The 72,089-nt window shown below is 38.2% G+C and overlaps 2 protein-coding genes across 2 annotated transcripts; one reads left to right on the forward strand and one right to left on the reverse strand.

The window, feature by feature from the left end:
- Nucleotides 1-7,208: 7,208 nt before the first annotated feature.
- On the reverse strand, nucleotides 7,209-7,946 carry LOC149011371 (uncharacterized). Its single transcript, XM_089162641.1, has 2 exons — nucleotides 7,670-7,946; nucleotides 7,209-7,561 (listed from the first exon to the last, which is right to left on the reverse strand). Exons 1-2 carry the CDS (start codon nucleotides 7,944-7,946, stop codon nucleotides 7,209-7,211), a joined length of 630 nt encoding a protein of 209 aa, XP_089018767.1.
- Nucleotides 7,947-9,028: 1,082 nt separating this feature from the next.
- LOC149011372 (endoribonuclease YBEY, chloroplastic-like) lies at nucleotides 9,029-59,498 on the forward strand. The gene is made up of 12 exons (XM_089161581.1): nucleotides 9,029-9,513; nucleotides 10,482-10,733; nucleotides 10,814-10,909; nucleotides 26,603-26,780; nucleotides 27,785-27,868; nucleotides 27,945-28,045; nucleotides 28,342-28,434; nucleotides 31,523-31,594; nucleotides 44,395-44,514; nucleotides 44,613-44,663; nucleotides 45,231-45,419; nucleotides 58,146-59,498. The coding sequence occupies exons 1-12, from the start codon at nucleotides 9,079-9,081 to the stop codon at nucleotides 58,311-58,313; spliced, it is 1,839 nt and encodes a 612-aa protein (XP_089017707.1). The 5' UTR covers nucleotides 9,029-9,078; the 3' UTR covers nucleotides 58,314-59,498.
- Nucleotides 59,499-72,089: the final 12,591 nt, after the last annotated feature.

Below are 72,089 nucleotides of genomic sequence, written 5' to 3' on the forward strand. Positions count from 1 at the left end.
AATTGAGTTGTCCATAGATGTAAATTTTGAAATTAACTTGTGACTCACACAATATAATGCCAAGTAGAATCATGTTACTAATCAAATAGTTGAGCTGAGATAAAAGGTCTCTAAAATTTTTGGAGTCACAGACCTCTAAGTCCTACTTAGATGTCCCCCACTACCCAAACCCCTAGAATTAAAATTTTCAAATCAACCCTAATGAGTTGGGTGAACTTGTTATAGATATGCACTGGATTAACTTCTGTCACAACCAATGTAGCTCTACAACTGTAAATGAAAGTAATGTGTAGTTGGCAACCGCTCATATAGGCAGGAATATGTGGTTGGAGCCCATGGAGGACTATGATCAGGGTATAATGACCAAGGCTAAGGGAAACTGAGCTTATTAGGCAACTACATTTTTAAATGAAAATGCAAATTCCTTTCAATAGGTACTTAGGTAGTGTACTTAATTTCAACTGGAGTATTGTTAAGCAATATCACCTATATAGCAGCAGAATTGAGACAAGAAAGAAAGAAAGAAAAGATGCAAGACACCAATGTTTTACGTGGTTCGGTCAAATGACCTACGTCCAAGGATGAGTTGAGAACTCATCAAACCATGCAACAATCCAATAGCTAAAGAAGGAGGTTCCAGCACTATGAGATCTACCCAACAAGAACCCCAAGCATGAACTAAACAAGAAGAAGATAGACTAATCAGAACGTATGCACCTGATTACACAACAACAGCCATATCTTCCCTTCAAGGTAATCGAGTACACCAACAGAAAGGAGACACTCACACCTTCAGAAGCAAGCAAGGCTCTTAACATCCATGCTTCACTAGCTCTTGAACCAGTAGCAACAAGCACCGAGACCTCAAACCCTAAGAACTTCTATCGCAGACGAGAGGAAAACCGAGAGCAGAGAACAGAGAGGAAAGGAGAGATCAGAATAAATCGTGTCTCTAAACCCCCAAAAAGATAAACCATATACATGAAGCTGAAAAGACAAAATAGCCCTCAAAACTTATACATAAGACACCCAGTCCTATTCTAAGCTAAAAGACATATATGCCCCCTGTTACATACAACAAGTATCATAAACATACAAGAATGATTGATACAACATTTTCCAGTTTTGGGCATTAATCATATTTTCGGAGTCACAAACTTTTGAGTCTGAAGGTAAATAATTTTTGTTTCACACTTGCGAATTATTTACTTTTTTTTTTTTTTTTCCCCACTTTTGTGTAAGCATAATAAATGTACTATGAGATGACTTTTGAGTAAAGAATTGATGTTTTATTCTTAGAATATATATCCTTTTAAATTTAATTGATATGTTCCACCAAATAAATGAACTACCATGAAATCATCTGCTTAATCAGATCTTCATCTAGCTTGTATATCTGAAATGAAATTCATTGTTATTGTAAATCTGAAGCAAATATCAATCCTTCAGTTATGCCAAAGCAAATCTGCATTATGAGGTTGGAGGGAGTTGATACAGGCAGAAAGTTGGTGGAGAGCCATTTAGGTACGTCGAAATCTCCATAGTATTTCTTAATTACCATGTTCTTATCCTCATCTGTATTTAATGCATTTCCTAGTGATAAGAGGTATTGGTCAATAGCAACTGAGCCAACCTCTTTGGATTTGGAGTTTTTGTTGTCATTTATCCAGGGATTTTTTAACTTTGAAGCCTGTGAAGCTTTATTTAGAAATCCTCCAGATTAAATGGGATCTACTAGTGCCAGACTTGATCAAGATAAATATAGATAGTTCTTTCCTCAAATACTCAAGCCAAATGGGCTGTGGAAGTATATGTAGAGATGCTACGAGGAAAATGCTATTATGTTTTGTTGATACTTTCTATTGGTAATTCTTTAGTTACCAAGCTAGCCTTTGGCTTTCCTAACGGCTGTATTACTTGTTTTAGGTTTGCACTATCAAAAGATTATTATTTAAACAGACAATTTGGAGATTATATGTCTTATGCAACACTGCGAAGAAACCCCTACTTAGGGGATTAGTCCACTCATCTCAGATTCAGAGTTTGGTTTCTTCCTTTAAAAAGTTCAATGTATATCATGTACATTGTGAAGCTAATAATGTGGCCCCTGCAAGGCACCAATAAAGTCTTCTTGCTAATGTAATCCCCCCCTTTTTTATGTTGGTATTTAGTTATGGATAATTTTATTACCAAAAATAAAAATTCTAGATCTAGATAATTTTAAGTTATAAATTTTCAGGTTTTAAATTCCAATAAATTCACCTTTCTACAGAAGAAAAAGAAGAAAAAAAACTTTGAAACATTACTCATTAAAAATACGATAACTATCCAAATTTTTTAGAAGGATATTAGTGTTGGTGCTAATTTCGCGGATCGCCTCAAACCGTCACCTTCGCACCGAACTCCTCAGATTTGGATCAACCTGGTTCGCTCTTCGATCAATCAACCTTTCACTCCTGAAAAAGGTAGAACACCAGTAAGAAACGGAGCCGATCGTCTCGATCGGCGTCACGTCTCCGACGATCTAATCAGTATTGTAAAGATGATGCTTCAGAGCTCACTGGAGCTTCTAAAGTGTTCTAATGGAGTCAAATCAGAGTGAATTATGATTTTTGTTGATTTCAGAGACTTACCTTCCTCAAGTCTTCCTTTCCCTTTTATATAAATTTTCCCGCTCATAACACTTTTTCAATCACGACCGTCGGATCATCGCTCCTCTTTGGACGTTGCTAATCATCCCTTCTTTATTCTCTCGGTCGGACCCATAAATTCTTTCATCTCATAAATCAAATCCGGCCAAGTCTGGTTAGACCAGGTATAAATCGGAAATGGATATTTTAATCACAACAATTAGTGTGTTATCAAAATAGGAATAATGTGAAACATTATAACCCATTAGCCACACAGTCCCACTAACCCTTATACCTAAATTACTTGAATTTTTATTTCTTAAATTGGAGTTTTACTGCTAAGGGAGGGTGTGAACAACCAATGATATCATGAACAACATGTTCATCTAGCCATGTAATGGAATTTTATCATTTCGTAACAAGCATAAGTAATTGGGCCTTCTTGAGCACATTATTTTTTGAGCAAATTGCACTGGCACCCCAAAATGGAGACTTTAAAACACTGACACCCCACTTTATGTTTAAAAAACACAGACACCCCATTCATTAAACACACTAGTCCATTCTGTTAATGAAACCATTAATTCACTGTTTATTCTTTTTTAATTCCAAAAATACCCTTATCAAAATTAAAGGAGAAAAAAATAAGCCATTAGATGGTTGCCACGTGTTCTATTCTCTCATCTACTTCACTCTCCACCTTGGGCTCCATTTTATGCGCGGTCTCCACCGTCTGCACCGCTCTTCCTCTCCTCTTTCTTGCTCCGGTCGATAATGGCACCTCCTTTGGTCACCATCATATACCTCTGGAAGACTTTCTTTTCACCCTTTTTTTCTTCACTTTCTAACAATTTTTGCTTCATTCAGTTATCCCATTAATTAATTCCTTCTGCCCTGATTTTCTTTTCCCTTTTCTTTTGGGAGGGGTGCTAAAATGGGTTCCTTCTGCAACTCTCCACGAGACTCCTCAACTCCTCAACCCCCTAAAAACCCTCATGGCACCACGCCAGAGGTAGAGAGGACCCGAGAAGACGGAAAAGGCGACAAACCAACCGATGAGAACTCAGATCTTCCGTGACATCTGAAAAACAAAAACAGAGTTCAGGGAGAAGAGAGATCTCGTGAGAGCTGAAGAAGAAAAATTCCACTACAAAGCAAAATCGGATAGGAAAACTGAATATAAGGTGTTGTTGATTGATCTCACATGCGCCTAATTTACTCTTCTTCTCCTTTATTGTGTTTTTCATATTAGTGATGAAATCGATCGCCGTTCCAGGGAAGATCTCGTCGGTGGAAACCAGAGAGAGTTAAACCGGTCCCAGTTAAATCAAGCAGTTACATTACTCCACAGTAAACCCCACACTACAGTCACGACCTGCTTAGCATTTGGCTTGAAACCTCGCCCATACTCGCGTTTCAACTCGCCCATTACTTTTACAGCTCGTATCTCAAGTCACTAACTTATTGGGCATTTAAAATATACTCAGTTTAAACCATAATCATATTTTCCTCAAAGTCAATTCCGAAGCATCCATGATGAAATCCAAGTCATTATTCTTGGAAGAAAAGAAAAGCAGAAAAGGAAGAAGCTTAGAAGAAGTTGAAATCCCAAAGGCCCGTCCCACCAAATTTTCAGGAAAAAGAAGTGGAAGAAGATGATGATGGGTAAAATCCAAATGATAAAGCGAAAGAAGTCTTCTGTCAGCGATTTTGATTTGAAAATAGAGAAGAAGAAGAAGCACGCAATGAAGAAGATGAAGGGAATAGATGAAGAAAACAGAGGAAAGAAGCCTGCAAGTGGTTTTGAACCCAAAAGAAAGAGGAAGAGCGGTGCAGACGGTGGAGACCGCGGAGAAAATGGAGCCGAAGGTGGAGAGAGTGAAGTAGAGGAGAGAATAGAACACTTGTCAACCATCCAATGGCCTAATTTTTTCTCCTTCAATTTTGACAAGGGTATTTTTGGAATTAAAAAAGAATAAACAGTGAATTAATGGTTTCACTAACAGAATGGACTAGTGTGTTTAATGAATGGGGTGTCTGTGTTTTTTAAACATTAAGTGGGGTGTCAGTGTTTTAAAGCCTCCATTTTGGGGTGCCAGTGCAATTTGCTCTTATTTTTTTTTTCTTTCAGGTAAAGCAATACACACTAATCATTCAAATAAATAGTTCTATTTTTTTTCCATACATCATAGTATTTGACATAGTAATTTCTTTGATTAGAGTATATTAAGATATACAACAATGGAATAAAATACTGCATGAAGCATAAGAAGGGGTGGACCCAGGATTCAACATGGGGGTGAACAATAATTACAAATTTGTTAGTATTAAAAAAAGAAAAATATTTACTTGATAAGGTTATATATAGGAGTGTCAATTTATAGCCCGAACCGTTAAACCGACCGCACCGGCTCGTTATAGCCCGAACCAGCCCGAACTGAACCTTAATGGGCCGTAATTGGGCTGAGGGTTGTGAAGCCCGCACCAACCCGAAACCGAACCACAACCCGTTATAACCCGTTTTGTAATTTTACATTAAATAATATTTGAATCATTATATTACCATTAGATAGTTGGTAGAAACAATTAAAAAAATTAAGCATGAATTCAAAGATCAAATAGTCATTTTATTACTTAATATCTAGGTTCTTGATTTCTATAGAATGGGTGGGTTTTTTTTTAATGAAAATTGACCAATAGCAAATTTGTTTCCATATAATTTTTGTTTTTGTTGTAGGATGCTCAATTGTTTCTTCTTGTTCTTTTTCTTACATACCATAAACCATTAGTCAACCCTATTCCTAAACCGTTAGCCCACACAGTTAGTTAACCTGAACCCAAACTGCACCAAACCGAAACCGGCCTAAAACCATTATTTTGCTAATGGGCTGGGTGTTTTTCCAGCCCGAAACCGTTAGGCCCAGCTTGAAACCGCCTCAAACCTCACCGTTGACACCCCTAGTTATATATAATGATTTTTTTTGTCTAAATTAATTTCATAATATTTATTAGGGATAAATAAGTAAAAATTCGGATTCTTTTTTTTTGGGGGGGGGGGCTTTAGGAGTAATATTTTTAGAAAATTCTAAAATTTACAACCAATTTTGAAAGTAATTTCAATATTTATAACAAATTTTTGTATTAGTTAATTGTTATCTTTTCTTTTTTTTTTTTTTTTTTTTAATGAATAAATCAAAAGAGGCAAGAAATAAATAACCTATGTAAGATTGCAACTTATGTTCAATATTATTTTCTTATAGTTTGATCTTGCATATGTAAGATTGTAACATATTTTCACTCAATTGCCAAAACCAAAAAAGAAAAATTATTTTCACCCAACTTTCTTATTATAAAATTAAATCCATTTGTAAACCTATTATTCCTTTTTTTTTTGTTTTTAGTTTCTTTTATTTTATTTGATTTACAACAAACTTTTCAAAATTCAATATACAGAGTCTCATCTATGGTGTTAGAGTCTAGATATAGTACAAAGTTACAAACTCTGCTATTCTATTGTGTTTTGAATTCTAGGATAGAGTTTCTATTTTGTTGGGTTTGAATTTAATTTGGTGTATTAAAAAGTATACGTTCTCTCACTTCAATGAATCAATCACAAATAAAGATAGATAATTAAAAAAAAATTAAAAAAAAAAAGCAATAAACTTTCATACAATCATGCTCTTCCTCATACGTATTTAGCATTAAAAAGAAAAATCAAGAGAAGAAAAGGAAGAAAATAAACTGAAAAAGAGAGAAAAATCAAAATGCCTCATTGTAGTCCTGTGGAGAATATCTAAGAGAAATGTTTAGCTTTTTGAAATTCAAATATTCCCGAATGACATATAAATCCTCCATCTTTACCTTTAAGCCTCGTCTAGTGGGAACCCATGCCTAGGCATCCAACTCATGAGAGATGGTTATTTTCACCACACTTTGGCCCCTTTTTGGTATCAATCCTCATTCTATAATTCTGCCTCTTTAAAAGAAATGAATAATAAAAATGGTTTGATAGCTTTTGTCCATAATAAATTATGGAATGAAAAGTTTTTTTTTTTTAAATGAAAATTTTTATCAAAAAGTGACAATGAAAATTGAGAATAGATGATTATGATTTGGGAGTGAGAAAAAGAAGAAATAATAGGGTGAACGATTGTTTATAAGAAAAAATGGATCACACAAAATATTAGGTGAACAATTTCCACATAAAATATGAGCATTATAAAAAAAGAACCACAGTTACTATAACTCTCGTGTAATGTCTACTAAAATTTGATTACATCAAATACTTCTAAGAAAAATAAATATTCATATGCTCATCATCTATCCTTATAGGATCTATTTTACAATTTTTTTTTTGGTAAGTCAGAAATTTATTGAGAAGAAAAGCAAGGATTACACATAACATCCTGATTACAGAGATCAAGAAGCCATGGTTCAGATAAGTGCCATACTGTCCGACCTACTAAGGACAGGGCATGCTGGGCTAGGGAATGTGCTACTCTACTAGCATCCCTATTGGTATATCTAAACGACACGTGTAAAGTCTTGTGATATAAACTGTATCTTCTCCACTAGCTGCTATATTTCCATAAGAGGAATGAGTCGTCGATCGTTGAGCAGTTCTATCAACTGAAGGCAATCTGATTCCACTTCACATTGGAGACAACCCTGTTGAAGTGCAAAAGAGATCCCTTCCTTAATTGCTATGGTCTCTCCCATAACTGCAGAAGTGAAAGCTTCATTCTGTGATATGGCAAAGATGGGGATACCATGATGATCACGCAGGATAGCTCCAAGACCTCCAAACTGAGACTTTGTCGGCATAGCTGCATCAGTATTGAGTTTGAAAAGTGGAGCTTGGGGAGGTAGCCAAACATCAGAGACTTGAATCAAGGTACTATGAGCATCGGATGAGATTAACCCTCGATATGCTGCAACAAACTAAGAGTAGGAGTTATGTGCCTGAGCCAGTATTTCCTCTAGACCTTGCTGTCGAAGTCCAAAAGTGAGATCATTACGTGCCAGCCAAATTGACCAACAGATGGAGGAGAATAAAGATAATGTCTCACGTTTTGCAGCTTTTGATGGAAAGATGTTGGTATCCCACATTGTAAGAAGCCGAGGTAACTTCGGTGATGCTACTTCTTCTATTCTAAGGGCTACAGGTGATCCGAACCAAAGAGCTCTAGAACTTGGGCAATCAAACAGCAAGTGATCTACATCTTCCATTGGGTGTCCACACTGCAGGCAACTGGTGTCAATTGGTAAATTCCTCTTTTTCAGAGCTGCACCAGTGCAATCCCTTGAGTATAGCATTTCCATAGAAAGGTATTAATCTTGGGAAAGGATTTGATACTCCAAATTGATTTCCAGTTCGCTGGAGTGACAGTTTCCCATGCATGTACTCTTGAAGTGGATGGGTGTTGTTGGGAGTGAACATTTCTAGTGTTTGTAAGGAAATGATAAGCACTCTTAACAATAAAGACACCATTTTTTGAACCACTCCATTGCAGCTTGTCCTCTCCCTCCCTTGAGCACAATCGAATACGAAGGACCTCCTTTACAATTTTCTTTTGAGTATGTTGCATATGGTAGTTGCTCTGCATGGCCTGCTACATTAGTGATGTCCTAAACCTTATCAATATCAAATTCTCATTTCTTAATCTTTTAGGGCGGCGCCGCAAGCCCGGGGAAAAGCAAAAACCACAGGGGGAGGGGAACCGAGATCAAAAGACTGCTCACAAAACCGCGAAAAGTTTTTGGGACGCCCACACCAACACAATTTTAAATTATGACCCAAGATTGAAATTATAATTGAAATTGATTTGATGACGTACCAACGCCTTAGGGAAGCCACTATGAAGCTACTTGCTTTTTGATAGAGTTATGTAAAATAGTAGAAACAATAATTATACATCAAAACTTGAGTTTTGGAACTTGTATTGCGAAGACCCCAAATTATTAGATCATCTTGACTTTGAGGCTGTTGATGCTTAAAGTCTTGTTAGTGATTCAAAAGTATAATAGATTTACCCTAGAAAGAGCTTCTACAAATAAGAGGGGGCAAGGTGGAGAACTACTTATATGCCCCAAAGAGAGTCGAGCTCTTGACTTCTTATTGTGAAGTTGTGGTTTATACCCAGAATTAACAATCCCTTGGTGGTGATAGGCTTGGGGTTGGTTCTAAATCCAATTGACTTGCTTCGAATTTGGATTGTGTTGTATCATACCTTATTACCCACCCGAAACCGATTTTCTTTAGAATCTCAACTCGGTTGAGTTGTAGATCGAACCGGTTTCTTTAGAACCAAAGCTGAACCGAATGTGCCAGGGAAGCGTGACAAAGATTCTTAAGTCGAAATCGCGGACTTCATGTGCGACTTCGGTTAGATTCTTCAGTTAGTTGCAGAAATCTTGGATAGTTAGCGTTGGTTTCTTGTTCAGCTGAATGCTGCCACGCTTTCCATTTTCTCTCCGCCGAAATCTCTCTCTGTCTTCTCAACTTTGCTCTGTAATATCGGCGGAGACAATTCTCCGCCCGAATTGTCGTCGGTCTTCTCCCGGCATGGCACGACTCCTCTGCCATGTTCTTCCTTTGGCTTTCAACTCGTCCACTAGCAACTCCTTTGCTTCTCCTTCTCTACCCCATTCGGTTTCAGTTTCTTCTGCGTCTAATTCTTTGATATTTGGCCGGGGAATTCACGTTCTACCTAGAGCAGATCGAACAGCTTCTTTGAGAAGAATCAGAGTTGGAGGAATATTCGCTGCAGATAGAGGGTACCGGAAAGTGAGGCGCCACTTGGGGAAGAAGAAAGATAAGGAGTTAGAGCTCAATGTCAGGATTTGCATCGAAGAAGAGTTACCTGACGATCCCGAGATTCTGGTGCGTTTGTATTTGGCTTGGTATCTTTATTACAGGGATATCGAAATGAATAATGTGGTTGGATTCATCGGAGTTTGTGATAACATGTTGTGGAAAATGCGTGTTTTATTTATTTATACGGAAGAAACAGGTTACATTTGCTTTTTGGAAGACGAGGGAAACAAATTTGACATGCCTCTTTCATTGTTCATTTCTTCTGTATCTGTTTATTGAAATGAATAGTGTGATTGGGTAAGAAGTAGTTTGGATTGACATATCTCTTTTTGTTGTTCATTTCTTTTGAGTTTTTTTTTTGCCTTCTTAATTGTTGAAGCTAAATCTTCTTTCATGTTGTTGATAAGAAAACATTGGATGCTGATGCGATATCTGTTTTCTACCTTTGTAGGTTTAAATTCAGATTTTCTTGAAATAAGATGATAGCTTTCAAGATGTAGACTGTGATAGATAATTGAATAAGGTGGGGTTTCTATGCCAAATGTGAAACAAGGAAATAATTGTTTCCTCTTATGTTTTTCTGTGGTCAAGTGCCTTTGCATGTCATAATATGTGGGGCGCATTGAAGGCTTATTAGCTCTACGAAACCATGTGTTTTACTGGATGTTCAACCATGCATGTGATTGCGATAATTTCAACAAGTTTGTTCAACATTCAATATTCAAAGAAAGCTGTATGTACTATGTATGTTAACTGTAAGGTTAACAATGATCTCTAGTTTCATATTTTTATTGTAAAAATAGTGTGTACTGGTCTCCCATGATAAATTGTTTTACCACAATCTGGGCATGTGGACTACATTGGACTTCTTCATGTTTGTGATGATTTAATGACCATATGAAGGTAAAAAAAAGATATTTCATGCATACATTAAAGCAATTTTGTTTGATCTTCCTCCTGAAACTAGTGGGACCTACCTAGCCTTTCATGTATTTTGTTTTATTTTCTGAATGATATCATCCTTTTGGTCACAGAGTATTGCAGAAATGCTCAAGCTAAATGCTCCCATGGCATTGAAGTTAGCATTTGATGGTCTAAAAGATTCAGAGTATAAAACAAGAGAAACTACTATAGATGATGTAGGCAGATATGAAACTGTTGAGCTATCAGTTCTTCTTTGCAACGATGAATTCATTCGAAAACTCAATAAGGATTGGAGGGATGAGGATCATGCTACTGACGTTCTGTCTATGTCACAACATATACCTGAACTTAAGCTTCCAATAGTATGAATTCAATCCTTAACAAAATCTTGTCTTTCCTCTCATATTAGTAAACTGTTTGACATGCTTCATTTATGTTGCAGCTAATGTTGGGTGATATAGTTATTTCTGTTGAAACTGCATCAAGACAAGCAGAAGAAAGAGGGAATACCCTTCTTGATGAGATACGCATCCTTCTGGTTGGTTTTTGATTATTCATTGTGTTTCTTCTGCTTTTATCATTTTGAGGTCAAGTGATCAATCATGTGGATTTGAATTTTCAGCTTTTATGCGTGTGCATGTATTTCTCTGTCCTGGTTTTTGGTAGTTTGTTTCTACTATTTCTATGGGCTGTGTTATTTATCTTTTCTCTTTTTAGGATGTATCTTGATAATTATAAATAACCAAATAATTATTAACTAGCATAATATAATTGCATAATTGTGAGGGATATAACACCAAATAACTATTAACTAACATAATTTAACTACTTAATAGTAAGTGATATATTTGTGGCAAAAGGTCCTTTATACACCCAATTAGGGATGCTCATGTGCTGGTAAAGGTGTCTAATTGGGCCAATTGGATCTCATAAGACCTCTTTTTAGTCTGTGGCTGGGTTGTCTGGGTCTTGAGATTGTTATTTTTGGGTTTATTAATATAATGGGCCTAATTTATAAGTGCATAAGAGAGTTTTTTGTTTGAGTTTTCTAACTTTATTTTCATATAAGGTCTATTAAAAAAGACTTTTAGTCAGTTTAAGAGAATGATTAACAGCCCTTTGGAGCTGATCTGAAGATGATCTGGAAGGACTATGAGTTTTTCATGAAGGACTTTGGAGCTGTTGAGTTCTGTTTACAGGATTTGTATTCCAGACTGAATTTCTTCTCCAGTGATCACAGGGTTAGTTCCTACAATTCTTCCCTCTTCATGGATTTTGTTCATAGCATAAAAATTCTCTACTTTGTCCACGATTTTCTTCTAGTTGCTTAAATTCCTACCCATCTATGGATTTCTGAAACTTCAAATCTGACCATTAGATTTTAATCTTGTGACTATTCTTTTGAACTCTTTTACAGTTTCAAAATTTAACCTTGAAACTGATTCTTGGTATCTCCACTACAAGTTTGATTTCAGTTTAATCAATTTTCAAGTTGAGTTTTCTAAGTTTCATCTCATATCTGGCATATGTTCTGCGTCCTCAATCTCATATTACAACCCACAAACACTGACTTCTCCAATCATTTGTGCAGTTAGTTCTGCCTTGTGCTGGGGATGAGTGAGAATGTACTCTAGTTGTGGTTGCTTCTGTAAGCGTAGAAAGTTTGAGAGTGTACCTTGGTTGCTACCCCTCTTAAGTGAGATGCATCCTTTTCCTAAAAAAAACCCATCATTTGTCTGCATTCTTTTTTTTTTTTGGGTAGATAATTTGTCTGCATTCAAAGTGTAGAATATTAGGATGATGAGGTGCATCCTTCCCATTAAGGACCCACCATTTGCCCTGCATTAAAGTTTAAAATATTAAGATTTTATAGGTGCATGATTTATGTTGACGATATTATGCTCCAGCCAGTGGATGGTTACTCTCTAATTTCCTTATTGCATGGTTGACGAGTGATCTCCCTTGGAAAGTTTCCTTTTTAGTAGATTTAGGAAATTCTGCACTGTGTAATTTTCCTTATTGCTGTAACTCAGTTTAGGAAAGTTTTCCTAATCTGAGATTGGGTTTTATATTATAAATAAATTACATGGGGGAGAGCCTCAATACAAATGAACTGCCCCTCTTTCTCTCCTTTGTCTTCTGCTTCTTCTCCACTCTTCTCTTCTCATTCTCATTGTCCCTGCTGCTCGGAACTTCTAAACATTTGAAGCTGCTACAATCTAAATGGAGGCAAGATGAGAAATACTGCCTTACAATAAAAAAATGAAGATGACAAATAATGTACTGGACCTACCAAGATCTGTGTTTTGTCCACTATCCACTGCACCTACATGACAGAAAATCTTGGTTGCATTCATGAAGTCCTTTATCTATGCTTATTTCAAAAGCATCTGTTGGATCAGTACAGAACGTATTAAATTGATGTTATTAAGTACCGAATCTAAAACTCTCACTCAAATGTTTTAGGGACTGTTGCGTCCAAATCCAACTTGATGATCCACTTGACGGTTGCAACCTGTTCAAGAAAGTGGGCTGACCTTGGTTGATTGGGAAGCTGCCTCCAACGATCAAGTCAGTTCTTGCATACAACACTGATCAAGAAAGCTCTGAACAAAGTATTCACAGAGCTTGAGAATGGAAATTGAGCAATTGTTATCTTGCGAGTCAAGTGAAGGGTTTATATAATTTGACCTGATCAATGTGGATTGTTGGATGATTTGATTGACGTAGATCCCTGGCTTCTTGATTGTTGGATTTGAGTTAGTTAGGCTTTCCTTACTGGGCTGCAGAATCGTATCCCATTCAAATAGGGAAGGTGGTCATGCACCCTGCTCCCTGCTCCCTCGCACATCGAGATTTTCTTTCTATTATTACGAATCTGGCATCAAATATCTCTCCCAGGGCGGATATAGTGCTTAACTGGTGCTCCTTTCTATAACTGTCTCTTAAGCTCCTGATTAGATCCCCCTTTCTCGGGCTCTGTCCTCCCGAGCTTCATTTCTTTCACTGTTATAGACGAGTCTTAGTCTCCAGGTCAAAACGATGGCTCCCTAAGTGCTTGATCTGGTGACACCATCTCCCAATCTAAGTGCTTGATCTGGTGACACTATCTCCCAAGCATCACCAGCTCGAGCACCCCTAGCTCAGCTAGCTTTGATGTGGTGGGTCCACAGAGTTAGGACCAAATCAAACCGAATTGGGTGTAACAGGCATCAACTTTGCCGCCACTAACTCCACTGCTTTGAGCAGTGGATCATCTAGCCCAAGGTTATGCTTCTATTGATACTTTAATGGAGATAGTATGTGAAAAATCTGTGGATAACTTGTTAGTATTTATGAATATTATAAATAACCAAGCACAAAGAAGGAGAAGAAGAGGAAGAGGACAAAATCTACTAGTAGTAGAACTACACTACATGTCGCAAAGAAAGATAATAAATAGAAGACAAACATACCCAAAAGGAGATCTAAGAAATTGATTATTTGATGGAATAAAATGGGGTGGACAGAAAGGGGTGGAAAATGTACTATTTCTAACAAAATCCTAAGAGATGCAAATTTGTTTGGTTTACTGGGGTGGAAGACTGAGAAGATAAGCTTTATTAGTAAAGAGCTTGTATATTGACATGGCACCCACTTAAATGTCTTCAGAATATATCAAATACATCAAATAACTTAAATGTCTTCAGAATTCCATCCATATATCACAATCTCAACTCTAGAGAATAGAATAATAAAATTATACAACCATTAGAAGTTTTATATAAATCATAATTCATAAGTTCATAAGACAAGTATAGAATGATTGATCTTCCTTTGGTGTTGTAGATGTGTTAGGAATAGTTGCAAGTGAAAATCCAGCTGAAACCCATGAAATATCCGGTGAAAAATGAGAGTTCCGACGAGATATGGCGAGATATACGAGATATCAAGCAAGTTGCGAGATTCTTGCTCTTTATCTCGTCTCATCATTTGAAAAAAGTGAGATATCTCGTGAGATCTCAAACCATGGAGAATTGAATCCTTGTTGTAACTTCCGTTAAATGAAGTGGCAATTAACCTCAATATCAATGTATTCTCTCCTGAAATATTGGATCAGAAGCAATCTAGACAATTGCTTGATTATTACACCACAAGTGCATTAGAACAATATTGACACATCTAAGCTCTATTAGGAGGTATATTAGCCACAAAAGTTCATTAGTTATGTGAGCCATGGATGATACTCAGGTTTAGAACTTGACATGGCCGCCATCATCTGTTTCTTGCTCTTCCAAGAGACAAGATTCCCAACAAGAAAAATAGAATACCCTGTGGTAGACCTCATATTGGTTGAAGACCCAGCTCAGTCTACATCAGATGAACCTTTCAACATGAGTATGTTCATGGTCAAAATAAAAGAGACCATGCTCTGGAGTCTTCTTCAAATATTGGAAAATTTTAAAACAGTATTCCAATGAGATGTCCTAGGATAGGACAAAATGACTCACTTCACTAGTGGAAAAAGTAATATTGGGTCACGTGATCATTTGATAATTCAGCTTAGCCGCCAATTGATGATACTTCTCAAAATCTCTTAATAAATCACTGTTACAGCTAGTATTCACATTTGGATCCATAAGCATATTTAATGGTTCAAAAACCCTCATACCAGTCTCTGCAAACAAATCCAAAATACTTGCGCTGAGAGAGACAAGCACCTTTGTTTGATTGAGCAACTTCAACAACAACAACAACAACAATAAGCCTTGTCCCAACTAAATGGGGTCGGCTACATGGATTCTTGCCCTCCAATCAATTCTATTCGAGGCCATGCTAGATACAAGGCCTAAACTATACATATCCTTTCTCACCACTTCTCCTAAGGTTATCTTAGGTATACCCCTAGCTCTTCTAGTTCCTTCAATATGGATTATATCACTTCTCCGTACAGGGGCATTTATAGGTCTCCGTTGAACGTGGCCGTGCCACCTCAAACGACTTTCTCGAAGCTTATCACTTATGGGAGCAACTCCCAGACCAACTCTAATATGATCATTTTCTTATCTTATCCATCTTAGTTTTGCCACTCATCCATCTTAGCATCCTCATTTCTGTTACACTGAGTTTATCTATATGATTCTTTTTAACAGTCCAACACTTTGCACCGTACATCATAGCTGGTCGAACAACGGTCCTATAAAATTTTCCTTTAAGCTTTAATGGAATACGCCGATCACATAAGACCTCGGACGCACCTCTCCACTTCATCCACCCTATTTTAATTCTTTGGGAAACCTCATCCTCTAAATCACCTCTTTTACTTATGATTGAACCTAAGTACCTAAAACAATCACTCTGAGGAATCTCTTTATTGTCAAGTATCACCATGTCATCATCTGCCCGATCATGACTAAAGTTACAAACTAGATATTCTGTCTTTGATCTACTAAGTTTAAAGCCTTTTGATTCTAAAGCGACTCTCCATGATTCTAATTTGGTATTAATCCTCACTTGGGTCTCATCAATCAATACAATATCATCTGCAAAAAGCATACACCAGGGGACCTCATCTTGAATGTCTTTGGTTAATTCATCTATTACCAATGCAAATAGATATGGGCTTAAAGCTGACCCTTGATGTAGCCCAACTGTTATTGGGAATTCATTACTTTGTCCCCCCATTGTTCTAACACTAGTCACCGAACCATCATACATATCCTTAACTATATCTATATATTTACTTGCAAAACTTCTTTTCTCTAGTACTTGCCAAATTAACGCTTTAGGGACTCTATCATAAGCTTTTTTTAGGTCAATAAATACCATATGAAGGTCTTTCCTACATTCTCTATACCTTTCCATAAGTTTCCTAATTAAGTAAATAGCCTCCGTTGTAGATCTTCCCGACATAAACCCAAATTGGTTCTCTGTAACTGTAGTTAAGTGTCTCAAACGGGTTTCAATTATTCTCTCCCATAACTTCATTGTATGGCTCATCAATTTAATGCCCATATAGTTATTACAACTTTGAATATCTCCTTTATTTTTGTAAATTGGAACCACAACACTTCTCCTTCATTCATCGGGATTTTTCCCTGTGCTCATAATCTTATTAAACAACTTAGTCAACCAAACTAGTCTATGGGTTCCTAAGCTCTTCCATACTTTAATTGGGATTTCATCAGGACCTTGTGTCTTGCCGAGTTTCATCCTCCTTAAAGCTTCTTTGATTGAGCAACTTCGAACTCTAAAAAGTGTTTCAACTCTCTAAAGTTTTTGCCTTCAAATTACTGTTGCAAATGTGTCACTGTGTAATGCTAGCAATATCTTTGCTTGTAATAACTATATCATCCACATACGCCACGAAAAATATTGTACCCATATTTGAGAGATGGTAGAAGACAAAAAGATCATTCTCACAATGCAACAACCCAAATTCTGAACACCTTTACTAAACTTACCAAATTAAAATGTGGGGAATTGTTTCGAACCATACAATGACCGTTTCATGTTGTAAGCAATCCACACACTCCCTGAGCAACAAATCCAGGTGGTTACCCCATATATACCTCTCCATGTAGGTGACCATGAAGAAAAACATTCTTCACATCCAACTACTAAAGAGGCCCGTGATGTAAGGTTTGCCTTCTCAATGAACACCCAACATTAACCAATAGCAGTCTTACCTTGCTGTTAAAAGCACAAGACCCAAGTGTTATTAAATGTATGTTGAAGATATGTCTTTGACAATCTATTTATGCTATCTATAATGCCAACAAACTAGATGTCTTGCACCATTATTTTCTGACATTCTAAAGCTTTAATTTGGGATAACTTCAAAAGATGGGAGGAATTGGATGTGAATGTGTTTGAGCAATTAGAATCTTAAGCCTATTGAAGTAGACAATTCTGTGGCAGACAGGAAACCTATAACTTTCTAAATTTTATTGATGTTCACCATGGGCAGTAAAGTTGGTAACACATACCCAAAGGTAAGATTACCCAAGAGTTTAAAAGTAATATATGAATTCACATTTAGGATAAGTTTAGATAACAATAGTTGTATAGGGACCCTATAAGTCCAAAGGTGGTTGAATTTTCTATATCATCATTATTTTTTCTATGAATGTAGATTGAAGAAAAGACCACTGCGTCTTGTGCCGAAAGGGTTAATGTAGTACAGTTGTAACATTCATGCGGATTGACCTTGCACCCTCTATAATAATATTTTTAAAACATGCCTAGATTTTACTTTGTTATTTTGTAGAGACATTGGATCATAAAAGTAATATCTAGATGAATTTGCCTAATGTAATTTGTGGGAAACTATGAAAGGCTGGGGAAGTATCTACTAAAATCGTAGTTTTAAGTCTTTCATGGTTTTATTAGTATAGCAACATTGAAAGTAGAAATATTGTGAACACCTACTAATCGTAATATTCATTATAGTTCAGTAGGTTTTTAATCTTAGCTTATTTCTTGAATGCAGTCTCTAATATTTGTATCATCAAATGTGGTACTTTAAGTGTATTAAAGAGACTTTAAGACTAAATTATTTATTTTTTAAGGTGTATATAATTTTGAAATCCCTATTTAGTTGCAATTTAGGATTACTAAATGTTACAATGGAGTTTGGAATGACCACCAAGGTAGCATACTTGATTTCTATTATAATGATTTGCAATTTAAGGATTTACTTTTAACATATTTTAGTAGTAAAAGTAAGTAGCGTTCACCAAAGGTGATGCTGTCAAAGTTTAATAAGATTTATGCACAAGGACTTGAGAAGCATGGCCTAAGGGTTTCTTATCACCCAAAGATGGAGAGATACTTGAAGCTTTGTGTATGCCACATCAAAGTATATTGGTTGGAATGGAAAACAAATTGGATGTATGTGTTTGTCTTACTGATGGATACTCTTGCTTCACAGTTTTACTTACACTACATACTTATGAGGAGCTATAAATGGTTGGATGGAACACACCCAAAATAAAATGTTTTATACATTACTAGTTTAGACAATTGGTTTAACTCACTTAGTTTTTAGCTTATACAGCACTATGTTACTTGTTTTAGTCAATGAGTAGGAGTTTAGTGGCAGCATATTTATTCAGCTATGAGTCTTAAGTTCAGCATTTGTTTATACCTATATCTCTTTAATGCATAATATTTTGTTGAACATGGTTATCATATGCTAATTGATGTTTGATTGAACATTGCAATGCATATGTTGATTCACAACAACAACAATGATAAGCCTTGTCCTAACTCCCAACTATATAGCATGAACAACATTGATCGTTGCCTTCGAATCAACTCTATTTGAGGCTATACTAGATACAAGGCCTAAGCTATACATAAGCCTTTCTCACCATTCTCCTAAGATTATCTCAGGTATTCTCTCAGTTCTTCTAATTCCTTCAATTTGGATTAAATCACTTCTCTATATAGGGGAATCTAAAAGCCTTTGTTGAACATGGTCATGCCACCTTAATTGACTTTCTTTTAGCTTATCATTTGTGGAGCTTCCCATAAACCAGCTTAAAATTCATTCTTTATCCATCCTAGTTTTGCCATTTATCCATCCTAGCATCATTATTTCTGCTACATTGAGTTAATCCATATGATGCTTTTTAACAGCCTAATACTTTGCAACATACATTATAGCTAGTTGTACGAGGTCCTATAGAATTTTCCTTTAAGCTTCAAATATACGTCGGTCACATGAGACCTCTGACGCACCTCTTCATTTCGTTCATCCTATTTTAATTTTTTGGAAAACACCATCCTTTATAACACCTTTTTTATATATGATTAAGCCAATGTACTTAAAATAATCGCTTTATGGAATCTTCTCATTAAGTTTCACTACTTCATCATCTTTTGTTCATGACCAGGGTTACATGCTAGATATTCTTTCGATGTAATGCATATATTGATAGGTATACTAAAATTTAAGGTAATATTTTCCAATCAACATGGCATTGACCAAAGGTTGTATTTAGTCAAAGATAAAGGTGGTATATAACCAAAGCTTATAATATGACGATTAGTCATAGGTGATATTTAGCTAAGGATTTGATTTATGGTAGTATTTAGGCTAACTGGTGCATGGTGTTTTGCCATAGGGTTTTCTTTTTTTCTTCTTCTTCTTTTTTTTTCTTCTCCTTAAGTGATTTTGTATAGGCGGTTGTACCACATGTGGTTTTTGCATTGGGTTGTCTTGTCATAGGCAGTTTTGCCAAAGTCAGATATTAACCTTAGATCAATTATGGCAGTTTGCCTGTGTATTGGTGAACATGAGTGTTTTCTACTTACACGGTAATTCAAGGTAGGCCAATCCTTGATTATATAAAGGACCTTCAAGAGGGAATGCTTTTTTTTAGATAGAAAGTCTTACATATTTCTCTCTTATTTATACTCTAAGGTTCGTATGAATGATTTATTAATGCTAGTAATGACAGATAATTATATCGTATATTTTTTGTTCAACATTGACTATTTATTGATTGAATCAAGTGTTTTGAGTGATGAAAGATTATGGAATTCATGGCCAAACACCTAAATAAAGGTGCTCCAGTTAGCGTAGCCCAAACAAGCAATTGTTGGGTTCAGGCTTAGCTAACACTGGTGACTGACCCATTATTTAGGTCCATATTCACTTAAGATTTTGGTTAGGGGTATTAGTAACCTTACCCATTGTGAGAGTGGTTAGGGTTAGGAGAATATTATATATTCTATTTAGGTTCCCATAGCCGTCATTTTCAAGTGTGTTTTATTTCCTACTCAGTAGAGCTGAGAGGGAAACACTATGAAAGTTCTAAGGAAATGAAAGTTTGGTGCTTGATTAATGAATGCTCAGAGATTAGGAGTTAGAAACAAACCTAATGGACATAAAGAGAATATACTATTTTTCAGGAAAATATTTGGTTTGATCTAACCCTAAATTGATCTTATACACAAATTAGACTACGATAATGGATTAAATCAAAGGAAGATAACTTTTGTACACACCAATTGCTGGGAAAACCTTAGATTTAATTAAACACTAAATTGGCCCCATACTAAAATTAGAATATGATAAGTAATTAAATCAGAGGAAGTTAAATTTCATACCTTCTCCTCTGTTTGTTGTCAATTTCTTGATCTCTTAAGTTTTAATCAAGGGTTAAACTCTCTTTTGCCTTAGATTTTCTACAACCTTTTCTCTTTGTTCTAGTGGGTAGGAAACAAAACAACCACATGAGAGTGACGACTATGGCGACTCAAAGTGGAATATATATTATTCATCTAACTCTAATCACTCCCATAATGGGTAAGGTTAGCAATACCCCTGAACAAAACCTTGAGTGAATATGGACCTAGATAATGGCCTAATGTTAGTTAACCCCCAAAATGCAACAATCTCCCACTTGAGCTACACTAACATGGACACATTTTCTTAGATGTTTGACTATGAATTCCAAATTGCTTGTTAATCATGACACATTCAATGAATAAAAGGTTAATGTTGAACAATAGTAGAAAATGTTCCTCAGTATGCGGTACATAACTATCTGTCATTACTAACATTAACAACTCTGGTATGAATTCTTTGCAGTATAAATAAGAGAGAAAAGTTCACAACTTTTGGTGATCACAAAAGCATTATCTCTTGAAGGTCCTTTCTCTAATTAATGAATAGCTTACCTTGATTTAACTCGTTGTAGAAAACTTTGATGTTAAAATACTTGGGCAAACCTCCATGATTTATAAGAGGTTAATGCTTGAATTTGCAAAACTGGAATGGCAAAACCACCTATGGCAAGATTGGCTATAGAAAAGCCGTCTGGTAAGACTGCTGTGGCAATATTGCCTGTGGCAAGACTACCAATGGCAAAACTGCTTGATAAGACTGCTTTGTGGTAGAAACCTCACACAAGATTTAGGCTAAATCTCACCATAAATCAAATCCTTGCTAAATACTGCCTATGACTAATCACTATATTGTAAGCTTTGGCTATATACAACTCTTAGCTTTGACTAAATGTTGCCTATGATCAATGTTGCATTGGTTCTTCGACAAATACTACATTAAATGTTAGTATGTCAGTCAACATATGCATAACAATGTCAAAGTAGGCATATAATAACCATATTCAACAAAACATTATATATTGAATATATGAAATCCTGAACGAATGTTGAACCCCTAGACTGTTAAAATAAATGGGCTTCCACTTAATTCCTACTCTTGATTAAAAACATACTACTGTATAAACTTAAAACCAAGTAAATTACTTGAACTAATGGTCCACACCATTAATATACAAAACGTTTTATTGTGGTGTATTCCATCAACTTTTTATATTTCCTCATAAATATATCATATAGCTAAAAGTGCCAGTTGAAATGTCCTTTAGTAAGTTAAACACATATATCTAATTTGATTTTCATTATAATCAACAAGTACTTTGATGTGACATACATATATCCAAGAAAAACTATGAGATGACACTAACCTTAAAAAATCTCTCCACTTTTGGGTGATAAGAAATCCCTAGGCCATGCTTCTTAAGCATGGTACAACATTTCTCAAGATTTTGCTAACATTTTGGTTGTTTCAACATGGTCGAGACGAAACATTGTAGCGAAATATTCTGTATAATGTTTCACAAAAATATTATCAAAATTTTGTCTTTTGACTGTTCTGGCCGAGTTTTGAAATCTTGTATTCCAAAGGGGCTTCTTTGTGAAATCCAGGCCTTCAAACGTCTTTTTCACAAAATTTTGCACATTTTCATTAGTCTTATCTTCATTTCTTTTTCCAATCTTCACCATTCTCCCTTATGTTTTGCTTAAATCTTGGGGTTTCTACCTCAATCTTGCCGGAAAACACGGTGTAGATTGTAGAGGTGTATTGAGCTTGATTTCATCGACATTTGGGTGTTTCTAGACATTAAGGTATACTATTATTTTCTTCTTCTTCTTGAACATTGTGCGTCGATCCATGAACTCACAAGGTCATTTTTTTGGTTGTGTATTATTTTTAAACTTTTTGATTTAAAAAAAAATCTATTTTCCTACACAAAATGTAAAAAAAAAATATGTGATATATAACTTGTATGGTAATTGAATAAATATATGCTTAACTCTATAAAATCAATGGTCTCATCGAAACATTTTTCCACCTCGTAATTATTTTTTTATTTTTAAAAAATGAGTATATTAATATAAAAATGATTAAACATAGGAAACATATGCGTTATGGTTTTGCTATTGTGTTTATTGGTCTCAAATTAGGCTATATACCGAAAATTAGACCAAAAATTTTGCCTAAAACCCACCAAAACACTCAACCGAAACATTGTTGAGATTTCAACTGTCTTAACCTTGTAAAGATACTCACACACCAAGATGAGACAAAATTTTGAACTTTGTTCTCAATTCCTTGTGCATAAATCCTTTATACTTTGACTACCTTTAGGTGAACATTGCCTATTGTTATTGCTGATATATTTAAAAGCAAATCCTTGAAATACAAATCATTATAATAGAAATTAAATGTGCCACTTTGGTGTTCATGCCTAACTCCATTATAACATTCTATAATCCTAAATTGCAGTTAAATGGGGACTATACAATCTTATGCGCATATTATGAAAATGTGTAATCTAGTCTTGAAGTCTCTTTAATACACTTAAGTATCACACTTGATCATACATAACATGAAAATGATGAGAAAGCCAAGAATGTATTTTTAGGAATGGACAAAACAATCATAATAAATCACTAAAAATTTTATTCCAAGAATTGTGCTAAGATGTAAAAGGCCAACTCAAATATCATGATTAGTAAGAAGTAGTGACTTTATTTCTACTTCCAGTTTTTCTCTATATCGTAAAATCATTCAAGGTTTGAAACTATGACTTTAGTAGACATTTTCCTTCCTTTTATGGTTTCCCAAAAATTATATTAGAGAATTCATCTGGATATTACTTTTATGATCCAAATCTCTACAAAATAACGAATTAAAATCTTGACATGATTAAAAACATTGCCATAAAGGTCACAAGAAGTCAAGAACAATCTGCATGAAAGTTACAACCATACTACATCTTTACCCTTTGGAGCGCAAGATGGTACTGCTCTCTTCCTCCATAGATGTCCTCCAACTAGGATTAGATAATGCATCAGTTTTGGACTGACAAATAGGATAAAATGCCGTGGAAAGACAAGAATGTAAAGAGTCATAGTTTAGAATATGAAATAAATTACCCATTGGGTGTTGGGTATAACTATTTGCATAAAGCAACGAGAAGATTGTCATCAGAAGGAAAATCAATACTAGGTGTAGCTGAATGAACAGGTTTAGCACATGAGATAAAACAGGAACAGAAGCATTAGAAACAAGAATAGGCAAAGTTTCCTTTAAAAGAGAACCCATGGCCGAAGTAGATATGGTAGGAGCTGATGGAGGCAGAAGGGCACCACCACCTTGAACAAAGTGAATTTAAGTGGAGGAATCAGATCGGAGCAGGTGGTCCTATATTCAATGACGAGTGCCAAACAACCAAAATTGGGATGTTGCCATTTAGACACGACGAACAAAAGAGGAGTCACTTACGATGTGGACTCAAAAAGTAAAATCCGGCAATGACAATATTTTTCAAAGGAGGACCATATGACCTATACCCTTTTTGAGTGCAAGCATGACCCACAAAAGTGCACTTCAAGTACTTAGGATCTATCATAGATGAACCAGGATGGTGGTCAAACACAAAATGTACACACCCGAAAATTTGTGGAGGCAAAGCAAATAAAGGTGTATAAGGAATTCCACCCTTTAATACAAACTAGATCATGTGATTAGTAAGGAAATAAACAGTTAAAACAACATCAACCCAAAAAAACTTGGAGTTTGGAATCTTTGGATCATCTCCCCGTCTTGACGCTTTTTAACCACACATATTGTGGGGCACACTCTAAATATTGATAAAATAATTTAGAAGTGGGACCCTCAGTGGGTCCTATATGGGCTCCACACAATATGTGTGGTTAAAGCGTCAGGGGAGCAATAATGCTCCCTTTGATGGGGAGGTGATCCGGACTCAAAACTTGGAAGTATTTTTTTGCTCAAAAAATAAAAGAAGAATGGTCACTTCCATTAAATGTCTATTCTTCCATTCGACCACTTCATTTTGTTGTGGAGTGTCTAGAGTCTCTGGACAAGAAGATTGATGGATCATATCATGAGCAGTCACAAAACTATCAAAGGGAGAAAATATTCCTTGGCATTTTCACTATAGAGTGCATGAATAATTTCATTAAATTGAGTTTGAATATGAGTAACAAATGCACTAAAGATGGAAAATAACTCGTGATGATTTTTCATTAAATATAACTGAGTGACTGTAAATGTCATAATAAAAGGTCACAAAATAGTGAGAACCTAACTGAGATGTCATTCATGTGACAAGACAAGGTCCCCACAAATCAGAGTGAACTAATGCAAAAAGATTTAGAGACCTGCTGTGGACTCTAGGGAAATATAATTCACATGGTGTAACTTTTCAAACTAAGATGACTCATAGTCTAGACAGAAATAGATTGTCCATCCTCTGTAATGACGGATGTCCAAAACAATGATGAGTATCATGTACTTGTGTAGAAAACTGAATGGGAGTCCTAGAGAAGATACATCCCCCTTTCTTCCACCCCCCTCTCAATCATCTTAAATGTAAGATCTGGAGAAACACAAGAACTAGGGGAAAAGATATTCAAACAATTTGTAAGCTTTGGTGCGCTGACTAACTGAATATATTAAAAGGAAAATAAGATAAGATAAGAATTACATGGCTGATAGTTCCAATGCCACTATGTTTGGCTGAGGAACCATTAACTGTTGTAACACTAGACTCAAACGGGCGAAGAAACAGAAAATTACCTAAATACTAGGCATATCATCTCAAGCACCTGAATCAATGATCCAAGGGCTAGTCGAAGAAAAACATGTAGTGACATTTACTGTCATGACAAAAGTGGCTTTAGAGAAGTTCTTTGGCTTTGAAAGTTGAAACTGAGTAAACTTGGCATTGGCCTTAGTTGAAATGGTAATTACCTTCTCATCTTGCTCTGTAGTAGATGACTCAGTATTTCACCAAAAAAAAAAAAAAAAAAGACTCAGTATTGGCTACAGGGTTGCAAACAGTTGTTGGTTAGGCTTTGCATGAAGCTTTGGATATTTTTTTTTTTCATACATCCTAGCTTTGCGCAATGATGATATATCCTCACAGGATCAAGGAAACGAAGGTGAAACCAAGACACCTGGATCCTGGATGCCTAGACAATGCCTTGAAAACTATGATTTATATTTTTGATCAAGATTATGATGACTTCTTATATTTTTGCTGGCTTTCTCTCAGTACAGAAATGTTAAGACATTTACCAATATTTCGGCATTTTGCTAGACCTCGGTGAGTTCTATCCTCGACCTGATCTACCATGTTGCAGATAGCCAGGTATTATGGGTGTGGAGGGAAACCAAAGCCTGTAACACTCTTAACTGGAGCGTAATATTTGGTGCTTACTTCGGTGCATGGTGATTGGGCATTGCCTTAGCATCATGGCAAGGCCGGAAGTTTTGATACCCCATTGCACCCTGCCCATCTGAAACTGCTTCATTCATCTTCTTACAATGTTCAAGGCCCCTTTACATTCAGCTGCCTAATAACCCTTGAGGAGCCTATCTCAACTCATAAGGAGACCTTCAGGATTAGTCATCTTTCTTTTAATTTGTTTTTGGCTGAGGCTGGTTGTATTATTTTATTGGTTAGGTTTCCTTATTGTTTTATAATTTAGACCGTTATGTTTTCTGTTCATGGGGAAATTCACCCCCCCTCTTTTTGATTCATTTTAATTTTCTCTTCACCATATTATGTATTATTAGCAAATAACGATTATTGATTGTCCATCAGCTTGTGTGTTTTGACATTATTTTACTTAGCTTGTGATGGCAATGGACATCCTGACCTGAAGCCTATAATGTTGAATCTTTGCTGTTTGAATTACATTTTTATTGATTCTTTCTAATTTTTTTAAAATTCTTAAACTTTTAAATATTTTTATATTTTATTTTAAATTTTTGGTAACTGTTAAGATCTGCTATTTATAATGTTGAAGAGCTAGCTCATGCTCTGGGAGGTTTTCTTGTTTTTGCTGGAAATATTTGGATGCAAGTTAAGAACCAGTATTTGTTGTCTTCCTCTAGGTTCATGGTTTGCTACATCTTTTGGGATTTGATCATGAAGTCAGTGATGAGGCTGAAACAGAAATGGAGAAGGAGGAGGAACTTCTTTTAAAAAGTCTTGGATGGAAGGGGAAAGGTTTAATACAGAGTGCAAATACTATTTCCAATAATGAAGGCTGTCAGTTGGAAACTTCAGTTGGTGAGTGTTTATTTATGATGTGCCTTTCTAATATTGACCTCAAACTTGCGAAACCAGTGGGAGATTGATTGCAGTCAGGGTCAACACACGTTCAGTTAGACCACTCTACAGAGTATCGTTAATAATTGCAGAATCAAGGCTGATTCACAGGAAATGACGAGAACCTTCAATGATGGTTAACAGCAATAGAAGCCTTTGGGATCAACTTAGGATGGATTCTATTCTAATCTTTTTCAGTTTGAGTTCATAATGTGTTGGTGTTGACAAACAGTAGCAGCAGCAAGGAATATTGAGAAGGTAGGGAAAACATGGAGGGGAAGAAGAGAAGATAGAATACAAAGAGGGCAGGGGAATGGGCCATCTCAGTCCTGGATCTCTTTGCGCGGCTATCTCAGCTGGTGAAAATGGGTTATATTCCATAACTGTAAGGCTACTAGGTCACAAATTTGATTTCTTAAGAAGTCGTTAGTGAAAGGGCCTATCTATAGCCTGGCCAAAGCTTTACAAGAAATAGAGACTTTCTAAAACTTAAAACCGAAACTGCTAACCTAGTAATGGGTGACAATTGAAACTAACTCCAACTAGAAGCTACTCGGCTTTATAAATTAGGTTCATACATGAATAACTAGAATAGAGGAATTATTACGAAAATATAAACCAAACTAAGCTTCTAAAATCTCCCAAGAATGAAATCTCCATGTTATCTGATATTGGGCCCTCACAAATCTCTAAGAATATTCTAGTTTAAGTCAAATATGGAGCTGTGGCACTGTTCACATGAAGAGTAACGTTTACAGTGTTTTGGCTTCTTTTTGGGACTTCTAGAAGACCTGCTGAATTTACTAAACCTGGTCCAGTTCTGATCCATCTGGAGATTGGGGAACCCTTGTTCTTGTGATGATTTCCAGAATCTACATCACTTCCATTTTGCCCGATAAATTCTTTAATTGATTTGGTAATTTAATATTCTTTTAAAGACATTGGTAGTTTGAGATTCTTTACAGATGAGCGCTTAGAAGACAGGAAGAAAGAAGGCAGTCTGAGATTTTACAAGCCAAAATTCAACTATCTCTTCTGTGACATGGATGGTGAGCTCATGCAGAAGTTGGTATGGTGCTTTTTGAAAATTGATTCAACTTACATTGTTGACTTGCATAAATATAGGCACACTGCTGAACAGTAGAACCCAAATTTCTTCAACAACAGCAAAAGCACTAAAGGAGGCTGTGTCAAGGGGAGTAAAAGTAGTGATCGCCACTGGAAAGGTTAGAAGATATGATTTATGATCTTGGATCTAGTCGTCAGACTTAGTTTCTTCTAGTCAACAGAAACAATTATTTGTTTCAGCAACTTGCTTGCGTGCAGCAAGTTTGTGAATTTGCACATTCTCTGTCTATTCAGGACTTGTTCCTTCTGCATTCAGTCACTGATGTCCTTGGATCAACTCCTTATTTGTGCTGGAGTTATCATTTTCTGTTTTCAGTTGGGCCCCACCAGGGGGGGGGGTTACATCTCTTTTAATTTAACAAATTATCCCTTGGTCAATTTGTTCTGGAAACAGACTCGTTTTGCTGTTATAGATCTTTTGAAGACTGTTCATTTAGCTGGAAATGATGGCATTGTTTCAGAAATGTCACCTGGGGTCTTCTTGCAGGTATATCTTTTGAACTCTTCCTTCACTTCATTTGACTAAGTCATGGGCTGCCATCTCATGATACTAGATTCAGCGTTGATTACTTGATGGAATACAGAATTTCTTGTTATGTCATTTACTACTACACATTTGATGCTGTCTTCTGATGGAAAAAATAATTGTCTGGTTTTAGGTTGGGCAGTTTGTTAATGGCTTAGACAATTCATTGGAATAATTTTCAGTGTCAGTAAATTGCCACGTTTAATGCTTAGAGGACTGGTAATCACCTGGCTGGGCCAAAATTTAGCATGATGCCTGTAAATCCAACATGTCTAATTTTGAGTCTTGGAATTCACGTCAAAGTTGGCAGCTGAAATGCTTTCTGCGGGTTCTTATTTTCAAATTCTATTTTTTACAAGTGGCATAATGAATATGTCTAGCAACTCTACCTGGTTTTAGAACATGTTGAATACATGCAGTCATTTGCATCATCAAATTCAATCATGCTTAACTGACTATACAAGAAAATATGGTCAGAAATAAAAACAGACCTCTCAAGAGATGAAAGATGCTACAAAACTTGTATTTTACAAAAATGTTTCTAGTTTCTCATTCATAGTTATCAAAGCAGCAAATGACAACAGCTTTTGATGGCCCCCCAAGCGCCATGGCTATTAGGCGGCCATATGGCATTGCCTTGGCAAACAAAGCAGTCTAGTGTCCATTTTTTTGTATGACCATTTTATGTGGCTTAAATAGTATATAAAAAGCTATTTAATTCTACTTATAAGCTAAACAAGTATCAAAGAGTCATGATGATGCGAGACTATCATAAAAAAAGACAAACATAAGTTCATCTCATCATAATACAATAGCAACATTGCATTATAAATTTATACCATATGATTATGATTTGCATATATCCTAGAGATGATCTCAGCCCTCATTTGATCCTGTTTCTTTAATCTCAAAAAGATCTCATGCTTCTCATTTCATGGTAACAAAATGAACCACCGGTAGTATGTAGTGTTGTGGATTAAATTGGCGTACAAGGCTTGCCTAGAGACATAGAGTGTACAATTTTTGCGTATAAGCGGGCCATTGCCTTCGGCCTCCTAAAATGCCTTGTCGCTTGGCAATGCTTTGATAACCATACTAAACATTTTGACTCTCAGTCGAGTTTTGTTATTTTTTTCTGGCCACTTGTCTCGTCTTGCTTGGCTGAAAAAGCGAGATGTCTTGCAAGATCTCAGCAAGATATCTTGTGAGTTCTAGAATCATGATGAAATACAAATCCTAACTGTTTTTCCCACTGTAGTGGTCCTTTAAAGATCTTTGTTGTCTGGCCCTCATTCCAATGAGGCAAAATCAACTTGCCCTTCAATTGCGATGGTAGAATTTGTAAATTATACTAGTTGAAAGTAAATTCAATTTTAGAGATTTATTAGATAGAAGTAAAATTGAATTCAACCATGTGCCATAGTGTGAAACATTTTTTGGCCATCCAACTAGCTCTAACGGCTGTTGTGAGTTGTGACAAAAATAAAGAAGGTAACATTACTTCCAAATTTTCTTAGCCCAAAAAAAAACTATATATTTTCTTACAAATTCATGAGAATGAAACAGAAAAACAGCAACACAATCATGTCTTTTTTTCTTGCAAAATATCCAACTGACAGAGAGGAAGAATGGAAGAGCGAAATCTAGAATTTGAAAGAATAGGAGAATGGGAGAGATAAGAGTAGACAGAGCTTTGAGCAATTGCAGGTATGAATTTGGATAACTTTGTCCATGAAGAGTTTTGTCAGAATAGTAAGTGGACAAATTTGGCCTTATAAGAAGTTAAATTCTTTAGTTGTAATAACTTTGTGGGTAGCCTTTTTAGGTAGGAAATAGGATTATTTTGTCTAGAGGAAGATTTGCCACAAATTATTTCGTACTCTTATATGGTATAATGGTATGATATATATGTATATAAATACAAACACACACCCACAAAAAAAATCCCCCAAAAAAGGCTGAAGGTTGAACCAGTCATTTAAATCATGAGAAGGTCTAAGAAGCAAAAAAGGGAGAAAAAGAAGTCCCTCATGGCTTAGGAAAGCATGACCAAGGGTGGTTGAGGCGATGCTGTTGCCTCTAAGTCGCTGTGGATGGCAGGGTTAGCAGTCACCTAGAGAGACCAAGAAGTAGGAAGGCGATGAAAGCGGTGGCGGGTGAGGTGAAGGAGAGGTGGTGGTGGTGCTTGGAAAAAAAAATAAAAATAAAGGGGAAGTGGGAGAGTTGATTAGGGTTTTTAATAGTGTAATTTTACCATATCAAGATTTGGGGAACTTCGACTTGTGTCAATGAGGAACCAGTCTATTTTAATTTAATAATAAGTAAGTGATGGGAGTACACGATAAAGCCTCTAGGGCAGCATTACTTGACTTTTAGGACAGTTTTACCCTTTGTACCCCCACATTACAATAGTGATGGACCTGACGGTTGTAGGATGCCTTCACTAATGAGTGGTAGGTATAAGACTAAAACTAGTGGGATTTGTGGTTGTGAAATTTGGAAAGGGCAGTGAAGTGAAAGATAAATTCTTGATATTAGACCTAAGATGGAGAAATTATGGAGATTCTTTCAAAGCCAATCCAAAGAGAAAACTGCAATTGTTGGGGATGGTGTGAATATTGAATGACAGTACATTGATTTCTCTCAGCTGCCTTATGGTGCAGCTAGACAGGATATATGAATCGTGATAACATTTCAGGTATCTGAAAGGATATGTGAATCAAGATGAAATTCAGGTATCTTCAATAATGAAACCAATTTTCCAGCTAGAGCAGAGACTAGACTTGACAGTCGATGGTGTTAGTAGATTTCTTAAAGATATAAGAATTTGAGGGGTAATCCCTAAAAGATCCAGCCATAGGCCAAGGTTAAACCTGAAAAGAATCAGGCAGTATAATGGTTGAAGTATATATAGACACACACTTACACACACGCACACACACACACATATTGGCATCATATTGAAATTCATATTGTATTTTCTGTTTTTTTCTTTACAGAGTTTGTTTCACATTTTCACATCCAGTATGTTGTTCCTTCCTTGTTTCAGGGATTGCTAGTTTATGGAAGACAAGGTCGGGAAATTTTTAGAAGCAATCTGGATCCTAATCTTTGCCGAGAAGTTAGTCATTATTTTTATAGTATGAGCACAAAATAATTTTGATAGTTTTTCTTTTTAGTCAGATTTCTGGTGTTGTTATCTATTAGGAGAGGAGAATGATATCTGGATATTACAAAATAAAAATGCTTACTATATCAGAATAAATGAGCTTTTCTTCATTATTATAGGATTCCTTAGATGAAAATTTTAAAACATTAAGGAGATCCAATTTTTATCTTTTTAGAATTTCTCAGTGGGCGTCTTCTTTTTCCCCCCTTTGGGGGTGGGGTGGGGAAGGGGTTTTAGAAAATATAAAAATGATCCTATTTCTTGTATAGATCAAAGAATCTAGCTGTTATTTATTGATATGTCTACCCACAAAAGCTTAGTTTTGAACAACCCTAGTTTATTTATTTTATTTTTTTTTAAGAAAATCATGGAAAAAGGTTAGAATAGAAGGTTTCTGGTGAACAGAATACGAGGGTAGCTATCATAGTGCTAGTACGAGTAGAAATGATTTTCACCAATAATCTTGGAAGTGGGTTTGAAGAAATTTTCTTCAAGTATAAAATATCAACGTCTCCATTCCTCAAAATGTTTATGCAGACCTGTAATTGTACCCAATGTGGTCTTCAATATGATTAGGAGATTCTTCTAGATTGGTCCTTTTGAGTGCCTTTTCAATGCCATTGATACATGTTAGAAAATAAACTTTAATCAACCAAAGCAGTGCAGTAACAAGAAGAACTAAGAAGAAGAAAAAAGAAGAAGAGAAGAGAAGAAGAGAAGAAGAAAGAAGAAGAATTGATAGGAACCACATAAGCCTGCAATTCTAGCTTTGCATTCTTAGAATCGTAGCCTCTTATTTATAGATATCAATAGTCTAGATTACAACTTGAGAAGCAAGCCATCTTGCCCTCTAAAAAAAGAAATAAAGAGTACAACTTATGGACAAAATTTTCTAGTATTCTTACTCTTAAAACTTGTCCAAAATAGAAAGTACTTGAAAGGAAAGTTCTAAAATTAGTAACTAATAGAAAATAGAAATCATGCTTTTTAGAAACGACCAAAACTTGTGAAGCAAGATTCCTAAATTAGAAAGAGTAGCATATCTAAAAAGGAAACAAGGAATAATGACATAACACTGTTCACATTACTGTTTACATTAATGTTCATGTGAAATAACAACCCAAATTTAAACACTCCCCCTTCAGCTGGAGTATACACAAAGAAAACTTAAGTTTGCACAATAAGAATAAACTTGAAAGGTAGCACCAATCATGAATTGTGTAGCAATGTCAGACGTTGATAAACACTAAGAACACTTCACCCAGGAGATAATCAACATCAACATAAAAAAAAAAACTTTAATTCTTCATGTTGAAAGAACCATCTAATAATGAGAACAATCGATGATGTTGAAGACGAACAAAGTCCATAAGTATAGCAGGATCAAAGACACTATCCCCATAATGCCGGTAGTAGGGAGAAATATCCACACCAAATCTTCTCAAAATTGTAACTCTAAAGTCCATATAAATGCTTCACAAGAAGGCAAGTAGTAGGTAAAGTATGGGTAGGAAAAAGGCACTATTCACATAATTTTGGTAGTAGGGAGAAATATCCACACTAAATCTTCAAAATTGCAACTCAAATGTTCATATAAATGCTTCGTAAGAAGGCAAGTAATAGGTAAAGTATGGGTAGGTAAAAGGCAATATTGATTATTGTGGACAAAGTAAGTAGGTAAAAGACAATATAGGTTACTGTGGACCAAGTAGGTAAGGTAGTATGAGTTACTACAGACCAAGTAGGTAGGTAAAAGACAGTATGAGTTACTCAAATCAAGTAGGTAAGTTAAAAGACAGTATAGGTTATTGCGGATCAAGTAGGTAAGCTAAAAGATAGTATAGGTTACTGCGGACCAATTAGTTAGGAAAAGGTAGGTAATGATAGTGTTGTAGAATGTCATAAGTTGAGGACAAAGATCTTCACAAATAATATACATCAGCACATCTTGAGTAGATATAGAATAAGGTATCATTCTCTCCCTCACGTGTAGCATTACATATGGACAATTAATGACAACCAATAACCAATATCTAGTTTAAAAAGATCCCAAGAAATATAGTTTCCAAGTTCTCCTCATGGTAGGGGGAATGTTGTAATGTGGTAAATATATAATATTAGTGGTAAATATAGTCCAATGGTGAGGAGTTATGGTATAGATGGGATTTAATAAAAAGCAAATATGGTCGAGGAGGGAGAGGCACAGGTTCAACTATTGATAATCAAGAACAATAAAAATAAAAAATAAAAATAAAAATATGTGTAGGACCAAAGATGGGTAGAAAAAAATTGTTTAGAAACAACAGTAGTCAATGGAGTAGAACCTAGCTGATACTAAATTCAGGTTTGAGATGTTGAAAAAAATCTTAGAAGAAATAGAGTAGGTACAAGTCTTTATGGAAAAAAAACTTGCAGAAAATTAATTCCACCCACAATATAAGGAAATGGTTGCCCAGGGACTCGTATGAAACATTGTATAGCATCGTAGGTTATAAACTAGTAGTTGAGATGCAAACCCAGCCAGACAGGTAAATCGCAGCCCTTCACATATAAAAGGAAACAATTGGCCATGGATTGAATACTAGGTAGATTGAACCTTAGAGAAGACCCAAAAAAAAGCTTGTGTAGGAACCATCACATAAAGGATTGCAAATTGAAATATACAACCAATCTTCATCTGGATTCCCTGCATTGTTAGTAGCATGGATATGTATTATTTGAGTCCTTCATATATCATCAAAGAAGCAAACCATTTAAACCACCAGCCATCCCAAATAAATCTTCAGAAACCAGCAAAAGATCCCACGATTTGTAGTATAAACTGATGAACCAACAACCCAGAACTTGAAGAAGAATCATAAAATAAATTCTGCAGAGTGCAGAATCGAATAGTGTAGAACAAAAGGCTAACGAAGGGAATAAAAAAAAAATCAGAATATAATCCAAGTTCTGGTATCTTCCAAAGGGGTAATAGGTGGGGAAGATCAATTTACATTAATACTTGATCTATTAGTTGCAGCAGTAGGTGGTTGCACACCAAGGAAAACTGAGAGAGAACTTCAGAAGAGAATACTTGAGAACAACACTATTTTGATTAAAAAACTCTGATGCCATGTTAGAAAATAAACTTTAATCAACCAAAACAGTACAATAACAAGAAGAAAAAGAACTAAGAAGAAGAAAAAAGAAGAGAAGAAGAGAAGAAGAGAAGAAGAAAGAAGAAGAATTGATAGGAACCACATAAGCCTGCAATTCTAACTTAGCACTCCTAGAATCACAACCTCTTATTTATAGATATCAATAGTCTAGATTACAACTTGAGAAGCAAGCCATCTTGCCCTCTAAAAAAATAAAAATAAAGAGTACAACTTATGGACAAAATTTTCTAGTCTTCTTACTCCTAAAACTTGTCCAAAATAGGAAGTACTAAAAAAGGAAAGTTCTGAAATTAGTAACTAATAGAAAATAGAAACTATGCTTTTTAGAAACTACCAAAACTTGTGTAAAAGATTCCTACATTAGAAAGAGTAGCATATCTAAAAAGGAAACAATGAATAATGGCGTAACACTGTTCACGTGAACATGAACAGCCCAAACTTCAACAATACGTATTCAGCATGGGTCCATGAGTGCTAGATATTCCTTTTGAATAGGAATTAGGTTGAACACTGAAAAAGTAAACGAAGACCAACCTGAACCGGAGGGTACCAGGAGACTTGTTTGAACAGGATCACTGAATAGGGTAAAACAGTATAGCAGGAGAAACTTTATAACTCTAAATGTACTGTATATGAATTTGACAGTATCCAAAACCATGGAAGAAAATTCGATCGAAATGGTCGAAATTTCGATCGAAATGCCTGCAAAAATCCAACTCGAAACGAAATTCAGTAGTAGGCACAAAAAGTATCCATTTCGTTTCGTATCGACCGAAATTTCGGTCGATACGAGTCGAAATTTTGGCCCGATACCATATCAGGCCGAAACGACACTTGTGTAGGCTATAAAATACCCAAAATCGAGCTCATTTTCGACCTACCGTCAGTTTCGACAGTTTCGAGCGATATCGCCAGGGAGATTTCAACCTGATTTTGCATTTTTTGCTCATTTCTCTTGCTTTCATCCCATTCTACACCTAATTTCTAGTATTCCATTTCCTTCAAACACTTGATTTGCTCCTCCATTTGTGCATTTTCTCAAATCTTGCAAGGTGAGTAACCAACTTCCTCATTTTTTGATTTTTGTTTCATTTGTGCCTTAAACTCATGTTAGATTGCTTCCAAATTTATATATGTTTTCTTTAGAGTGATGATCTATGAATTTGTAGTGTCAAAATTATTTTTTGATTCTTCCTACTATTTTTTTATTTTTCTATTATTAAAAATTATTTACTAAATTATGTATATTGTTAAAAATGTTTATGTATAGTACATGTATAAGCTTCAAATGGATGTATGTGAGAGTTGAGACACCATATTGCTGTGATGGTGTTGAATTAATTTGTTTTCTGTTAATTATGTAATTTTACTGTATTTAATATATATTTAAATAATTAAAAAAATATATTTAAATATTAAAAAAATAATTAATTTCTGTTTTAAATTTAAAAATAGGAGAGTATTAGTGGAAGCATGTATGCAATTTTTTGAGCATGTTGTGGATATTTTTAAGATAGTTAGTGTGTATTTTATATATTTTAAAATTATTTATATATTAAAAAAATACTTATATAGTTATACATATATATTTTTTTATATTTAAAAATAGGAAGTTATTATTAGAAGCATGTATGTCATTTTTGGAGCATATTGTGGAGCTTTTCAAGATACTTAATGTGTGTTTCTTGTATCAAGCACTCTATTTTAAAGATGTCAGACATAGCTTGGGATCATGGGAGGCCACTGACAGCTGATAAGAGGAAGAGTGAGTGTAATTACTGCAAGAAACAAATAGGAGGAGGTGGGGCCACTAGATTGAAGGTGCATCTAGCTGGTGGCAACAGGGATGTAACAGGGTGCCCAAAGGTGCCTGTAGAGGTCAAGAAGGCAATGGCCTCATATATTAGTGGTGGAAAGCAAAAGAGGAAAGAGAAGAGAACACAGAGGGATGAGTTCGAGGATGCCTGCTTAGATGACCTTCCAGATCCTCAGGGTTATGGTAGGGATGAGCCAGGAGACAATGACCCTGATCTAGAGGCCGATCAGCTGAGGAGGGCGATGATGATGAGTGGGGAGCAATAGAGGATTGATGACATCAGGAGGCAACGAGAGGGGTGCGGGTTGTGGGTCCTCAGAGAGCCCGATGGGTATGGGAGGCATAGGTGGCTCCCAAGTCCCTATGAGGAGGTCTCAGAGTGTCAGGCAGGAGGCTCCTATCCCACGGGCCCCTACAAGGGGTCGAGCTTCCTCAGCACATCCTACAGATCCGGATCTTGAGATTCTTCGCAATGATCCGGCCCTATTTTTGTAGGCCCGAGCATAAACGAGAGAAAGTTGAAGCACTTATGGGGGAGTGTGAAGGAGAAAGTGGGGATGGCTTTCTCCAAATGGGCGCATTACCATAGTGTTCCAAAGACATACGGCTCGGGGGCCCTAATACGAGAGATATGATTGAGCGGATAGGCGAGTGGGAGTGGTGTACGGGGCCCCACTCCATATGAGATATATAATGTGTATTTGCCTAAGCATAAAGAGGACATAAATGAATACATTAAGGGATTAAAGCCCATGTGGAATCATTATGGAGTGACTTTGATGGTGATGGTTGGAGTGGTCCCACTGAGACAGTCCATCATCAATTTCATGTTGAATTGTGATGGGAGGACTGTGTTCCTCAAGTCAGTAGATGCATCCGGTGAGAAGAAGGATGCAAAATACATTTACAAATTACTGAAGCAAGTGGTGAAGGAGGTTGGAGTGGAAAATGTAGTTCAAATTGTGATCGATAATGGCTCCAACTACAAGAAAGTTGGGTTGAAGATGCAAGAGAACTCCAGGTATCTAAAGTCTAAACATATAGTATTAATTTTCATTTGTAAATACATATATTTACATTACACATATACATGTACACTTTATAACTTTGTATTGATGGCTTGATGCCTTGATGGATGGATGAGATATAGGCTCTTTTGGACTCCTTGTGCTGCTCCTTCGTATTGACTTAATGTTGAAGGAGATTGGAAAGGTCAAGCTTGTGAAGAATACGGTGGATCAAGCTCGACATGTTAGCACCTTCATATATAACCACACCTATGCATTAAGGATGATGAGGGACAAGTGTCAAGGTGAGTTAGTGAGGCCAGGCATAACCAGATTTGCTACTAATTGGATAGCACTGCAGAGCTTTGAGAGTAGGAAGACTGGCCTTAGGAGTATGTTTGCATCAAAGGAGTGGTTTAAGCGGGAGGGTTCTTCATCGGTGGGAGGAAGGAGAGCTCGTTGACTATCCTTGATGAGAGTTTACGGCACAATGTGAGGATAGTAGTGAAGATGCTTGAGCTCCGTGGTGAATGTGTTGAGGATGGTAGATCAGCAAAGAAAACCTTCTTTAGCACACATATTTGTTGCAGTAGATAGGATGAAGCAGCAAGTTGCTCAGGTCCACCCACGCGGCAACAAGAAAGTCCTTCAAATCATCAACAGTAGATGGGAGTCTATGTTGCAGCATCCACTGCATAAGGCTGGTGAGTTGTTAAGTTGTTAAGTACTTAAGTACTTAAGTGACTTAAGAATTTAATTTAATTTTCATTATGTTATCACACTATTAAGGCTTAAGCATTAATTATTCCCTTTTATGAGTTATGAGTTATGACATACTTTTTCTTACACAGCATACTATTTAAATCCCAAGTACCATTACAAGGACAATCTTGGGATGAGGCAAGATTTGATGGATGAGGCAAGATTTGATGGATGCTGTCCAAACTGTAGTGGAGAAGTTCGAACCGGATATAGCTAAACAAGCAGTCATCCTTATGGAGGTGAGATAGTGATTAAAATCATTTGATATTCACAATTCGTAGTTTTATACTAAGTCATTAACCTAGTAACTACTAACTAGTTATTGTTTTTTCTCTTTATATATTAGATAAAGGCTTTTAGGGATGCCACTGGGAGCTTCGGTCGTGCTGTGGCCGTATCGGGACGGGAAACCGCCCCTGTGGGTAAGTTCATTCATTTATTTCATTATACATTTAATTATTATATTCTATCTTTAATTTAGTAATTTAAGTATTAAAATGACTTGGAGTCTATGTTTGTTGCAGCTGAGTGGTGGTTGCAATTTGGACGTGATTCACACAACTTGAGTAGGATTGCAAGCAAAGTACTCTCCCAAACATGTTCTGCCACTGGTTGTGAGCGAAATTGGAGCACCTTCAGCCTCATTCACTCGAAGAGGCGCAACCGATTGGGTGTGAAGCGTCTAGAGGACCTTGTTTACCTACACTATAATATGAGACTAGAGAGGATCATATTAGACAGGGGATGGATAGAGAGAGCACCAATATCGAGTTGGCCGACATATTTGAGATGGATGATGATGATAACCCAGTAGTTGACTGGATCAGGGATAGTGGAGACGGATTCTTTGGATGAGGATGGAGGTCTTCCCAATAGTCGGATTGCGAGAGGAGATGGGGGCTGATGTGGGGGACTTCATGGCCCAGGAGGGGAGGCCACATGCAGAGCCCGCTTGTCCTTCGTGCCACACCCTAGTGCATCCACCTAGAGTGAGGATTTGATTTTCTGGTCTGACACTGAGGATGAGGTGACTCAGGCCTCCGGCGATGACGACGATGGTGGTGATGATGACGGTGATGGTGATGAGGAGGGTGTGGGACCTCGTGATCAGGATTCAGCTGATCATAGGGAGAGACCACCACCACCACCACCTGCTGGACGTGAGAGTCAAGGGGGGGGGGGAGGACGACCACCGAGATTCACAGGAGAGACTCAGTTCACCCACGCGACACAGGATTCAGACCATACTGGAGCTGCATCTCGAGGCAAAAATGTTTCCTCTACATATTCGAGGAAGGGGAAGGGGAGACAACATGGCTGAAGCACAGAGGACACGCCATCATATGGGTCCTACCGTCCATCCGATGCCGAGAGCTTGGTGGGATCTATGAGATCGATGAGCATTGATGATGGTAGAGACTCCTCCACCTCCAGAGGATCCGGATGGCATAGGCCTGCAGAGTCCTCATATGATACTGCTGTGGAGAGTATTGGTTCGACCGAGTCGACTTATGGTTATGGTCCTTATGGTTATGGACCATATGGTGTCCCTCCTGGCTATCAGATTCAGGGTCAGGCCAGTCAGCCACGACTGGAGCCTTATGGTTATGGAGCGGCCTATGGAGCTTATGGTGTCCCTCCCACTGTCGATTATCGGAGTCAGCCACTACGACCTTATCAGTATCCTTATCCTTCTCCTAGTCCTGAGAGCCAGGGGCAGGGTGGTCTTTCATTTGTTGAGCAGATCTTCCACACTATTCCACAGCCACAAGGCCCACCACCATCAGTTCCTTTGGAGATTCACAACTTCCCACCGTTGGGAATCTTATGCATGTGGATGAGGCCACATACAGAGGTGCAGTTTTTGACTATGTCCAAAACTATATGGGGCGGCGGCAAACATCATGGGAGTTATATTGTCATTTGTATGGGGTGCAGATGGAAGAGGGAGACCTTGAGGCTTGAATAGAATAGACTTGTGAGTTGTAAGTTGTAACTTGTAAGTAATAACAATACAGCTTCTTCTCTGATTCATGTACTACTATATACTTGGAATGTTGGATGAATGGATGTTACATTTTCAGTAGTTTTTTAGTAAACTAGTAGTTATTATAGTGTTTATTATGCTTGAAATAGCTAGTATGCAAAAATCCAAATCAATTTGAGTGCATTTGAGGCTTGAAATTGAGTTTTCAAGAATCAGGAAAAAAGTATCCAGTACCTCGAAATTTCGACCTTTTCCAAGGTCGAAATGTTCATTTCGATCGAATTTTTTACCTCAAGATCTTTTCACAGAGAATAAAACCCAGATTTAGAAGAACTTAGAATCAACAGAGAATCAGATTATTAGGATGAACAAAAATTTCAATTGTGTATGTTAAAGGAATGGTTGCTGAAACTTAAATCTAATGAGATGGTTAAATCAGCAAATAAGGGGTTCCTAATTCTAATGGGAGTAGGGGCAAGCAGTAACTTAAATATTGAGATTAGGTTTTGAAAGCGAAGTTAGATTTCTGATTTCAGATATGAAATTAACCTTAAACAGGCTGATGAAATCAGATTTAAAGGTAAATCAGTGTTTTTTATTTTTTCCAGATTTAAAGATTGAACAATGTTTTTCAAGGTGAAGGCTGAAATAAGGATTTGATCAGAATTGGGTAAATCTTAAATCATATTACCAATATAGGTTTCTTAAGATACAATCGAAATTTCAGCCAGATCTAACTACTGGATTGCTTGAAAGGGTTGTCTATGATCATCTAGAGTGATAGGCTCTAGTTGCAGAATTTTCCAGATTAGAGCTTAAGTTAATGGCAATTAGAACTAGAAGAATCAGAAACCCATTAATATACTCTGAAGCTTCAAAGTGTGAACCTAGCCTGGCTTCACACTGCAAGGTGGTTCGATTAGATCAAACATCAATGTCCTTGATCAAAGGGTTCTTTTTTTTTTCCCTTTAAAATCAAACAGTTGATTCTTCACCAATGGAGAAGGAGAACAGCAATAGCTCTTTCATTCATCAAAATTCAAGCACAACTGTTGCTCTTTTTACAAACTTGTATAGAAGACTCAAAAATAGAATTCTTTGTAGGGAAGACCTAACTGAATTGTCAACTAATAATTTAAACTAAATTGACTAGTAAAATGAAATGATGAAGGAAACACATGAAAAATATTACTGGACGTGGAATCCTAACCCAGTTTTGTAAAAACACTTAACAATTATTTGCAACTTATAATTGATCCACATAGAATCTGTTCAATTGAATGACCCAAAGAAACTTAAAAATAAACAATTTGTGATAAGAACGAAGGGAGAATTTCTTGGATATATGGGATAATAAACAAATTTGGTTGGTTTAATTAAGTTTTACAATAACAAGTTGCAAAGTTAAAGAAATTTTCCAAATCCCCAAATAAGTAAAAAGAAGATTATGTAAACCCTAAACTACCCCTAACATCCTTCTTTTTTTCTTCTTTCTTTTCTCACTGCGAACTGCAACAGCTCCTTCCTGCCTCCTCTGAAACCCACCCCATCCTCCTCTCATCAAACCCTCCAGCACCACCATGACCACCAGTAGCACCCACCCCCTTCCTCCTCGCACTCCTTCCCCCTCCCCCAGCTTTCCTGTAATTCCATCCCACCGCACCCTACTTCTCTTGGGAAATCTTCAAAATATTCTTCTGTTTCTCAGCCAGAAACTCTTTCTACCATGTATTCGTTGTTGTTGAACGAGAGCCGTTATTAATACCAAAACTGACGGAAGGAGGGCTGAAACAAGGTGATGTAGATCAAAATCCCTTACTGCCCATAGGAACAAGTCCTAAAATCAGCCTAGCAAGGTCATGGAATGTGACTGCAGTGAGAGGCAGCCTGGTTTGATGATGTGGCGAGATTTTGGTGGTTTGATGGAGCATCAATGAGGCAGCTCTACCTCCAAATAAAGACCTCTGGAGAAATTCCTTGTTGCCTAGTATCCTCAGTTATGGAGTAAAATCTATGTTCAACAGCTGAGATAGCTGTGCGTGAGAAAACTGGGCTGAGATAGCCCATCCCCTATGGCCCTACCCCCTTTCTTCAATCTATCCTTCTTCTGTATCCACTTCTTCTTATCCTTTCTTGTTCTTCTTTCATATGCAAAAAGAACCAAACAGAAAACTTCTAGTTATTATGTTTTGTCTTCATTATTTTATTGATCCTGGTTGCTGTCGGTCCCCAGATGGTTTCTCCCATTCGTGGTTGATTCTTGCATTATTTACTATCAGAGCTAAGGGAGAGAGAAGACAAGATCAACCACTGTTGCATCTCTCCTTGAAGATACATCATGCAAGTCAAATTTGGAGTCTCAACCAAACTTGAGAGCAAGTTTTTCTCAAGATGAGGAGAGCTGATGTAGATCAAAAGCCCATACATACCCATAGTAACAAGCCCCAAAGTCAGTTCAGCAAGGTTGTTGGATGCAACTGCTGCAAGAGGAAGCCTGCTTTGATGATTTGGCGAGTTTTTGGTGGTTTGACTGAGCATCACACATGGCAGTTCTACCTTCAAGAGAAGACTTTTGGAGAAATTGCCTTGTGGCCTATACTCCTTCTTGGAGTAAAATCCATGTTCAACAGCTGAGATAGCTATAGGTGAGAGAACCAGGGCTGAGATGGCCCATCCCATACCCCCTTTCTTCTATCTATCCTTCTTCTTCTTTCTTCTTCTTCTTCTTCTTCTTCTTCTTCTTCTTCTTCTTATCCTTTCAAAAACCAAACAAGAAAATAAGTTCTAGTTATTATATTTTGTCTTCTTTATTGCATTGATCCTGGTTGCAACTGATCTCCTGCTGGTTTCTCTGGTTTGAGGTTGGCTCTTGCATTTTAGGGAATATGGATTCTCATGGAAGCAGGGCCTTGCATCTTGAAGTGAAAGGTTGTGGCGAAGTCGAAGGAGAGTTGGGATTCCCTGTAATGGAGGTGATTGAGGGCAGGTTTGTGCTGTGGGCCTTCTTTCATGTGGCTTCTGAGGAGGCAGAATCAAACACCAGTGTGATTCTAAATATTCCACCTTTTGTCGCCCACTAAAAGGCTAGCTGCAGTAGTTTCCATGCTATATCAACACAATGACTTGATAACTATGTTCCCTCTCACCCCAATGCCTTTGTTTATATTTCGTCAAAGTACAACTGAAGACTCCTTATCCTACTTGGAATCACAAATTAGATATTAGAAACACACAAGAAGCGACTGCGACCCTGACGACTGGGACGAATCAATACAATTAAAGGGGGCACATAAGGTCTAGATACTTGATAAAGGTACAGATCTTTTAATAGGGGTACTTCTCTATGCTTCATACATTTGCCACCGATTTCAGAGTTGGTTTTCATTTCTTACACATGTTTGGTTGATTTAATTTTAACCTCAGCAGACTGTTAAAAGTGGTCATTAATTTGCTTAGTTAAGCCAAGTTCTTGATTTTCCAATTTTCTTCTGCAGTCACACTTCTTCAAGTTCTTTAAGTCTGACCATCAGAATCATGACAAACTTTTAAGGATTATTCTTACCATATATGACATTGACCAGGCTTGGACACTAGTCTGGTTGACTTTGTGTGTTGTTGAAGTTCTCCTTTTTCTGGTTTCTTTCAAAAATTTCAGTGTTGTATCTAAGATTTTAGTTTGGTATTCAAAATGACCATTGGATTACTTCACAATTCTGATGGTTTATTAAGTATTCAATCAGAATTTGAACACCCCCCAATTTGAGTTGTTACCTTTACAGTATATGTTTTTCCTTGCATTTTGGGATTCGGTTTTCATCTCTCCACTTCTAATTTAATGGTCTTCGAAGCCCTAATCTTTAGGTGTTAGAAATTTTCTTCAGTATCTTTCAATTTTGAGTTTCAAATTGCATGGTTGGATTTTAAAGTTTGTGCTGCATGAATAAATAAATTAGAAATTGCAAAATCCATGCCTTTCCAGCTATTTACATTTTATAAAGCATTCTTAATTCTTGAAATGGCAGGCATTTCTGTACTCCTGGGAGCAGAAGGTTCCTCTTATAGCATTTACCCAAGATCAGTGCTTGACGCTATTTCATCATCCTTTGGTTGACTGCCTTCATACTGTCTATCATGAACCAAAGGTCTGGATTGTATTGTTAGTTTCTTTTTCCATGATTATATTTGATAATAAGTTTAATCGCACTCTAAAAGTGATATAAAAATTGGTTTTCCTTGGTAGGCAGAGGTGATGCCTTCGGTTGAGCACCTTCTAGCCAGTGCTGAGATACAGGTAAGTTGCTTCGTCATTGATGTTTAATTTTTCTACCATAAATTGTCAGTAGATGTAGATTGCTATTGTTGCATTTTTACAACGTACTCCATAGAAGAACCTGCAAGAAGATGGAATGAATCAAATGATTTTGATCAGCTTGTTGTTCCATTTGAGGGTCCTTTGTGTCAAATTGCTTACCTAGAATGAGGACGGAGCATTTTTGGTGCAACTAGTTGTAGGTGCCGCAAACCTTTTCAAGTTTGATCTACATCATTTGGAGACTTCAATAAATCAAAATCTAGTTCATTATAAGAAACCTTCAATAAGTATATTATGTTTTGACTGCTCATAACCCAATGTTAATTTATCAAGCATTATTGAAGAAGTAAATTCTATGGGCATAAGATGCTGCCACTAGTTTCTGGCTTTCTGCATAACAAGTATGTATGTCTAGCAAAGGAGACAATGTTGAGATGTCACAACCATTTTCTTTCCTTTGTTCTGCTGAGGTCAATGAATTGAATGTCTACTAAATGTAGTTTCAGGGTAATTTGTAATCTTACTGGAAGGTTTTTGAATTTGCAGAAGGTGGTCTTCCTCAACACTGCTGAGGGTGTAGATACAACTTTGCGGCCATATTGGTCAGAAGCAACAAAAGGACGGGGCCGAGTTGTTCAAGCACAGCCAGATATGCTTGAAATTGTACCCCCTGGAACATCAAAAGGAAGTGGAGTAAAACTACTCCTGGATCACCTTGGGGTGGCAGCAGAAGAGGTAGGGACCATTGGTATTTCCTTATTTACGGTTGCTTTGCTTCAATTTCTTTTCAGAATTCTTAGTTGACCTAGTTTTTTTCACCCTTTAAGAAGAGTGTAATGGATCCTGGTTGAGTCCTTGTAACAGAACTAAAATCAATAGACAGGATTGCGGGGAGGTGGTGGAGCACAACTAGAATTTTTAGCATTTTGTATAACGGAGTGTGAAATAAGATAGAGACAGGAGAGATATGACCAAGAGTTCTACCCAAGGCCTAGGTTAGCATCTCATTAGGCTCCTCTGCATTCTACTAACTATTGGCATAAAACCAGAAGTTTCTTTTTCAACTTTCTTCAGAACACAAGTAGCCTTTTCATGTAGTGGCTTTGTGGTTTCTACTCTCAGGGGATTTTATTTTAGATTCTTTGAACATTTAATGCACTGCACATTTCATGGGCCTGCATAACCATCAATAGACTAACTTGAATTTTCAAGGAGTATTAAACAACAATGGGCTGTCCATTGAGTAGCATAACAGCTTGGATGATAGTTGTAGCTAACTATATAATGCTTCTCAAAATTCTGTCACATGCATTAATTACATTTGGGCCTTTTTTTGTCTAAGACATTGACTTGATTTTCTGTGACTTGGAAGTGATTTCCCAGTAATGTAACACTAGATTGGGGTCAATCTAGCCCCAAGTAGACCCACAGCAGAAATCAGAAAGTTATATTCTAGGCCAAGTTATGATGAATGAAGCTTGTAGAATATCTACTGAAAGTTCGGTGAAGTTTTCTCGGGAAGAATGGAAGTTACAAGGATTGCATGAAAACAGAAAGTAATGGCTTATGGAGGATGATAGGAACCTCTCAATTGATCAAGTGAAATATTAAAGATAACTCTAGGTTTGATGGTGCCATCACCCCCTACAGCACTGCCTACAGCAGAAGCTTCCCCTCAACCTACAGTTGCCCTAAACTCTTTGCGAAGATAACCCATGTCCACTCCTCAACTTACCTCCTTTTTATCCCCCACTAGGAGTTGGTTATGGTCATAGTTGTCACGGTGACGAGACGATGCGAGGCGGTTTAGGCTAGTTAAGGCAATGAGTCGACAAGGCGCCCTCCGGGGCGCTTTTGAGGCGGTCGATGCGTTTTAAGTGAAAATTTTAGTGTACATCTCATACACTCTAATTCATTATAAATCTATCATATCTTTTATAATAAAAAAATTAATATTAGCCTACCTTAAGTCATCCAGCATACTACAAACCACACATAGTAGGTCCTAAATAAATTCCAAGTATCATACTATCATCAACAATTGAATTCAAGAATCAAGATACAATAAAATGGGACTAAATAGTAAACACATAGATGCAAAAGCAAAACAAGTAGACAACATACCTTCATTAAACATCACCAACACTAGCACCACTTACAACTCCACCTCCACCAGCACCTACAGCTCCACCTCCTCTACATTGTTGAGCTCTAGCCAAATATCCTCACAAGTAGAAGAAGAAAATGAAACAAAGCATATAGCAAAATATCTAAACATAAAGTTTTAATAAATTAAGCAAACAATCCCACTTATATCTAAAATCTAAGGTCCAAATCCCACATATAACAAAACATCCATATCCAAAATTCCCAATAAAAATCCACAATCCATATTCAAAATTCCCAATAGAAAAGTATAAGTCAACTGATTATAATCATCATCAAGCTAATTGGTAGCTAGTGGGAGATCTTCTCGAAGTTGTTGTTGCTCCGAAGAGGTACTTGTTCTAGACCTTAAACCATAATTATTTGCAATGTTCTCATCATCATGCAAATCTTCCACTTCTTCCATGTTTCCATCAGACTCAGAGTCATGTTCCTCAACCACCCTCTCCAAAGATCTGCGATGTGAGTAACATATATTAACTCCAGCAGATGTTGATTAACTTGGTTGACCTCTCCTCGGTTTGTTCTAGCCCTCAAGTGATGCAGATGCCCCCCATAACTTTATCAATAGTGCTCCAAGTAAGATCACCCTCAGGATGGACTAAATCATCAGGCTGACTAACCATCCACTCTTACTCGAGTCAAGCTTATCAAGGAGTAGTGGATCATAATTTCTATTCTGTAATCGCCTTTCATTGAACCTTTCTTAAAGAGGGCGATTGTACTGAATAAAAACTAGATCATTCTACTGCTCATATTCCATCCTATTCCTCTTCTTGGTGTGAATCTAAATTCATAAGCAATTGCAAAGAATCCCAAGTCATTCTTCCAAAATTTAAACTTAAAAGTATTTTAAATACTTAAATCACTTAATACTTACAAACTCAAATGTGCTCCAATTCCATTCACAACCAGAGGAGGAACAACAAAGACCTAGTATCCTCCGTGCAATCCATGTAACCTCAAAAGCATTTCCTCCATATGTATCCCACCATGTAATTATAGTATAAAAAGAAAAATGGATTAACATAAAAGCTAGAGTTATAAACCAAATAAGTATAACTAAAAGTAAAAAACATACAAGTAAAAACTTACGAGGACTCATAGTTGTACGCTGTCTGATAGCCATACTTGTGGAGAAAGGACCTCTAACTTGCTTGTATTCACTTGCTTGGTGCAATACCTTATCTTATAGATGTACATCAGACACTAGTCTTCCAACAACTTCATTGAAAGAAGTTTGGAGAGAACTAATCAACTCACAATCATCGACAACATTTAAATTGTAGAACTTCTTAGGATTCAAAAATAAGGCTGCACTATATAGAGGTCGCTCCATCTGACACTCCCATCGCCTATCAATTATTTGTATGACTTTCTTCTAGAGTTGTTTTTTGCCTCCAAAATTATCCTTTATTCTTCTCTTAGTCTCATGCATGGCTACAAACACTTTAGGCAATGCGGGTCTTTCATCAACATCTACAGTCCTCAATACAATCATAAAAGGTTGTGATGCTTTAATGCAATCCTCCACACCATGCCAAAATGCTTTAGAAATGTTGTTTCAACTACTCTCTTCCTTGCTTCTGTTTTGGACAAATTGGATTTTGTTTGAATAAGTGCCTTAAGTCATCCTTGTGTTTCAATAAACTTTGCAGTGTCAAGAATGAAGTGGCAAATCTAGTCATTGCAGCCTCACAAGATCCATGCCATTTGTCTTTTGTCTTAAGGCCTCTAGCAATCTTGTGTGCCTATAAATGAAAGTGGTTATTCTCTTCCCTTGAATTATCACCTTCTTATATTGTTTCAAATTCCCAATGTCCTTTAGCACCAAATCAAGATAGTGGGTTTCACATGGAGACCAATATAATGTAGTCCTCTTCTCCATTAATGATGTCATTGCTGCTTTGTAATTTGAGGCATTATTAGTCACCACTTGAACTATATGCTCTTCCCCAATTTCTTCAACTTTGTTATCCAATAATTGAAAGAGCATTTTTGCATCTTGCACATGGCTAGATGCATCCACAAAACCAAGGAAGAATGTTCCCTCTGGACAATTGACAAGAAAATTGTTGTTGAGGTGCCTACCCTTTTTGTTGGTCCACCCATCAGACATGAGTGTACATTCATACATCTTCCAATACTTTTTATAACTTTTCCTTATCTCTATCGTTCTTTCTTTCACATTCTTCAATAAAGGCTCCCTGACTTCATGGTAAGTTGGGGACTTATACCAAGAACCATATTGTGCAATAGACTCGATCATCACCTCAAAGCTTTTAGCTTTAACTGCATTGAATGGAATGCCACACTGATACATCCAATCAGCGATGTGGTTATCCACTCGCTTATTTTCTTCTGCGGATCTCATTCTATTCAAGATTGTTGTTTGAGTAGCACCCTTTGCCCTCCTTTCATCAACAACTTCTTCAGGAGTGCGTCTAACATGCATATTCATAGGACCCCTTACTAGTGCCTTATTGAGGGCACTTTTCAATCTCTTTGATGCAGTCTCAGAGCTTGGTTTTTTGGAGCATACCTCAGACCCAACACTAGGTAATGTCCCTCCTTCAGTAGAGGCAGGAGTAGGAAGTTCTTCTCCAATTACTAGTCGAATATCATCATACTCCTCATTATCCTAATCAGTCTTTTTATTTTTCAACAACATTGCATTCATCTCTTAGGCAATTGCTGCAGTGGTCTTGGTGCACTTCACATAGTGGTGCAAGTTTGGCCCTGACGGTCCTGACCTGCCGTCATAAGCTAGCTTTGAGCCCGAATAGGGCTTGGGCTCAAGATTTTGGCCCTGAGGGCGGGTTGGGGCCAAAATATTCTGGCCCAAACTAAGGCCAAAGGTGGGCCTGGGATTACTATTTGGCCCATCGGGCCTGTCCCACTCATCCCTGATTTTTGGCCTTGACCCTTGCCCTGATTTTGGCCCTAACCCTGGCCTGATTTTGGCTCTAACCTTGGCCGTCATTTTGGCCTGATTTTGGCTCTAATAATAGCCCTAATATTGTCTCTGATGCTTTATCTCAATGAATTAGGAATAGAGACATGGATAGGCCCAATCAAGGCCAGGGCCAAGTATAGGGTTAATCAGGGCTAGGGCCAGGACAAGGCCAAGTATAGGCCCAATCAGGGCCAGGTATAGGGCAAATTAGGGCTAGGGATAGGGCCAATTAAGGCCAGGGACAAGGCCAATTAGGGCGGGAATGGGCTTGGCTTGGCCTTATAGGGCTTAAGGTTAGGGACAATAATCATTGGGCCTGAATTAGGGTTAGGGCGAGAATGAGCTTAGATTAGAATATATAGGGCTAGGCTTGGGATTGCAAAAGCCTGGCCCTGTTGCAGCCCTAACTTCACAACATCCCCATATCCACCCACTAGATGTTGCTTCAATCTTCTAATTCCTCCTTAAAGGTCTTTGTTGCACATATTGCACCTGACTGTATTCCTATCAGCCACATCTGGTCAACACCCATACTTCCACCCTATGTCATGAGACTTGGCCTTTTTCTTGTGGTCTTTCGAGGGATCATAACTAGCTTCACCCCTAGCTGCTAGAACCACCAAATTATCAGTTGAGGCCATTGCAAATAACTAGGAAATGTCTACAAATAAAAAATAGGAAACATAAACAAATAATCAACCAAAATTAAAAACAAATACCACAGAGCCAATTAAAGTATTAAACATCTTTGAATTCTGGATCAAACCTAGGTTGTGTTGATTGTTGGGTATGCTTTATTAGAATGAATTTTGGATCAGGCCTTGAAGGGATTCTGAAAAGGAAAAAAATTGATGAATTTCGTAATTAGTCTATAACCAGAATTAATTCCGATAATGGATAAACAAAACAACCCTTAGTTTTGGAATTTTTTTTTTGTCAAAAATTTGAATACCCACAGAAATACATGTATAATATGTTTCTTGTCTAAAAGAAATAAGCTAAGAGAATATGCTAGGCAGGAGAAAATAAACAAAGAGAATGGCCGGAATTAGAACTGATACAAAATGAGATGTAGGCTTCTAGCTTTAAAGATTCAAAATTTAAATTAAAAACATTGGGGAAATACCGAAAAATAAGGGAAGTTTAACATAAATGGTTGGAATTAGAACCTAAATGAATCTTAGGGAAGGAAGTATATATTCATGGCTTAATTAGTCATTGGCATCCTTGAATTGTATTGCTGCCTTATCAAATGCAGAAACCAATGGCAATATTCTAAGTTAAAGAAAACAGATAACAAAGTTATTTAAAAAAAACAAAAAAAAAAGATTGGAGACAGACCGTCGCCTAAGATGACAGTGAACAAACAGAGTTTTTTGGGGGAAAAAAGGAAAAAGAAGTCGCTGGAGAGAGGAAGCATCTACTGGAGTGCCGCTGCAATTTTAGACTACCGGTGCTACAATAGGTTTTACCAGAATTTTTTAGAAGAAAAATAAAAAAAAAAGGAAAAAAGAAGAAGTCGCCGGAGAGTAGTAGCTACCAGCAACTTGAGATGGTTGAAGGGACATGATTCTCTTCGCCGGAGAGCCGTAGAAAGTTCAGACCATCGGTGCTGCAAATGGTTTGTATGAAACTTTTTAGAATAAAAAAAAAAAGGAAAAAGAAGAAGAAAGAAGTTGGAGGAAGTAGAAGAACTTACCTGCTTCTGCTCGTCACTTGTCGCTGCACTTGCCGGAGTGTCTTCACAGGAAGAAAGGAAGAGAAGAAAACCTGGCTCGCTGCACTTGCTTGTCGTTGGCTTACTGCTTGCCGGAGTGTTGTTACGGGAATGGAAGAGAAGAAGAGAGGAACAGAGAGAGGGATTAGAGTGAGACTCGAGTCAAGGTCTTGACACGTTATTCTCTTTCGATTTTGTTTTTTATTTATTATTAGTATTTTTTATTTTAACATTTGATCACATGTAGGGTCATTATAACTATGCATATAGGTTCCAACCAATGGATAACTTACAATCGGAATCTAATAATCGATTCAATATATGCCTTTGATTTTGCATCTTTCATGTGATTTAAAAAAAAAGAAAAAAGCAGTCACCCAGGGGTATAAGGTGTCCGAGGCGCTTGAGGCAATGCCTAAGTGAAGACTCATACCTCGAGGCATCCGCCTTATTGTCTGAAAATAAGGCAACGCCAATTTAAGGAGCTCCGAAGGCACCCGGACGCTTAGGCGCCGCCTTAACAACTATGGTTATGGACCTTATGGTAACTTGCCACCCTCTCTATCCTCCACATGTCTTGCTTCCAGGGGCCTATCATTACCACCCCTTTTGAAATTAACCTTGTCCTCATGGTGAGGTAAGATCAAAAGCTTAGTCTTCACATGCTTGCCGCAACCATGTCAATTTAGCAACGTTCTCAGAGGCCCAGCAACAAGCTCATTTCTGAATATATAACTGGTTTCCAATACCATCCTTGCAATATCAATTTCTAAACTTCCAAGCTTTTCTTATACCTCAAGATGTAAACTGTTTCAACAACAAGAAGCCTTGTCCCAACTAAATAGGGTCAACTACAAGGATTCTTGCCTTCCTATAAGCTCTGTTTACAGCCATACTAGATACAAGGCCTAAATTATGCATATCCTTTCTCACCACTTCTCTTAAGGTCATTTTAGGTTTGCCCCTTAGTCTTTTAATTCCTTTAATCTGGATTAAATCACTTCTCCTTATAGGGGCATTTACAAGCCTTTGTTGAATGTGCTCTTGCTTCTTCAAACGACTTTCTTGTAGCTTATCACTTATCGGAGCTACTCCTAGACCAGCTCTAATATGATGATTCCTGATCTTATCCTTCCTAGCTTTACCACTCATTTATTTGAGCATCCTCATTTTTGCTACATTGAATTTATTTATATAATGCTTCTTAATAGTCGAACACTTTGCACCATAAACTTGACTGGTTGTACGACAACCCTCTAGAATTTTCATTTGAGCTTTGAAGGCATATGTTGATCACACAAAACCCCGGACACACCTTCCTACATCAGCCTCCCTAGTTTAATTATTTGGGAAACGTCATCCTCAATATCACTTTTTTTTGTTTATGATCGAGTTAAGGTACCTAAAATAATTACTTTGAGGAATCTCTTTCCCATCGAGTTTCACCACCTGATTATCTGCTCAATCATGACCAAAGTTACAGTCTATATATTCTGTCTTCGTTCTACTTAGTTTAAAGCCTTTTCATTCCAAAGTTGCTCTCCATGATTCTAACTTGGTATTAATCCTACTTGTATCTTATTTGTTAGCTATCATCATCAAAAACAATGCACCAAAGGACCTCATCTTGAATGTCTTTGGTTAATTCATCCATTATAAGCGCAAATACATATGGGCTTTAATTTGATCGTTGATATGACCCAACTACAAATAGGAATTCACCACTTTGTCTTCCCGTCTCACACTTGTCACTGAACCATCATACATGTCTTTAACTATGTCCACATATTTACTTGGAACATTTCTTTTTTCTAGTACTTGCCAAATTAACTCTCTAAGGACCCTACATAAGCTTTTTTCTAGGTTAATAAAGACTGTTGAAGTATATACACTTGGGCTATTTACTGTTCACGACACTATTCACGTGAACAGTAAAAAATATGTTTTTACTGTTCACGGTACTGTTCACGTGAACAGTAAAATCTGTGTTACTGTTCACGTGAACAGTATTATGCTATTGTTTTTATTATATTTTCTATTTCTAATGTGGGAGTCTTGCTACATAAGTTTTGGGAGTTTTTAGAAAGTATAGTTTCTATTTTGGTGGTAGTTTCTATTTTCAGAACTTTCTATTTTAGGAGTTAGGAAGTTACTAAAGCTGTAATATTTTGTTTCCTTTTTCTAGAGGACAATTACTTGTCTCTCAAGTTGTATTAGATTCATTAGAAGCTATAAATAAAAGTGCTCTGTGATTTTATAATCTTAAGCAAGAATCACAAGCCTCTTCTACTAGTTGTTCATCTCTCTTCTCTTCTTCTTCTTCTTCTCTCTTTTCTTTGTTCAAGTTCAACTGCTGTTTTGATTATTTAATGCTTGTTTTCTAACATGGCATCAGAGCAAATTTAATCAACTTAGGGACCGTTTTCTCTCTCTTGGCTGCCTAGTTTTTTTCTTTTTCTTTTTTTCCTTTTTCTTATCTAGGGCAGCCCCAACCTTCGCTGTAGTAATTGTGCATGGCTGTCATTCTTCTTTAACTGTTGAAGCACCAAGTATCTATGTGTTAATACTACAAAAAGGCCTTAAGCTTTCTGGGGATATGTCTACCTATTTGATTCAACTGAGGCTGCTACTACCCTTTTTTTGTGTGCAAATTTGAAGTTCAATCTTCACTATACTGATGTCTTTGGATTCCTCTTGATTTTTGCGAAGATATGCCCATAATTTGGATTGCAAGACCTAAGTATTGTCTTCCATTGTTTATGCTATAAGTTCTGCTGCAAGTCTAATACTAGTACCGTGTTTCAATAAATTTCTCTGTTCTGAAAAATTCTGCTGCTATCGTCTTGCTTTACTACTGCTTCCGTTGTTTATTTCAGAATCAAGTTTAGCCTTCTTTTTATCTAAAACTTCTACAAAGACCTAGAGGACTACTTTTCCTTCATATCAATATCTATTAGAGTTTCAAATCTAGCAGAAGTTTGTTGCTATGGTCCGAGATCTGATATTATTTGTTACTGCAACTACTGCTATTACACTTCTTCTGAGTGGATTGCTACAACGACTACTGCAATTTTGAGATTCCAAGCTGGTTCAATATATATTTTTTTCCTGATCTAATTTGCTCCTGCCTAAGGGTTAGCAGGTGGTCCAGAATTTTTTCCCCCTTGGTGCCCAAGACTTTGTCCTGTGAGACGATTTTCTGCTGCTTGATCAGCTTTATTGGTGAATAATACACTGCTCTGTGGTTGCTACTTTTCATTCTTGGGTTTCTTTTGTGCTCATACTTTAAGATGCTTGTCACTGGTCATCATTAATTGTCCACGTGTAATGCTACACGTGAGGGGGAGAATGATACCTTATTCTATATCTACTCAAGATGGGCTGATGGATATTATTTGTGAAGATCTTTGTCCTCAACTTATGGCATTCTACAACAATATCATTACGTATATTTACCTATATTGTCTTTTGCCTTGCCTACTTGGTCCTGCAGTAACCCATATTGTCTTTTACCTTACCTACTTGATCCGCAGTAACCATACTGTATTTTACCTACCTACTTGGTCCGTAGTAACCCATACTACCTTACCTACTTGGTCCGCAGTAACCCATACTGTCTTTTACCTTACCTACTTGGTCCACAGTAACCCATACTGTCTTTTACCTTACCTACTTGGTTCGCAGTAACCTATACTGTCTTTTACTTTACCTTACTTGGTTCACAGTAACTCATACTGCCCTTTACCTACCTACTTGGTCAGTAGTATCCCATACTACCTTACCAACTTGGTCCACAATAATCAATATTGTCTTTTACCTACCCATACTTTACCTGTTACTTGCCTTCTTGTGAAGCATTTATATGGACATTAGAGTTGAATTTTGAAGATTTAGTGTGGATATTTCTCCCTACTACCAGCATTACGTGGATAATGCTTTTTGCCTACCTACTACTTGCATTCTTGTAAAGCATTTATATGGACTTTGGAGTTACAATTTTGAAGATCTAATGTGGATATTTCTCCCTACTACCGGCATTATATGGATAGTGTCTTTGATCCTGCTATACTTATGGACTTTGTTCATCTTCAACATCGTTGATTGTTCTTAATATTGGATGGTTCTATTGACATGAAGAATTAAAGTTTTTTTTTAAGTTGGTGTTGATTATCTCCTGGATGAAGTTTTCTCAGTGTTTATCGACATCTACCATTGCTACACGATTCAAGATTGGTGCTACTTTTCAAGTTTATTCTTATTGTGCAAGCTGAAGTTTTCTTTGTGTACATTCCAGCTTGAGGGGGAGTGTTGAAGTATATACACTTGGGCTATTTACTGTTCACGACACTAATCACGTGAACAGTAAAAAATATGTTTTTACTGTTCACGGTACTGTTCACGTGAACAGTAAAATCTGTGTTACTGTTCACGTGAACAGTATTATGCTATTGTTTTTGTTATATTTTCTATTTCTAATATGGGAGTCTTGCTACATAAGTTTTAGGAGTTTTTAGAAAGTATAGTTTCTATTTTGGTGGTAGTTTCTATTTTCAGAACTTTCTATTTTAGGAGTTAGGAAGTTACTAAAGCTGTAATATTTTATTTCCTTTTACTAGAGGACAATTACTTGTCTCTCAAGTTGTATTAGATTCATTAGAAGCTATAAATAGAAGTGCTCTGTGATTCTATAATCTTAAGCAAGAATCACAAGCCTCTTTAACTAGTTCTTCATCTCTCTTCTCTTCTTCTTCTTCTCTCTTTTCTTTGTTCAAGTTCAGCTGCTGTTTTGATTATTTAATGCTTGTTTTCTAACAAAGACCATATGAAGATCTTTCCCACTCTCTTTACCTTTCCATAAGTCTCCTAATAAAGTAAATAGCTTTTATGCTAGATCTTCTTGGCATAAAGCCAAATTGATTCTCCATAATTGTGATTACTTATCTCGAACGGGTTCAATTACTCTCTCCCATAATTTTATAGTATGACTCATTAGTTCGATGCCTCTATAGTTATTACAGCTTCAAATATCTCCTTTATTTTTGTAGATTGGAACCATGATGCTTCTCCTCCATTCATTTGGCACTTTCCTTGTGCTCAATTACATACTAGGCTTTTTGTAGATTCAAAAGTGGTATAGTGGTCTTCTTTGCTTAATCATTCTTCAAAAAGGGACTTTCTACAAACCGATACTCCCCATCATCCCAACCCTTGTAGAGTATCACTTCTCTGGGCTCCTGGAGAGAGTAAAATTGCACCAATTGCTTGCTCAAGCATTCTTCACCTCTTGGATTGAAGACTCCTTTGCCCTGTTTTTGTTGTTGAATATTACAAGACTATTGTTTTTGAAATGTGTCTTCAATGTTGTTGCAACACCCATTAGGACATTACCTCCCAGTAGCAAGCACTGGATGCCTTTCCAATTTGAGGGCTTATTTCCATAAGAGAAGTCTTATCTTTGTTGGGAAGAGGTGTGGCTCTGAAGAAACCCTCACCATCAAGTTCTCTTCTCTTCTCTGAGAGGATAACCTGATATTGTTTCTGCCTTTCTGGCACATTCTATTGATTTCTTCAATGCATTGTCAAAGGCGTGTGTATTGAAATTATCATTTGCAGCATTCATCATAGCGTTTGATTGTGGATTTCAGTGCAAGAGGTAGGTTCAGTATACGGTGAAGGTCCATTTTCTTTGCTCCCACTACTAACTTAGACAAAAAGTTTTGCATGAGGGTTCAATTAGTGGAAGCTACTTCAACTGAAGACATCTTTTTTGACTCCACAATGTTGTCGCTTGGAGCATTTATCAAGTCATTTGTGTGCAATGAAGTTGAATCAGCCACATGTTATTTTGGCAACTTAAGTTGAAATTGCTCATTTCTGGTAAGCTTCATAACATGGAGCTTCAAAGACTTAGGGAAGTCGATGTTGCCAAAAAACCCTTCGGGGTCATCTTTGTCACATCCACCCAGCCGGTACCCTATCTGGCATACCCGAGTGTGATCCATAGCCCCGAAGATCAAGTTTGAGGCGATCATATCCACATAGCACAATAATATAATCAAAAGCAAGAACAAAACATTGTATTCAAGTAAATTAAGAAACAAAATAGAAAAGGATCACAGGAGGATCACAAAAGGATATCAGAGTGCGGAAATAAAAGATACCGATCAAAAGAGAGAACTATAAAGTATAGCGGAAATATACCCTACAAACAAACGTGGAAGGTAGATCAAAATTCTAAAGCAAATCTAAGCTATTACAATTCAAACTAATAGTCTAGGAGAATAAAGAGTAAACTAATCAAAATCTTCCATCGGCTCTTTTCTAGCTAAACTTTTTATCATTCTCTAGCTGAATAGTTATGCTTTTGCCATTTGGGGGACTGTTTTTGCCAATTGAACCGTTGCAAAGATAGAGCACCCCTTTGGACTCTTGACATGCTAAAACTGATGGCCCACTTCATACAATGACTGTCATGGATTTTGGCATGTTAAAAGCAATATTGGCTAGTCATAGCATAATAGCAGAATGTTTTGTCAATTTGGAAAATGACCTATACGTATCCTGCAGCTTTGGGGGAAATTAAAATGGTGAACTCACTTCCTATGCTTACTTGGATTATTAGGTAATGGCTATTGGTGATGGGGAGAATGATGTTGAGATGCTTGAACTTGCTTCTCTAGGCGTTGCTCTTAGTAATGGATCAGAGAAAGCAAAAGCTGTGGCTAATGTAATTGGTCGCAGCAATGATGAGGATGGTGCTGCTGATGCTATCTATCGATATTTATTCTGAGATAGCCAAAGTGACCATGAAGTGCAAGAAGTAATCTTTAGTATTCATTTCAATATATTCTTTGGGAGGTTGATTATTCTTACACAGGAATTGAAGAAATTGGCATTCCTGTCCATTTTGAGGACATGATCCTTGTATCAAGTTTTTCATCAGTTCAGCTGCCTGTGGCCATCTTTCTTGTTTAGCAAATTGGACACTTCACTTGTAATGAGATTTGTTGTCTCTCTTGTTATCCACATTTTGTTGTAATGACTTCAAACAGAGCTGATTAGAAGGCAAGAATCCATGTAGCCAAGACCCCATTTAGTTGGGACGAGGCTTGTTGTTGTTGTTGTTGTTGTTGTTGTTGCTTTCTTATTGTCCACATTTTGTTCTCGTAGTTGATATGTGCCAGTTCACAGGTTAGGCCAGCTGAATACAGCAATGGGTGCTGCTATGTCAGTCCTTAACCTTGTGCAACTCAGCTACGGCCTATCTAGGGCCATGGAATGATCACAGTTGGTTAATTGTTTTAATTGGATTTCCAGATTGAGAAGTCTTGTAAGGAATGATTCGAGGCCAATTTGAATGCCTCTTATCTATTTTTCTTACCCATCCCTATCTTGATTTACATCTATCTTTTAGATTGCCTTCAAACAAGATTCATCCAATTGATGTAATTTGCTAGGATCAATTTCACTATTTCAGGTTGCGTGTAATTTACCTTGTAACCATTGTATGTATATTGGTTGATGCAAGAGCATTTCTTGGCTCCAACTGATCGATTGTTGTTTTTAAATTTTACCCAAAACATGATAGGGTTTATTTGGTTGCAGGGGAAATTCAATAGAAGGAAAAGGAAACTTTCATACTTTATAATAAATACTTTTGTTATAGATTGTATTTATTATCGTATGTAATTACATGATTTAACCTCAAATCATTTCATATCATCAAATTTCTCCTTACATTGCATTCATTTCTCTTTGATTTTGTTAAGTAAATAAAGCACATGTAAAATATATATTTACTGAATATGATGTGAAATTTGTGTAGCTAATGCAATTATATGGGGTCATAATTGCAAAAGTTCTTTATTATTATTGTTCAAAACAAATTTCACTTTTATTCCGTTTGCTTCCCCCTTATGACCAAAACAAACATATAGTTATGGTATCTGATCACTTCATTTTGAACTAAACTTTTTGAATTACACTAACACAAATTGCTCCATCAACAAATCGATTTGAATCATAGAACGATTGGTGGAAATGAAAAAAATAATAAATAATAAATAAAAGAGGAACTGTTGAGGGGGGGCATGTAGAGAAGGTAAGCGTTCACCAGAAATTTTCGATCTTTTGAGGTGTGATATCATTGGGTCTTGATAACGGAAGAATGTACCCAATCAAATCACGACCCAACCCAGGTAACCTGAGCCAGATATACAGTCGGGACATGAGTTACGATCATGCACCATATATAGAAGGTCCTGTATATGCTTGGACCAGTATGGTAACACCCCATCATAAACAAAAAGTGAACTCTAGAGACCGTTGGGCGAGGCAGCCGCCGAGGAATTCTGTCGGTTCCCATTAAGGTAACCCGCACATTATTTAACAAAGACTCACCCCTCCAGTAAGACACGAACACTTTCTTAGCGAATTACTGTGTAGCACTTGCATGGGATCTTAATATGATCACCGACTGACTTAGCCATCGGAGGTGGATACTCGGCATGCTAGCCAGCCTACTTCTAACCTTTCTTGCAAGTTCCATCGACCTCATATCTGAAAAGACATTTGGGAGTTAGCCTGACTGAGTTAGAACCTTGATCGGATCTGAGACGCAACAGTCTTTGGCGCCGTTTGTGGTAACGAAAAGCAGTTCCAATCATGGCAAGATGAACAATCAACAACGGACGAACCTAGCAGGATACCACGACGAGTAACCTGAATCTGAATGATCAAACCCTCCCGGGAGATGGGCTCGAGAATTCCGATTGGGTAGGAGAAAATCCTCCTGAAGCGGATCGAAGACCCCAAGGCCCCCACAAAGAGGGCACATTGGCGAGACCCCAAGGGCTTGCCACCGCCGCCGATATAGACGAAATTCGAAGGGGGATGCTTGAGATACAAGGAGTACTATGAGGGCTAGTACACCAAGTAGGGGTCCAACAAGGACCCCCGCCCAATATCCAGGTAGGAAGGTTGCACCAAATGGCCAGCGCCTTGAGGGGAATTAGACCATAATGCGGGAACTTAAGAGGTGATCAGGTCGACGGCCAACAAAGACGCGAATCGGCCCCGACCCCGACCGAAGACAGGAGGACGGCGCGAGGGTCAATGCCTTCAACCGAATCTCAAGACCTATATGAACTCGAGACCTTCCCAAAGGAGTCGACAGATCGAGAATGACCAAGAGGCAAATAATCATCCTCAAGGAACCTATCAGGAGTATCGGTGGCTCGAACACAACAAGACAAGAAAACACTATAGAATCTGAGGGAAACCAGTCAGGACGACTGCGAAGAAGGGTAGTAGAAGTGGAACGAAGGCTGGAGGATCGAGACCATGACGAGGATTTCAACGTGGTGGACCGAGAGCCATTCTCAGACGAAATAATGAACATGCCCCTCCCACTGAATTTCATCATGCCGACCTTCACCACGTTCGAAGGGAAAACCAATCTGAAGGAGCATATCAGCTACTTCAAATCTGTAATGATAGTTTTAGGTCGGGAAGACAAGTTACTTTGTTGTACTTTCCTGGCTTCTCTGAAAGGACCAGCAATAAAATGGTTCAGTAGCCTAAGACTAGGCTCCATCGACAACTTTAGAGAACTAGCCCAGAAGTTCATAGCCCGCTTTAGAAGCGTGATTGGGAGTAAGAAAACATCTGATAGTCTATTCGCCATCAGGTAGGGCTGGAATGAATCCATCTAGGACTACTTGAAGCATTTCGACGAAGTCGCAATCGAGATCGAGGAGTTGGACGACCAAGTAGCATACAACGCATTGTGGAGTGGCATCACTCACCAAAGGCTTTTGGAAGTCCTACTGTCGGACAAACCAAAGACTTTCGGGACTCTGTTGCACAAGTGCCAAAAGCAGGCCAGCGTATAAGAAGTAATAAATGCCCGAGTTAAGGTGGACAGAGAGCGTAGCATAGGCCGGACAATAAAAGAGAAGGTCATTATAGCGCTCAGGAAAGAGGAACAAAAGGTAAATGGAAATGAGAACATGGTCAAGACAGCTACACCCCGCTCAACACCAAACCCTCAGAAATCCTGATGCAAATTCGGGACAAAAAATCCCTGAAATGGCTCGGAAAATACACTCCCAACCTGAGGATCGGGACATGAATAAATATTGTTGTTTCCACAAGGATTATGGCCATAACACTAACGATTGCCGGAGCCTTAAGTCAGAAATTGAAAAACTGATACAAGAAAGCAAGCTTGGTCACCTGAACCCAAGAAAAGGGTTCAATCGTCTAGCCCGGGAGAGGTGGTAAAGAAGACCGAAAAAGGGAAAGAGCAGGAAGAGACCTTTGTCTACGTCATAATGGGGGGCCCGACCGTAGAATCTATTAAGAAGGCCAAGCAAAAGGCCCGGTTCGTGGGAGCTATGCATCTGCCAAAAAAGAGGAAAAATCCGAGTTGTCTCGAGCCTATCACTTTCACGGATGAGGATCTGATCGGGATAGCCACACCTCATGATGATGCAATCATCACCAAAATAAAGCTAGCCAACCGGGAAGTTCACCAAGTCTTGGTGGACACAGGCTCCTCGGTCGATTTACTATCATACGAGGCTTTCCGGAGGTTAAAACTGGCAGACGATATGCCAACCCTTTACACAACCCCTCTTTATGGATTCGCAGGATCCTCGGCCATCGCAAAAGGAACAATCCAACTTGACTTAAGGATCAGGATGCCCCCCGGGATACATTAGTTTGGGTCAATTTCATGGTGGTACGCGACTTATCCACATAACGTAATACTCGGGTGCCCAACATTGAACCTGTTAGAAGCAGTGGTCTCACTCAAACACATGAACTCAAGTTCCCGATAGAATCAAGGGTGGGACAACGCAAGTCCGACTAGTCCACGTCCTAGCAATGTTATGTCAACTACCTGAAGCAAAAACGTAGGTCCAAAGGTTCGGGAAGTGCGCTGACAATCGAGGTTCAAGACGACCGAGACGAGGACAATATGCAAAGAGTCGAGCCGATCAAGAAGTTAGAAAGGATCCAATTACACCCGAACAACCCTAAACGAGGGACGATGATTGGATCCTAACAGCTCGAGACCAAGAAGGAGTTGACCGAATTCTTGCGAGACAATGCAGACATCTTTGCACGGTCGGCAAATGACATGCCCGGGATTGACAGGAGGGTGGCTGAACACAAACTATGGATTCAAAAAGATGCAGTCCCGAACAAATCAGGGTTGAAACAGAGAAACTTGAGAGATTGGGCTTCATTGAACCGATCGAGTGCCCGACCTGGCTAGCAGACGTAGTGATGGTCAAAAAAGCAAATGGGAAGCAAAGGATGTGCACCAATTACACTGACCTCAACAAGGTATGCTCGAAGGACTGCTACCCACTACCAAGAATTGATCTACTCATCGACGCAACGGCCAAGCACGAAGTCCTCAGTTTCATGGATGCATATTCTGGGTATAACCAAATCCTCATGAACCGGAACGATGAAAGACATACCTCATTTATGACTGATCTGGAAAGCTATTTCTATCGAGTGATGCCATTCTATTTAAAGAATGCCAGCGCAACCTACCAGAGAGCCGTAAATAAAATTTTCAAAGAACAGATTGGGAGGAATATGGAGGTATAGGTCGAAAACATGCTCGTGAAAAGCTTGGCTCGAGCAAAACACCTGGCGAACTTGGAAGAAGCATTCAATGTACTACGTACCTACCATATGCGGCTGAACCCAGACAAATGTGAGTTTGGGGTGTCATATGGGAAATTCCTCGATTTTATGGTATCCCAAAGGGGGATTGAAGCAAATCCTGAGAAAATCAAAGCATGATAGATATGCAACCCCCTAAAACGATGAAGGATATCTAATTTCTAACCGAGAGAGTGGCCGCCCTAAACCGGATCATTTCCCGAGCTGGTGAAAAGTGCAACTCATTCTTCAAAGCACTCAAAGCCACATCAACTCAAGGGGAGAGCATTTGGACTGAAGAATGCCAACAGGCCTTCAAAGAGCTCAAGAAATCACTTGGGACAACCCCCATTTTGGCTCGGCCTGTAACCGGAGAAAATTTTACCCTCTACCTAGCCATATCACCGACCATAGTAAGCGTCGTCTTGGTCAAGGGAGAGACGACCCAAAAACCTACTCTACAATATGAGTCATGTGCTCATCGATGTGGAGACGAGATACCCAGATGTCGACAAACAAGCCTTGGCCCTGCTGCTAGCTTCACGCAAGCTAAGGCCCTATTTTTAGGCACACTTGATCGCTGGGTCGACCAACTTCTCGCTAAAAAAAATATTACAAAGACCGGATGTGGCCGGGAGAATGGTCAGATGGGCAGTGGAGCTCAGTGAATATCATATCCAATTCAGACCAAGGACGGCCATCAAGGCCAATAGGCTTGGATCCTGATCAACCCAGCGATACTGAGGATCTATGGTTACTACATGTACATGGTTCGAGCAATTGCTCGGGATCAGGGGTAGGTTTAACCCTGAAAAGCCCGGGAGGTTTCACAATTAGCTATGCACTAAGGTTCAACTTTGTAGCCTCCAACAATGAAGCTAAGTATGAAGCTATCACATCCACCCAGCCGGTACCCTACTTGGCATACCCAAGTGTGTGATCCACAGCCCCAAAGATCAAGTATCGAGGTAATCAACCTCCCACATAGACAATAATATAATCATGAACATAAATAATCAATGTACAAAGTATAATCCAAAAGATCCAAATAAGGAAAGAATAAATCATATATCATCAGAGTATGAAAGACAATCAAAATGTCTAGATCAATAAGTAAAGTGAGGTGGAATCCCACTCTACAACCAGCGGAAAGTAGATCGCAAGTCAAAAGAAAGATAACATCTGGTTCTAAGATAAGAAAGAAAGATATAACAAACTAAACTAAAGTCTATTCTACTTTATAGAGAATGTCTTCATAAACATAGACTTCATCAATGATGCTCAGACGTTCCCACTCCACAGTAGGGCTAATCCTGGTAACAAGTAAGACCACTTGAGGAATCCTTAATGTAATCTTCATGGTTGCCAGCACCTTGCGTGAAGTATGCCTCTTCAGTTTGCGCTTCCTCATATTGACCTTCATAGTCATCAGGACCTGTAGAGTAGTCTAACAAAAGACATTGTACAAAAAGGAGTGAGTTTCAATGAAACTCAGTAAGGCAGTTAATCCATAACAACATAAATAGCAGGATTTCAAAACAAAGTGAAATGCTATATGATATGAACACATGATGCAATATGATTCTAACTCTATGTATGTTGGTCTCTATTGGCAGACATGCTTTAAGTCATAGCACCGTACTTCTTTAGGAAGGTCTCATCACACAACGCCTTTTGGTAGTGGGTCCGGCATCCCTCGGGACATTCCATGGCTGGGGGTTAAGTCACCACTCTCTCACATCACCATTGGTCTAAGTACTGGCGCATGTCAGGGTCAAAGCCTAGCCAAATGCAAGTCTCCTACTTAGTTACATCAAGTCAGATCCAGATACGTCCATTCCTCGCCCCTGACGATCCTTTCCGATATCCTTCACACTAGAGTCCTCATAGTCCCTGACTACGGACTCATCAACCCTATAAGTCATCCACATATGGTAAATGGGAAGCTCTCACGTCCCCTCACGGGTTGGTTACCGGTCTTGAGAGCCCGTGAGCCCAAGTCTATCCATATGCAACCCTACCGATAAATGGCCCCCACAATGTGATTCCTGTCCTCTCATGGGTTGGTTACCGGTCTTGAGCGCCCATGAATCCCCATTGCTACCACGGGTCGTTCGGTCTCAATACCCCTCCGATTAGGGTCAGACATAATGGGACATCCTAGCCAAACACTATTAGACAACCCTAATAATGTCATCCAACAGTTTAGGAAGGTGTCCAAAGGGCATCTCCGGAAACATCCCATAATATTCCCGTAGTTGCCCAAGGACATAAGTGTCAAAAGGACACCCCCCCCTTTCCAAACCATACTTAATCATTCACAAACATAAATCCATCATGTCACATACATGGTAACTTCTTATATAGAAAGAAATTAATAACAACATACAACTTGCGTATAATTAGTAAGTAAATCATACATGAATCAATTTAGCATAAACAAGTAATGCTACTGTAATTCAAAGTAATTGCATCAGTAGTATATCAGTGTAAGAATCTAATTAAGGAAATAACTCAAAGATTCAAATATAGAAACTAGAACATGCAATATATGTAATTAAGGAAATAACCATCCTTACCTTATATAACTCGCAAAGGAATCTTAGGGAATCAAGTAAAACCTTGACTAAACTTGGGAAGAAAGTCCTAAACAAGTATATATAACATATTAGGAAAGATACCTAGAAGGAAAGATATCAAAACATCCAAAACAGACCAAATATGAGGTTGCTGTACTCATTGGTCGATTGAATTGGTCTACTGCCTCAGTTGACCAATGAGTCGACCAACAGAGACAGTGGCCTTCAAAAATCAGAGATTTTAGAATATAAAACCGAATTTGGTGGTTCAAAAGGGTACTAAACAAGGGGGAAACTACAATGGCAGTATACTAGTATACAGAGGACTTCAAAACACTAATCATATCAAGTCTTCAAGTTACAAATTAGGAAACAAAAAGTTACCATAATTAGATCAATCATTGTTATTGAAGAATTCATAGTAAAAATCATGGACAAGAACAATAGGATGATGGATCACTAATTGTGATAAAGAAATCATGAAAAGCATGCATAGATCTTCAAGAAAAATAGATCTAAGACTGAAGAACATCAATCTAAATAAGGAAAGAGAATGAATACAAGTTTTCCTTAAAAGGCGAGTGATGATCTTGATGAAGATCATCCACCAAGCTTTAGATCCTTAGGAAAAGAGAGGGAATGAGTAAAGAGATAGTTGCAACAGAAATACAACATCATCTCTACTGTCCTCAATCAGAAAAGGGAATAAAAATAATGGAGAATCAAAGATGAAACATAGAAGAGGATAATCACATACCTTTTTGTGTAAAAGCATGAGATTTGACGAAGATCCGTCAAGAAAATCACCAAGGATGTAAGGGAGATGACTTGTAGAGGGCTCTGGTACGTTCCAAAGAGTTTGGAGGCAGAAAATACAAAGTAGACTCGAGATTGGACTTAAATAAATCAAGCAAAGACCTAATCAGCAAAATCAGATCTCATTGTCGATTGATTGGTTGACTGGCCCAGTCGACCAATGAGTCGACCAATTAGGACAACAAGTCCAAAACAGGGAAATGAAGGCTCAGATCAAATCCAAACATAAAGGGGTTTTGCACACACATTAAGTGACTTACCAAGTAGGTAGAAATGCCTTCGAACCAAGCCAGAGAGTACTCCAAGTCTATCAACTAATTCCATCATCATCAAGGTGCAGTTTCCATAAATGGAACACTGACATCAACTCTCATGGATTCTAAGCCAGCCACCAAATCTTCCACTGGAATGGCCCATAACTGACTTCTTGCTTTACTTCGGGTTGTCGGACCTACAAACAACAGTGTTTCCGGGTCAAGGTTAGGGCTAGGTTTCACAGAAGCTGTCTTGGCCAGCCTACGAGTCGCCCGAGCTTTAAGAGCGCAAGACTTGGAAATCAGAAGTGACTCCCAGTTGGTTGTAAACCAAATCAAAGGAAAGTATAGCGTGAAGGACGATCGGAAGGGAAAATACCTCACGAAGGTCAAGCAATACCAGAAAGAATTTGATCGAGTAATTTTCAAACAAATACCCCGAAAGGAAAATGAAGAGGCCAACGAACTATCCCGACTCTCCACGGCCAAGTACAAAAACCTAGATTCGGCAGTTTAAATAGAAGAGTTGTACTCCCCGAGCATACAGGAGATCGAAATCTTGGAGATTGAGCAGGAGCCCGACTAGATGAGTCCGATAATATCTTACCTAATGGATAACAAACTCCCGACCGATCAAAAAGAGTCCAGAAGAATCAAGAGCCGGGCGGCGAGATTCACCATTTTGGACGATCAATTATATAAGTGATCCTTCTTCGAACCCCTACTGAAGTGTATCGGACCGTCCCAAGCAAAATACGCAATGGCAGAGGTCCATGAAGGAATATGCGGCGCCCATATGGGCGGGAAAGCACTAGCATAAAAAATCTTAAGGTCGGGGCTTTATTGGCCAACCATGCAACAGGACACCCTCAAATACGTCTGTAAATGTGAGCAATGCCAAAAACACGCCACTGTCCTAAGAGGGCCAGCGATGCCTCTTTTCCCGATCTTATGCCTAACCCCCTTTGCCATGTGGGGGATGGACTTAGTTGGGAAGTTTCCATAAGCCTCAAGGGGTCAGGAATATCTCATCGTAGCCATTGATTACTTTACAAAGTGGGTCGAAGTAGAACCCTTAGCTTTCATCACAGAAAAAAATGGAAATTTTCTTTGAAGAAAAGATCATTTACCGGTTCGGGATACCTTGAATTTTGGTAACCGACAATAACAAGCAATTCGAAGGCACCGGGTTCAAAAGGTTTTGCGAAAGTATCACATTGAACACCATTATTCCTCGGTCGTTTACTCGCAGAGTAACGGACAAGTAGAAGTTACAAACCAAACTTTGTTGGACGGGATAAAGAAAAGATTAGAAGAAAGCCGAACCATATGGGCCAAAGAGCTCCGGGCGTCCTATGGTCATACTAAACTACGGTTCGGACTCCCACCGGGGAAACACCATTCCGCTTGACTTATGGAACCGAAGCCCTGGCCCCGGTTGAAGTATTGGTTGGGTTTGTTAGATACTAGTCCTATGCCAAGATAGAGAATGAACAAGAACTGAGAACCAACCTTGACTTCCTACAAGAGACCTATGAAATGGCTCATCACGAAACCCAGTGGTACTAGAAAAGAGTAGCACAACATTATAACTCCCGAGTGAAGACCCGAAGACGTAGGTCGGGAGATCTCGTACTATGAAGAACCAGGGCCTCAAACCCAAGGAATCAGGGAAAGCTAAGCCCGACTTGGGAAGGTCCTTACATTGTTGACAAGGAGGCCAAACCGAGAGTATACTCCCTGAAAGAGCCGGAAATAGGGAAACTAATTAATTGGTCGTGGAACTCCACCAACCTGAGGAAATTCTACCAGTAGTTTGTAGTTCTTTCAGAAATAAAAACTTTTGTCTCGGGTAATCTCACCAGGTATCTCACAAACATTTTTGCACGTCTTGAGGACTTAACGTACAGACATGTACTTCACCCCGGTCACATATTTTTGCACCTCTCTTGAGGACTTTACGTATAACACCCCAGACGCTTCTGTCCCAGTTACACAACTTTGGGCCTCTCTTGAGGACTTCCCAGGTCAATCCCGGTTACATAACTTTGCGCCTCTCTTGAGGACTTCCCGGGTTAATCCCGGTTACACAACTTCGCACCTCTCTTGAGGACTTCCCAGGTTAATCCTGATGATACACTCTTGCACCTCTCTTGAGGACTCACCAAGTTACATCCCAACTACATATCTCGCACCTCTTGGGTTAAGAACAACCAAAGAATAAATTGAAGCACAATACTCAGGAGCATGCAAGTTACAAAATACTTGTCAAAATTTCATTCACAGAAAAGGGTTGGGGTACATCTTTTTGAATCCATAACTTGTGTTCAGCTACAATAGCTTGGGACATAAGAACTACATGTCCGACTACAACAATTCAGGACATAGAAACTATGAAAAGATAAGTACAAAATGGCTCAAGACCCACACGTGTCCTGTAATTGATATACCACAGCATCTTCAAGCTCTTCAACATCGAATCCATCTCCTAGATGTTGTAATTGATATATTGAACGTCTTCGAACTCTTCAACATCGACATTGTTCCTCTGCTTTGATGCTTCAGTCAACCCTCTTAGATTGACTCAAGGAAGATCCTACCTCAACAATCTGGTCGGTCAGCAAGCCATCATTTCACACATTAGTGTCAACAACGGTGTCGCTCGAGGATCCACCGCCCTCGGCCTGAGGTTTGTTAGCAGGAGCTACATCAGCATCTTCCTCGAGAGAAGGAAGGTCTATAAAGTCAGTAGGATCAGGAAGCTCCAAGTCGGGGAGCTCAAGAAGGCCTTCAGGACAAGGAATTTGGAGCTCATCATAAACCTTCGGGTCAAGGATCCGGTGCAGCTTCCCCACATCTGGGAAAGACGTCTATTGTAGGGCAAGCTTGAAGGTGTGATCCCTTCCCCTCCTAAAAGCTGACGCCGAGAGAGCCAACTTCAGATCCTTGAACTGAGGAGTCTCAAAATATTCCTCCAGCACCTTCCTCCTCATAGCCTCGAAAGTACCCTCGAGGGAATTAGCCTTCAGCTCCTCATCCATCTTCCTCAATCCCTCATTCTTTTCCAACTCAGCATCTAGAAGAGTATTAGCATTATCAAGCGACCTTCCCAAGTTTCTTCTTAAGAGATCTACTCTTCTCCTTATACTTCCCCCAGCTTTTGATGAGCTCAGTCTTCTCCTTTTGCGGAGATGTTGTTCCCCCCCCCCCCCAAGCTACCTCAAGCTCCCTCTTGGCTTGATGAGAACTATGATTGGCCTGCTGGAAAAGCTCCTAGGAGAGTTTCAACTCCTCCGACTGACAACGAGCCCCATTGATAACCTCCGCAAAGCAATGGGCAAGCCCGGCCAAGTACCTGAGGCAGTAAGTGGAACAGTTAGAACATGCATACTAAATGAAAGTGATTATGCATTTACCTGTAAGCATCAGGGAAAAACACTTCCCCCAAGGAATTCCTCATAAAACTCCCGATCGTATGGGAGGGTGGAACTCTCAACCCAACGCTAAGATACAGCCAGGTCCGTAAAGACTGAGTCCTGATTGGTTAAGTCCCACTGGGGAGTGAAGACACCCGAGGACCCAACATGGGAATCGGGTTCGTGAATCTTCACCCTCTTAGCCGGGGTGGCTCAAGGAGGATTCCCAGCCGGGACAACCCCACCCTCGGGGCCACAGAAGTGTCTTTCCTCTTAGGGCTTCTCACATGCCCAACAACCGCAATGGAAGGTTTAGCTGCGGCAGCAAGAGCAGAAGTAGGCTTTGATTTTGACGCCAGTTTCCTGGCTCGAGCAAAAGATATGGCCCCGCTGGTAGTGGCCATCAGGTCATCAAGAGGGACTTCCTTTGACACTGAAAAACAAAGAAAAATGATCAGGTTAGAGAACAGATGAACATGATGCACAGGGGGCTCCCACAACTGCAAGACAGGCACATATTCTATGGAATATAGCAAACGCGTCCCCTTCAACCCAATTGATCTGCCCGACGATATCCTCTTCCTCGGGATCAAGACCAAATGGGAGATTCAACTGGTCATCCTCCTCCTTCGTCCTCTATTGGAAATCAGTAATGAAGGGCTCAGGAGAAGGAGGACGAAAAAAGAAATTAAACTCCCTCCACTTTTTAGTAGTGGACAGGAGAGAATCCTTCTTAAACAAAATTCCCTCAAAACTCAAGGGCCGAAGACGGCCTCTTGGCCAGGAAATACCAACCCCGCTGGGTATGGGGATGGAGCATGAAAAAAGTATGAAATACTCTGAAGGTCGGAACAATGCCCAAATTATAGCAAAAGCCACTAAATCTGATGATGTTACGCCAACTATTCGGGTTGAGATTGGCCGAGCTGAGAGAAAAATGATTTAAGACATCTACAAAAAGAGAATGAAGAGGTAGACGTAACCCCCCAATGAAGGCAACATAATACAACGGGTAAAAGCCCCTCGAGGGACTATTCACCCGATCACCTTCACTCGGGAGACGAACTTCGTACCCATCAGGAATGTGAAAGTATGTAAGAAATTTGCTAAGGTCAAACAATTAAGAAAACACGGGTAGAACTCAGGACCTGAGGTCCCCAGCACAAAATCCACATGCCTAGGCGTCCACGGCTTGACTTGAGCCTAGGCCAAAGCACGGGCGTCTAACTTTTTTCTATCAAACTTATGAGGGACGGGACCACAAAACCCAATCGGGTGCTGGAATGGAGGATGGGAATAGAAACCCTAGACTGGGAAGGACTGGCTTGAGAAGAGGACATAGACCTCACACGGGAAGAAAAACCCGACGGATCAGCATGGAAAGGAACACCATGGGCAAAAACAGAAAGAGTGGCAAACCCATCCTCAGAACCAGAATCTTCCCGAGAAACAACGTCAAGACCCTCATCATCCGGGATAGAGGACGGGCTCGCCTTTCACCCGACATGGCATAGGAGCGCGCTAACCCAATGAACTCAAAAACCTTCGGATCATCATCAACAGGGCTTTCACTCGAGAAGCGACCAGATGCATTTTCCAAAAATTGCTCGTGCAAGTCTTTCAGACGATCTCTTGTGAGGTTAACAGCTCCCGTCTAGTCACTGTCACCCTCACTAGCATAGCCCTCTTGGGCGAGATGTTTTTTTTTTTCTAGATCCTTGGGCACAATGACATTAGGTGTAAATCTAAAACCACTCCTCGGAAGCATGATCGGGGAAAAACTTACTGATCAAGAAAAGAGAACTGAAGGCGAAAA

Source organism: Hakea prostrata, chromosome 7, assembly GCF_041222555.1.
Source record: "Hakea prostrata isolate BN-2017 chromosome 7, UWA_Hpros_2, whole genome shotgun sequence".
NCBI lineage: Eukaryota > Viridiplantae > Streptophyta > Magnoliopsida > Proteales > Proteaceae > Hakea > Hakea prostrata.

Coding starts and splice junctions, on each gene's coding strand:
- LOC149011372 (XM_089161581.1), top strand. CDS start 9,079: ATGCTGCCACGCTTTCCATTTTCTCTCCGCCGAAATCTCTCTCTGTCT. Junction 44,515..44,612: donor CTGTCTATCATGAACCAAAG/GTCTGGATTGTA, acceptor TTTCCTTGGTAG/GCAGAGGTGATGCCTTCGGT. Junction 45,420..58,145: donor TTGGGGTGGCAGCAGAAGAG/GTAGGGACCATT, acceptor TTGGATTATTAG/GTAATGGCTATTGGTGATGG.
- LOC149011371 (XM_089162641.1), bottom strand. CDS start 7,946: ATGCTATACTCAAGGGATTGCACTGGTGCAGCTCTGAAAAAGAGGAAT. Junction 7,562..7,669: donor ATCTTTATTCTCCTCCATCT/GTTGGTCAATTT, acceptor AGTTTGTTGCAG/CATATCGAGGGTTAATCTCA.